This window comes from Cajanus cajan, chromosome 8 (assembly GCF_000230855.2).
Source record: "Cajanus cajan strain Asha chromosome 8, NIPB_CcT2T_4, whole genome shotgun sequence".
NCBI classification, from domain to species: Eukaryota; Viridiplantae; Streptophyta; class Magnoliopsida; order Fabales; family Fabaceae; genus Cajanus; species Cajanus cajan.
Window position 1 is genome coordinate 738,130 of NC_138524.1, and position 65,428 is coordinate 803,557.

General features: G+C 32.7%; 2 protein-coding genes and 2 long non-coding RNA genes across 5 annotated transcripts; all 4 read left to right on the forward strand.

Annotated features, from left to right (window-relative positions):
• Nucleotides 1–10,432: 10,432 nt before the first annotated feature.
• Nucleotides 10,433–14,584, forward strand: PXY (Leucine-rich repeat protein kinase family protein). Its single transcript, XM_020359102.3, has 2 exons — nt 10,433–13,581; nt 14,023–14,584. The coding sequence occupies exons 1-2, from the start codon at nt 10,941–10,943 to the stop codon at nt 14,430–14,432; spliced, it is 3,051 nt and encodes a 1,016-aa protein (XP_020214691.1). The 5' UTR covers nt 10,433–10,940; the 3' UTR covers nt 14,433–14,584.
• A 3,192-nt stretch (nt 14,585–17,776) lies between these two features.
• Nucleotides 17,777–25,847, forward strand: LOC109798699 (uncharacterized). Its single transcript, XR_002239812.3, has 3 exons — nt 17,777–18,099; nt 24,670–24,726; nt 25,495–25,847. It is a non-coding gene; the product is annotated as an uncharacterized LOC109798699 (long non-coding RNA).
• Nucleotides 25,848–30,262: 4,415 nt separating this feature from the next.
• MIM (P-loop containing nucleoside triphosphate hydrolases superfamily protein) lies at nt 30,263–47,761 on the forward strand. Its single transcript, XM_020359719.3, has 28 exons — nt 30,263–30,586; nt 30,754–30,859; nt 32,397–32,530; nt 32,933–32,988; nt 33,376–33,462; nt 33,536–33,856; nt 36,307–36,426; nt 36,811–36,945; nt 37,694–37,770; nt 37,853–37,928; nt 38,785–38,859; nt 39,038–39,142; nt 39,856–40,025; nt 40,129–40,231; nt 42,023–42,135; nt 42,849–43,053; nt 43,466–43,597; nt 43,755–43,869; nt 43,984–44,069; nt 44,176–44,271; nt 45,146–45,282; nt 45,399–45,501; nt 46,237–46,316; nt 46,421–46,499; nt 46,735–46,792; nt 47,059–47,156; nt 47,257–47,351; nt 47,481–47,761. Exons 1-28 carry the CDS (start codon nt 30,436–30,438, stop codon nt 47,536–47,538), a joined length of 3,171 nt encoding a protein of 1,056 aa, XP_020215308.1. The 5' UTR covers nt 30,263–30,435; the 3' UTR covers nt 47,539–47,761.
• Nucleotides 47,762–50,400: 2,639 nt separating this feature from the next.
• LOC109798672 (uncharacterized) lies at nt 50,401–60,712 on the forward strand. 2 transcript variants are annotated; one of them, XR_003804098.2, is made up of 3 exons: nt 50,401–50,631; nt 59,943–60,029; nt 60,115–60,712. It is a non-coding gene; the product is annotated as an uncharacterized LOC109798672 (long non-coding RNA). The 2 variants fall into 2 exon arrangements; XR_014428667.1 differs by lacking the exon at nt 50,401–50,631 and having other exon boundaries at nt 56,302–60,029.
• The last annotated feature ends 4,716 nt before the right edge of the window (nt 60,713–65,428 follow it).

Consider the following 65,428-nt stretch of genomic DNA (forward strand, 5'->3'; position numbering starts at 1 on the left):
TTAATATCTATTATCTACCCAAATATTGTGCTCTGATGCATTAGGCTTAAAAAATGGAAAATAAAAATGTAAAGAAGGAAACAAAGTGAAATTGTTAATATCCAAAATGTTGATGAGAAAAGCTTGAATGTCATGCATGCAAAGATTCATGAACCGACGATGAAGTTAAGAAATGATTCATTGTGTTATTATGCAGACACTTGCCTGGCATAGACATTATTGTCCAAATATATCCACATGAAAAGGAAAGCTTAAGAATGTGAAATTTTTTTAACTTCAGAATGAGAGCATTTCCCAAATATCTCTCTCCCCTCATCCCTCCAAAAAAAAACCTCTGATTCCATTACCATTATGCTTTGTCGCATTACTTTAGAAGGTCTAAATCATTTGCTTGTCAATTCAGCTCTTCTCACACTCGCAAATAACTAGCTGTGCTCTCATATCTCGTGTTAAAGCATCTTTTTTGCAACAAACACCATATGAATATGATAAAAATTGACATGTAATGATTATATATGGGACCCTATACTCTTAAGTTCCCCTCATAACTTTGCTTTAGTTAAATTCACCTAAGGTCTCATAAAAGGTTCACCAACAACCAAAGTAATGGTTTCAAATTCCTCATCACTATGAGTTCTTCATCACATGGATCTATCATCCATCTCCCAATTATCCTCTCTAACTTTTTTCTAATTTGCCAAGAAAAGTTAGTTTATTTTTACGTGATGTACAACTAATCTCTCACCGATTAACCAATGAACTTGTCTTTTTTTCTTTCCTTTTACTTTCTTTTTTATTATAAGTTAAGTTGGATGTTATTAATTAACATCCATCCTTTTCAATGAGATCCTTATTTTTGTTTCTCTTGTCTTCATTTTTTTTCTTGTCCTATTTTCAATTTTTCAGGGTGGGTCAGTGGTGGTGGTCCCGGTATAAGTCTTTCACTCATTTTTTTAATGCTAATCTAAATTTTATTCCTCTTTTAAGTTTTCACATTTGTTTTTATTTATATACTGTATATAGAAGTTATTGAATAATCTTCTAAACCAAAAAGTATATAACATTTTGAATTTTATTTAAGATTGTTTGAAGGATACGTATTTACCCTTATATAGTTGTAGCTATTATTGTTCATTACCTTTTTGTGATGAGATCATCCATGTAAGTTGTAAATTGCTTTTTAAAATGGATTAAATCAAACACTTATCACCCTGGGGTGAAAAGACTAGAACTCTTAAAGAGTGCGTCATACTATAGACATAGTTGAACCACTGATATTTGTAACAGCACAAATGACTGGATTTGGTGACTATTTAATTTAAAGATAAATGATATAACCTTAGTCACAATCACAATATACAGTACATAATAAGGAACTAAATTTCTCATAACTAATAATTTGGTCGTAGAGATTAAGTTGTGGATGATTGAATTTGACGAGTGTAGCGCATTCCCTAAGGGGTATAACAGTAAACACTTGGATTAAATCAAGTGTTGATCAATCTTGACTTAGAGAAAAGGTGTCACATGCTCTCACTTCACTCTTCTTCAAACCCTCATTATTCTGTTCTCCACTTTGATTAGAAATTATTATAATTAGAATTATAATGCAAAGACAAAAGAGAAGGGTGAAAACTGTTAAGTCAAAGACTAATATTAAGGAGTGCAATGGAAGGACACTGTTATTCCCTGCAAAAAGAATGTAAGTGGATGGACCCCAAACCCACTTTTGCTACCCAACTCATCTCATCTCATCTCCCTCTTGATTATAGGTTTCAAACTTTTTCATCATTCCCTTTGTGGACCTCTCTTCTCTATTCAATTTATGTGTGTATCTATTCCCATAACAGTTTCCGTTTTGTTTATATCTCTCTCTCTCTCTCTGCATGCTGTCTTGTCCTTTTTTTACAGCTTTGGTGTGATAGCCTTAATTTGCTTTCCTCTATGCCCATTGAGGAGAGTTTGATGCAAAAGAAAAAGCCATATATAACTGTTAATAACATTCAGATGTCTGCGGTTCTTTGGTTTCTATTTTTCCGAGGACACATAACACTGCCCCATGTCACACATTCTAGACATTCACTAGCACCACCTTAGCTAGTACCTTACCCTTTTTTTTTCTCTTCCTTTTGCGGTTTTTTACGCATAGGAACGTGCATGATTCTCTCTGCATTGCATTCAATACTCTGATTTGTGAACATCTCATTTTTTGAATTGTGCCTCTTAGAGGGAGAGGGGGGAAAAATAGAGCTGTCAAAGTGGGCCGGGACCCGTGGGCCAACCCGGCCCACCTTGAAAACGGGCCGGGCCGGGCCAAAAAAAATTGAAGTTTTATAGTAGGTGGGTATATTTCAACCCGGCCCACTTTGACCCGGCCCACCCGGGCTAAACCCGTGGTGGGCCGGGTGGCCCACCAACCCACCATTTTTTTTTTCAATAAAAATTTGAATATGATTTGTAGTTTATTTTGTATGATGATATATTGAAAATTTTTATTTTAAACTTTTATCATGATTTGTATTTAATTTTGTATGATGAATTATGACTTATAACTATTAATGATGTTAATTTTATGACTATTATGTTAATTTATAATTAATTTAAAATTTTGAATTTTGTTAATATTTTTTTTTTAATTTTTGGTGGGCTGGTGGGCTGGCCCGTATAACCCACCAACCCGTGGTGGGCCGGGCCGGGCCAAATTTTTTTTGAAAAAATTACAAGTGGGCCGGGTTGGGTTGGCTCGTTTTTAAAGTGGGTCAAGGTGGGCCGGCCCACATGGGCCGGGTTGGCCCGTTTTGACAGCTCTAGGGAAAAAGACTAGTTTGGTTAATTATAGATTGTATTTATGTCAAAGGACGGATGTTACATTGGTTATCCGTAACAAGAATCATTAAATTAATCCACATTTATGAGAGACCTCATAACTCCAAACATGGGGGACATTTAACTTTCATATTTTTGGTTAGTATGGTTACGCTCGTACTCAAATTATTCAACCCTTCTATTACTACCTCACTTCCAAACTTGAGGAAATTCAAAAGCGATAGAATAGAAAACCATAAAGAAACTTGGCTATGTACAGACAAATTATCATGCTGATAATGAAGGTCTAGTTTTCAGAAACTGACTTTCTTGAGAAATAGAAACACCCTTTTATAAACATCACACACATTTAACACACAGTAGAATAATAAGTTTGTAATTAACTGGTACTAAATTTTTTTACTTAAACCCTACCTACTACCCAGCCAGTTATGTTAATTATTTTTGTAAACTTAGTATATTTCTCGTTAAAAGTCAGGGAGTAACTCTTGGAATTCTGAGATCTATTTAAGAATTGTTTTTCTCAATAGACTCTCTTCTGTTCACACACATTTGAGAATTAAACATTTAGTCGCGTATTTAAGAATCAGAGCTATTTGTTAATCATATCACACCATATAACTGAAAAAGAACTAAAGGCCCCGAGATAAGTTCTTGCTTAATAATATGTTTGTAACATTTAGTTGTCAAATTTTCCTTTATTATCAACAAATAATATAAAATATCGTTGAAAAGGTGTTTAATTTGATACACTACAATGATTTCTCACCGCAAAATATGCTTAAATAATTTGGATTTTTATGTCTGGAAATGTAACATCTCCATATTATTGTTCATTCTTGAGCATATTCTGAACCATCAATTAGCTAAATACTAAATATCAAACTATTTGTTGCTAAAATATCTGACTAGAATGTTATATGTTATGGGAAGTAAACGTCAACCACTTCATTAATAATCATATAGAGAAGCACAAAACTAGGAAAGTCACGTCATGAAGTCTCTAGACCAGAAAGAGACCCACGATCAAAATAAACTTTGCGGTGATGTCAGGGCCGTAAATATTATTGCAGTTTCCACTCACAACCCACAAGTCATAACCAACCTGTTTTGTTTGTCCACCAAGATGACTATATTTTGATAGACGAAACTTAGAGGCACCATCATAGATGTTATTTCATTAATCAGAATTGGAATTTTGTATCGAATTTAATGAGATACTTTATTATGTATGTTAATCAAAATTGAAATTTTGTATGGTTGAAATTTAATGAGAAACTTCAATTCAATTCCAATTGAAGAACTACGCCTGAAATATTATATGCAAGTTTTATCTTATTTTATTGTATGGTTGTAAAGAGTAAAGACAAAATTTAAATTGGTAGTGAAGTGAAGAGGAAAGCTGAGAGGGTAAAGAGTTGAAGAAATTGAGAGGGAATCACGCGTTGGGTGGGGAAGGGTTGGCTATCCCAACCATCATGGCACATGAGACAATTAAAATGGTGGGGCCATGAACACTAGCCATGCGAGCAAGGCTCATTGATGGATCATGCTCACTCCTAGCAGCTACTCATGCACCCTCTGCCTCTGCCTCTGCCCACCATACCACTTCTATAGCCTCATAGTCATTGGATTTGGCTATTGGCATCGAGTGTGCCATCAGTACCTCTTTCCATCATGCCACATGCCAATTCCAAATCATGCCTATACAAAATGCATATGTCAAATTGCTAAATAATGATTACAAGCCATGCATGTATAGTGGGGAAATTTTGAAGTTTTCAAGAGAACAAACAAAATTGTAGAGTTGTGATTCATACATAGGAGGGCTATTGTGCTTTCATTTTTGTCATGCATGCATTTAAGTTTGGTCCATTTCAGACATGTTCAGAATCATGCTATTTGAGAGGATAATCGCCATGCAGATTCAGACAGTTCCTAAAATGGGTGCAAAATCAGACAACCACCTATATTGAATCGTTAAATTAATGTGTCTCCAAAGTCGTTCTATATTTTATTTCTGTTTAAATAAAGAAATTATACATTTTTGTCACAAAAGGATACATTTTGAACAAGCACATATACATCATCTATCATCAATTACATTTTAGAAAAGAGAAAAAACAATAATAATAGCAATCACGATACTAATTATAACATACTTATGATATATAAAAAAATAGTAAGATGAATGAGCACAAGTTTTGACATGCAACGCATTAAGAAAATATGGTGGTTCTAATAAATTAAGAAAATGTAAAGATGATATTTTGACGGTGTGACATCTTAGGGAGAAAGTGTGAAGGGTATAAGGGAGACAGATGAAAGGAGTTGTGGTGCCCACGAAAGCACTCTCCACCAAACCAATGGGGTCCCAACTCCCAACTCCCAACTCCTGCTATGAACTGTGGCGTGGCCTTGCCTCTGTCAATGTTGTTAGCCCCACTCCACACTTCACAGACATGTGCCTATCTGAACCTCACTTTTGTAATACCTGTTTTGGTCATTTCACCAAAACTTTGAACTCATTTTTCAAGTTTCAAAATGTCCCAACTCACCTCTACTCGCCTTTACCTTACCATAACGTTCCCTTTGTTTACATAAATAAAGTATACCAATGAATACTTAAGATTCCCTTTATGCCCTCAAGACCGTGACCATACCATACGCATAAGTACTTTTCCTCCTTGCATGACGTCTAATGACCCTTTTGTTTTTTTCTTATAATTTGTGGCTGTTCTAATTTTTTTTATTTTATTCTCCATTATCGTTTTCATTGTATATGTAGTTAGGAAAGGACACGCACAACAGACACATGATCTCAGCTCAGGCTAAGAGCAGTAAATGACGAAAGCTCTTCCATGTAGATTTCTTGAACCATGAAAGTGTCCCTGTCACCCTACAAATTGAATCCGGTGCTAAATGACAGAATAAAAACAAGTCTGAGATGTAATAACCATGGCGTTTAATCCAAAGTGCTTGCTATCATTTTATGACTCCAATAATGTTGGCAGATTGCCAACAGAATGAACAAGTATTAAAGGTGTAAAAGGGGGATGTGAAGGGACCATTCAGCTAGTTTATTCAATTTTGATGTTTATGCAGGGTTTTGAAGTTTCTTCCGTAAGTATATGTTTGCACTTTGAGCTTTTACATAAAATGAAGCATGGATACCTGGACACAAATAATAGAAGCCTAGATAGATATATAGATATAAAAAAGAGAAAAATAAAAATATGATAAATGATGTGATGTAATAAAAAGAAAATGAAAAATGCCAATTAGGTATATATATATATATATATATAAATAAGGAGGGATCCTTTATTCTAGGAATAAGTCTACCTAGACTTACTCTATTCAATAACTCATGTTCTACACCAAATTTCAATGATCCAACCGTTCAATTTAAAGTACTTAATGCATAGATCAAATCTGCAAATTTTTAGAAAATTTGAAAATCATTTGATATTTCATTTCATTAATTCAAATTAACAGGTAATCATAAAATTATTTTATACATTGATTCGAATTAATGAAACAAAGTATCAAATGATTTTCAAATTTTCTAAAAATTTGCTGATTTAATTTATGCATTAAGAACTTTAAATTGAACGATTGGATCGTTGAAATTTAATGTAGAACATGAGTTATTGAATAGAGTAAGTCTACATATGTAGACTTACTCTTGGAGTAAAAAGATCTCTCTTATACAGTGACGAATCCACTTGTATGAGTATGGGGGCACTTGCCCCCACTATCATTTTATACATACATATTTTTTATATTTAAAAAAATATATTTTTTAAAAAGTAAAAATTATATTTTAATAAAATAAATAAATATATTTAAATTATTTTATGTATAAAATATAAATTTGGAAGAAATATTTATTTATTTGATATTTGTCAAACTTTCGAAAGAGATTAGTTCTCATATGTGATAAAAAAATATTCTTTAGTAATAAATCAAATTTTTTAAAAAGTTTAATTATAATATATATACATATATATTAATATATATATTAATGCTCACATATATGATGTAATATATTTTAAAAAATATTTTTTGATAAAATAAAATTTATAATATACGTATTATTTCTACTTAATTATTGTACATGTTAATTAAAAAATTAAAATAGTAAAGATCATAAGATTGTATACATTAATTAAAAAAATAAAAGAGGAAAGATTGGAATATTTATGTTTTATTTATAATTTTTATTATAAAAAATGTTTTAAAATAAATTATCATCTCAAAATTTATATTAGATATTAAAAATATGTTTATATCATAAATAAATTAAACTTGATTTTATAATATTTAACATATTTATTTTTATATTTTTATTAGTATAAAATTATCATAAAGCAGATCTTTATAAAATATTTATGACAGATAAATAAGAAATTCATATTTAGAACATGTATTTTTAAAGAAGGTTAGTTTCAAACCTACTAAATTATAATATAACCTAGTCTGACCTAGTTTATTTTCATCCTTAATCATAATCGTAGATATAAAAATTAATAAAAAATAATTATAATATATATTTATACTTTTAAAAGTTATATGTAAAATTTTGCCCCCACTATCTAAAATTTTTGGATCCGTCACTGTTCCTATATATATATAGAGTTAATCATCCCTACACTGTCAGTGTAAATTTTTTTACACTGGCAACCAATCATATATTTTAAAGTTGTTTATTTTATTATTATTTCATTAAATAAGTAACTGACATGTCAGTATTAAAATATATGATTGGTTGTCTGTGTACATTTTTTTTACACTAGTAGTGTATAGGTGATTAACTCATATATATATTGATGGAATTATTTTATGATATTTGTATGAGAGGATATTTTATAAGAGTTATTTTTATAAGGTTATTACACAAACATACTTCACAATAATGAGATATTGTCTGTTTTGGGCCTAAACTTTCACGATTTTACTTTTGATCATCACCCAAGAGGTCTCTCTAACATTGAAGTATGTATGTGCTTTATAAATTATTATTTTTTCTCCGACTTGTTTGTATCCTAATATATATATATATATATATATATATATATATATATATATATATATATAGTAGTATAAAGTATCCATCAATTTTACCAAGTATTTTTATATAATTTTTTGTTATTATATTATTAATATAAAATATTTATTAACTTTTTTGGCCATACCAACAATATATTAGTTTGTATTATGTTACAAAAATTAAAAAGATGGAAGGTTAATTTTTATAAGTATTCAAAATATACTTTTGAAGTGATCTCAACTTTCAAGAATCACAAATGTACGTAATGCAAGAAGGAAATATAATGTTCGATAGACTAGACACCCATACTAGGACACACAAGGATTTCAATAGGGTGTTTGTACGGTACAATTGTCCAGAATTCGTAACTCCAATTTAAAATAATAGTAGTGTGGTACATTAATTTCAGCTTTATGCGTACTACGTTAAATAAAAATCTCGTTCGATCTCAAAACTCAATTCATTATTAATTCAGATTGAAAATGTGCACTGGTGTCTCTAAAATAAGTTCATGTATGCATGACTAGTTTTAAATAGTTATTTTTCTGACATCGTTCGTGTTCTGTTCGCAAAACTATGCAGATAGGCATACACAAATCCCCCGACTAGTACGGCATAATTAGCCTTTTTGGCGTTCTTACGCTTATTCTGTAATCACCATTTCCTGGTCCCTTCTGCTACCTTGCTAAACGAATTGCTATCTCACTCCAATGAGCTTTGAAAGTGTGCATGTGTGTGTTTGAGTGTAAAAACATTTTTGTGTAAAGTAATTTAAATTTTAAAAATATAAAACATTTTAAAAACAAAGAAAATATTTTAAAATACTGGATGAAAAGTATTTTCTGGTACATGACAAAATTACTCTTAATCAAAACAAATAAAGTGCTGAAGTGCCTGCATGTGATAATTATATATATAATATTGTAGTACCACACCGATAACGGTGACGAGGACACTAAAGATAATGAGACATGCGTTTTAGCGGAAGAAAAAGATGTTGGATGGCAGTATGCACAAGTCTGTTAACAAATTGGGATGAGGATGATTGTGTTTCAAGCTTTATTCTTATCTTAAGAAATACTTTAATGACGTTAATGATACAAAGTAGTAATTGCCCATCATAGTATTGCTTTAGTGAAGTCAAACTGTGCTAAAAAAGCGACAAAATTTAAGCATATTCGGTATTTAATATAGTATTAGTTAAGCATCAGCAATGAACCCATCATTGTATGGCATTCTTTTCACTAATGCTTTGAAATTGAATAAACCATTTTCTTGAATTTCAAACAACCGCGCCAATTCAGATCAGAGAATATGCTGACATTTTTTCTTTTTCATTTCTTAGCCTCTAAGAAGTTTTTCTACAAAACAATGGCCAATTACTGTGACCGTCTGACCAACCACTTTTAATAGTGTCAGGTATAACTACTAACGACATATTCGTTTATAAAAGAATTGATGATGAAGCAAAAGAAAAATAAAAGAATTGATGATGTTTAGTATTTTTCTTTTATTGCATTTTAAACATTTTCGAGGTGCATAAAAACAATCAAGTTCATTGCTTTACTCACCAAGATATCTTACAAAAATATATTATACATGTATAAAAAAATATTATTGAGAAATATCAACTCCTTAAATAAATTTTTGTGCCAAGAACCAAATATATATATGTATCATACCATCATTCCATAATCAGCGCATGAATTATGAAAATAGCAAAATAAAAACAAAAATGTGGTATTCTTTCTTCTTCAGTCATAAAGTGCAAGTGGCATTGATATGTCGTATAAAATTAAAAAAGTACAAATGACTTGATATGTATCATACATGGACTGCATATCAGGGTGACAAAAATATATGATTGCATATTATGTAGGAAACCTGAATTTTGGGAGAAAAAAACTAAGCAATTCAATTTGGAATTTGTTTGATGTGATTTCTTGTGTTAATGCATTGCTTGCACATTTGCAGAAGTTTGTTGTAGAACCAATTATAAGGACAAAAAAGAGATGGGGTAATAAAATCATTTTGTTGCATATCATTGTTTGGCACTTTGGCTGATTCAAGATTTTCATTTGTTTAAATTTGAGAAAGTTTGGTAAGTTTGTTCTCCTTGCGTCTCCAATACGTCCAAATATGGGTCTAATGATCATCCGAATTTGGTCCCAAAATCTTGTCACCATAATGTATGGACGAATAATTTATTTACATAGCTAGAAATGCGTGTATGGACACTGCATACATTCCCTGATTGGGATTATGCAGACATGCTGATATTAACCAATTTAGAATATTTGTGGTCCATACTTAACTGTTTTGGACAAGGTTCTCACCTGAATCTCCTTGCTGGAGCCAAGGAATATAAGACAGAACAGAACCAAAGCCCCAAAATACCACCATAAAGGAAAAGAATTAAAGAAGGAAGGGTGAAACAAAATAAAGCAGAAAATAAAGCCTCCATATATATGCATAAAGAAGAGAAAACTAAAGAAAAAGAAAATGGGTTTATTTAAAATATTGGTTTGGGAGAATATGGTGGGAAATTGAGATGGCTTTCTTGGATCCTGCGAGAGACAATGTCACTGTTACACATATTTATCAATTTGTTAGCCAAAGGTAAAGGAAACAAGGGAATGATGAAAAGTGGGAGCAAAAGAAAAGTAGAAAAGAATTCCAAGAAAATTAAAAGTATGAGTGGAGATAGCAGACAAAGGTAGAATACTGAGGTGAGAGAAAGTGAGATGAGATGAGATGAGATGATGGTTTAGGAGCTTCAAATAAAGGGACCAGACCGTAGAGTGGAGGGTGTAGATGATGGTGGTGTGGTATAATAGAAGATGAAGTGGAACAAGTAGCGGTTAGTCACTCTCTCTCATCACTCTCTCTTTCATGTCTACCACCAACAAAACCCACTGAAGCAAATTATCATGATGAATCTCCCTCTGCACCCTGCACTCCGAAAAAGCGATTACCATCCTCATCAAAACCTTCCTTCCCTTAAATTTACCCCTTTCAACACCAGCCCCTCCTCATCCACAACTCCCACCACCCCAAAACCATGAAACCTTTTCTTCTTTTTCTCACATTCTCCTTCCTTTGCCAAACACACCCACTCCTAGTTTTCTCTGCCACAACCCTGCCCCTTCAACTCATCACCCTCCTCTCAATAAAATCCTCCCTCTTAGACCCTCTCAATAACCTCCATGACTGGGACCCCTCCCCCACTTCCAACTCCAATCACCAAGACCCAATATGGTGTTCATGGAGAGGCATCACATGCCACCCCAAAACATCACAAATCACCACCCTGGACCTCTCCCACCTCAACCTCTCCGGCACAGTCTCACCCCAAATCCGCCACCTTTCCACCTTAAACCACTTAAACCTCAGTGGAAATGATTTCAGCGGGAGTTTCCAATCCTCTATTTTTGAACTAACAGAGCTGAGAACTCTAGACATCAGCCGCAACTCCTTCAACTCAACCTTCCCACCCGGCATATCAAAGCTCAAGTTCCTCAGATTCTTCAACGCTTACAGCAACAGCTTCACCGGCTCTCTCCCCCAAGACTTAACAGGCCTTCGTTTCCTCGAGCAGCTCAACCTCGGCGGAAGCTACTTCAGCGGCACAATTCCACCAGGTTACGGCACTTTCCCCAGACTCAAGTTCATAGACTTAGCAGGTAACAACTTGGTAGGTCCACTCCCTCCCCAGCTAGGCCACTTGGCTGAACTGGAACACTTGGAAATCGGATACAACAATTTCTCAGGAACATTGCCCCTGGAACTGGCATTGCTGTCTAACCTCAAATACTTAGACATCTCAACAGCTAACATCTCAGGGAACGTGATCCCGGAGCTGGGAAACCTCACCAAGCTGGAAACCCTTCTGCTGTTCAGAAACCGGTTAACAGGGGAAATCCCACCAAGCATAGGAAAATTGAAGTCCCTGAAAGGCCTTGACCTGTCAGATAACGAACTCACAGGACCCATCCCCACACAAGTCACCATGCTAAAGGAACTAACCATGCTCAACCTAATGAACAACAACCTAACCGGAGAAATACCAGAGGGAATCGGAGAGTTACCAAAGCTGGAGACTCTGTTTCTCTTCAACAACTCACTCACCGGAACCCTACCTCAGCAACTAGGCTCCAACGGTTTACTACAGAGACTAGACGTGTCCACAAACTCACTGGAAGGTCCAATCCCTAGAAATGTCTGCAATGGCAACAAACTGGTGAGACTCATACTCTTCCTCAACAACTTCACCCGCTCTCTCCCACCCTCCCTCGCCAACTGCACCTCACTCACTAGGGTTCGCATCCAAAACAATTTCCTCAACGGTTCCATCCCCCAAGGCCTCACGCTCCTCCCTAACCTAACGTTCCTCGACCTCAGCAACAACAACTTCCAAGGTCAAGTTCCAGAACACTTGGGAAACTTGCAGTACTTCAACATCTCCGGAAACTCCTTCGGAACTCCCCTACCTTCCTCCATTTGGAACGCCACTAATCTTCAGATCTTCTCCGCGGCTTTCTCCAACATCACCGGCCAAATTCCCGATTTCATAGGCTGCCAGACACTCTACAAGCTCGAATTGCATGGAAACGCCATCAACGGAACTATTCCCTGGGATATCGGACACTGCCAGAAACTCATTGTGCTAAATCTGAGCCGAAACGCACTCACCGGAATCATTCCCTGGGAAATCTCCGTTCTACCTTCCATCACCGACGTTGATCTCTCTCACAATTCTCTCACCGGAACCATACCATCGAACTTCAACAACTGCACCACGCTCGAGAATTTCAACGTCAGCTTCAACTCCCTCACCGGTCCGATTCCGTCGTCCGGCATCTTCCCTAACCTGCATCCTTCCTCCTACTCCGGGAACCAAGGCCTCTGCGGCGGCGTGCTGGCGAAGCCCTGCGCCGCGGACGCCCTGGCCGCGGCGGAAAACCAGGTCGACGTCCGGCGGCAGCAGCCGAAGAAGACAGCAGGTGCAATCGTGTGGATCGTGGCGGCGGCGTTCGGAATCGGGCTGTTCGTGCTGGTGGCGGGGACGCGGTGCTTCCACGCGAACTACAAGCGACGGTTCGGCGACGAGGTCGGGCCGTGGAAGCTAACGGCGTTCCAGCGGCTGAACTTCAGGGCGGAGGACGTGCTGGAGTGTTTGTCGATGTCGGATAAGATACTAGGGATGGGATCGACGGGAACGGTTTACCGAGCGGAGATGCCAGGTGGCGAGATGATAGCCGTGAAGAAATTATGGGGAAAACAGAAAGAGAATATCCGACGGCGGAGAGGCGTTCTGGCTGAGGTGGAGGTGTTGGGAAACGTGAGGCATAGGAATATCGTTAGGTTGTTAGGGTGCTGCAGCAACAGGGAGTGCACCATGCTGCTTTACGAGTACATGCCCAATGGCAACTTGGATGACTTGTTGCATGCAAAGAATAAAGGCGATAATTTAGTTGCTGACTGGTTCACCCGGTACAAGATCGCCTTGGGCGTCGCTCAGGGAATTTGCTATCTTCACCACGACTGTGACCCCGTCATCGTTCACCGCGATCTCAAACCTAGCAACATTTTATTGGACGCTGACATGGAGGCCAGAGTCGCTGATTTTGGTGTTGCAAAGTTGATTCAGACCGATGAATCCATGTCTGTCATTGCCGGATCCTATGGCTACATTGCTCCTGGTCAGCCCCTCTAGATCTCTTTTCATTTTTTATTTTATCATCATTTACTCAACTTTTATTTTATATAACATATATGTACCAAAAATGTTTATAAATCATCTTAATTTGCTCTTTTCTTGAACAAGGTATTGGAAATTAACATGATGACATGTGAACACAAGTTTAAGGTTATGATTTAAAATATGGTGTGTAACAATTAAGAAAGAGTAAGAGAGAGAGTTTTAGTGACGAATTTCGGTGCATGGGTAGTAGGAGTACTATTGCGATTGCGCATGAAGATGGCTTTTCCTTTATTTTTCACTTTCACGACCTTCTTTTCTCAATGATCTTACATGGGCCCACTCGGAATATTGTCAATTATCATAACTCGTTTGAATCATGAGATGTTGACTTTGGTTTGGGTTGATGGTGGAAGAATAATTTATGTTCCTTAATTTGCAGAATATGCATACACCCTCCAAGTGGATGAGAAGAGTGATATCTACAGCTACGGAGTGGTCTTAATGGAGATCCTAAGCGGAAAACGTTCGGTGGATTCAGAATTCGGAGATGGGAACAGCATCGTGGATTGGGTGAGGTCAAAGATAAAGTCAAAAGACGGCGTGAACGATATACTGGACAAAAATGCAGGTGCAGGGTGCACTCCGGTGAGGGAGGAAATGATCCAAATGCTTAGAATTGCCTTGCTTTGCACAAGCAGGAATCCAGCGGATAGGCCTTCAATGAGGGATGTTGTGTTGATGCTGCAAGAGGCCAAGCCAAAGAGGAAATTGCTTCATAGTGTTGGGGACAATGTGCTTGCTGTTGCTGACATTCCTTTGCCACAAAAGCCAAACCTCGATCAATGCTAGCTAATGTGTTTATATGATTGAAATGTTTTCTTTCCTCTTTTTTTTGGGATATTTTTCTTATTGTGGGGGGATTGGTATAGGAGAAAGTCATTTTCTGTTTTGCTTCCAATGTTATGACTCTTGTTTCCTAATGCTTATATATTCAATACTCACATGCTTGCCTCCCACTAGTAACCACCAAGCACCAAGTATTCGGAAACACCTGTTACCAAGTTCTCAGTTGAGTTCTATAAGACTAAAACAAAAATATTTTAAATCTCAGACTATAATTCGGTTCAATTTTAACTTTAACTGGTGTACATAACTCCAATTTGTCAAAAACAAACTTTGATTCTTTGAATATCCAAAATCATTAGAATGTACACATTTTTTATACCTGCTGGTAAAACGTCAATGCAAGTTTTCATCTTTGTGCCCTAAAATTACTCACTTCAAATTAAAAATTAGACATTATTTATATTTCTTCGTCATACAAATCAATCTTCGGATGATTGAGTTACACCAACACTCTCCAATACTTATTTCTATCATTTGAAACAAAGCGGAGGGTTAGGAATAGCTCTTAATATTACTCTCATAGATAATTCTTTAAATATATTAATTTTAATAACCCAAATTATTATTTTTTTAATTATCTTACTCTAAAATAAATAAATTTTAATTTAACATATATAATATATTTTTAATACAACTAAACGTAAATTATAATATTATTTAACATTAAAATTGTCCAGTTTATCTAAATTATAATATGCACATGTTAAGATAATATTGAGATATTCAATAATTGAATGAATATATGATGAGGGGAGAAAGTTGAGTTTTTCTTCACTTCCCTAGCAGTAAAGGTTGTTCTCTCAAAAAAAAAAAAAAAGAAGTAGTAAAGGTTGTTGTGAAGAATGAAAAAGAAGATGCATAAGAGAAATAAAATAGACTATTGGGCTTTTAATCTAAATTAAAGTTAGTCCAATATAACAAAAAAAAAATAGAGGTACTTGGTTAAGTGTTAACCAAAAACAAAAATGGGAGATATATTAAGAGAGTAATATATGTTGGAATGATACAGTGTAAAATATTTTATTTTTGATAAAAAAAATAGATAAAGTCATAATTCTAATAATTTGTGAAAGTATTAGTATTTGAATTTTGCAATATATACAATAAAATCTTTGCCTTATATAAAAAATTATAATATATAAATACTTTTGTTTAAAAAATATTGTTATTATAATTATAATTTAAAATAAATAAATATTTTTGACATATAAATTATATTTTAGTTCTTTGATAAAGAATTTATATTGTGTTATAAAATAGTTTTAAATTACTAATATTTTCTTGAAAATATTGAATTTTAATTTAGAAACTAACATTTTAGTATGTACAAATATTTATCATATATAAATAATAAGTTATATTATGACACAAAGTTATTTTTAATTATTAAATTTAATTTAAAAAATATATATGATAAATACAATTTGTAATAGATAAAAAATTAAGATATTTTTTTAAAAATTTCTTATAACATTCTTATTAGGAGGCGTTTAGTATACAATAACTTCTTAGTTTCTCAAAAATTTAATGTTGAAAGTGTTAATTTTTTTATATTAATAATAATTATAATAATAATGAAAAAAATTTAAATTTAAGATATATATATATATATATATATATATATATATATTCTCAACTTTACTTAGTATTTGAGAAAGATCATCTTTATATTATTTCAATTTTATTAGTTAATGTAAAAAAATTGTTAGTAAATCATCTCTAATAATCTAAAAAAAAAAATTGAAACTATTTTTGTCACCTCATCTATCTCCTCTACACTTTCTCATGTCATTGTTAATTTCTCCCTTGATCTTCTTTTTATTTTATTTTATTTTATTTTAATTTTTTTTGTTCGTCCTTGGAGTATCCAAGACCGATAGCAGTGACTAATATCTTCACTATGTTGGAGACACCTCAAAAGTTGGAGGCACCTCAAAGAGTGGGATAGCTGACCCCAAGATTTAACGCAGCTGCATACACAATTCGAACCCCTAACCTTGCTTAAGCGTAGATCAACCCATACCGCTGAACTACACGCTTGGGATTTCGTTCTTCTTTCTATTATTTCTCTTACCCTTTTTATTTTATTAATATCCACATAAAAAGTATCAACAAAATTTTAAATTTATTAAATATTGAATTGATTAATTTTAATGTTCATAAAACTTATTATTAAAATTTTAATTTTTTTAAAAAATTAATCTTGCATACAGAAAATTAATTTTTCCAATCCAATGTCAGAATTTAATATTTAAAAAAATCAATTTGATTTATCAAAACAAAAAATTTAATAAATAAAAAAAATTAAATTAAATTAATTCAAATCTCAAAATTTCAATTTCTTTTAAAAATTTATCGCCCAGATTAAAAATTTAAAATACTTTTAAAATTTCATGTGACTATTATATTACATTTGTACAATGACATTTTTAAAAGCACAGATCATCCCTCTTTTTTACTATTTGTTAGAGAAGATGGAACTAGATAGTGAAAAGAGATAAACGAAAATTCTTTTAAAAAAATTGTAAGAAAAATAAAAAGTTGTAAAATGAAAATTAACATAATTTTTATATATTAAATATGAAGGATTATTTTGAATAAAAAATTATAAAAGACTTTGTTTTTAATGAAATTGTTTTTAGAAATTTTTTAATTTTTTTTATTAATTATAATTATTTATAAATTAAATTTTAATATTTTAAAATAAATTATTAATAAAAAAATATATTACGATATAAATTATTTTACATAAATTAAAATATAATTTATATACTTAAAATATCTATTTATATAATTTTAAAATTAATTTATATATTAAAACATATAATTTATTTATAAAATTTATTATAAATTTTAATTATGTATAATAAACATTAAATATACATGCTAAATTGTGGTATAAATTTATATTTCTTTTACTTCCTATCTTTTAAGTTAAATAGTTTATTCAGCACTTTCTATAATATAATTAAATTCATATTGCGCATCAAATTTGTACCACGTATACAATGTGAAACACTACAATTAATTATTGATATTAAGCTTCTATAAAGTATAATTTTAAAATAATATTTTTAAATGAAATCAAAGAATTAAATGATATTAAATAAAATGAAAATTATACAAATTATATTTTCTTAATACCATACAATAAAGTATAACAATTTAAAAATATAAATTATTAATAATTTTCGTATTTAACATTTTAATATTCATCCACAAATAAATTATATTTTCGTGCGCTGCAAATATTATATGATAATCTAATAAAAATGAAAATGAAATTACGGTGTCACGCATTATGTACCTGTGAGGGACAACAAACACAATGAACCATGGAAACAATTTCGTTGCGCCCAGGTTGCCTTTACATGAGTATGCAATGGTGCACCATGTTGTCACGAACGATAATAACAAGCTTGCCACTTGTGCAAATCTACTCAAAAACCATTGTCACATGCGCAACAAGCATAAACACAGGCAAAACCCTATTGGCATCATCTTCTACCTAACGACACCGCTGCAACACCACACTGCGACGCGCCGCGATTGCGTCTCCGCTGACGGCTCTATACAGATAGGTTGCAAGTAAAGGATTTGTGCTACCTAGGTATTATTTATACTTGCAAGATTTTGCTAATTTAATGTACATAGAAGTCACTCTATTTACAATGGCAAAACTTACTATACCAAGTCTTTCTAGCCTTTTTAATTTTGGACTTTGAATCCTTCCCATAGTTCCCCTACCCACTCTGGCTCCTGTTAGGATATATGAGGATCATTGACTCATTTCACGGGTTACAATATGTAAGACTGGGCACTCATTTCGGTTAAGTTTTCTCCAAATAGGTCATAATTGCCCTTATCCCCCAAGTTTAATTCACTATAGGTCTGGGAGCCATTCTAGTTTGATTGTGTTCTACCAGATTCTTATACAGAGCTCATATACGTCTACTATTTTTCAGATGTTCAGAGTGTTCTTGGTTTATGAATTGAAAGTCCTTTTTTGCGAGGAGGGGGAGTTCTTTATTTGGGATATTTCAGCCTGGCAGTGTTTTAAGTTGTTAGGAACTTAGATCTAAATTTGGGTCCACATGAGCAATTTGCACCTCAACTGCCCAAGACTATTATGTGCTATAAAGAATAGGAGGGTCCTAGGTGGGAATGTTGAGTGGCAGGAAGTGAGGGGGTGTGTGGCTTGTGTGATGAGATTCTGTTATATGAAAAATTTGAGGGGAAGAGAGAGTTTATTGTGTAGAATCAAATTGTTATCAAAGTAGAAAGGTTGAAGAATCTGAATAATACTTATCAAGGGGTGGCTTGGCAGTGTAGCTTTCCTATGGTTCAACTTATAGTTTAAATCTTAAAGTTTTCTTCTTAGAATCAAAGAATTTTGAACATATATTTTTTATCAAAATCATATAAGGAGACAATGTCTGCTCTTGTATTTGTTTCTAATATATGGTATGTGTTATTCACAGTTTTATTAAACATGCAAATCCATTAGGCTAAGCCAAATCTTGTGGAGTGACATTTGCATTATTCACAGCATAAGTCTTATAAGATTATGTATTGATCATATGTAAAATCTATCTCAGGCTTTCTACTTTTTCAATAACTTTGCCAAAATGTAAAGTTGGAGCTGATGAAATATGAATCATGCCCCCACATGCCCAAACAAAGAATACATATATATTTTGTTGCTTATTGAGACATGGAGAAATAGTTGAGCTAAACAATAAGAATTAACAAACTAAGAAGATAGAAATGATTGGCAAGAACGCTTAATGATAATCAAAATAAAGTGCTACCTTACATATATATAAACCATAATGTCAAATTCTTAAAATGATTTAAAACATATATAATATATAATTCTTAACATTTTGATGTAAAAACACAGTGTGTACTGAATTACAGATTCAGTCTGTAAAGTTTTACCTGAATTGCTTAACTAAGCATAAAAGTCCTCATTCTTCAACATGACTAACTTCTTAATCTTCTATAGGAGCTGGAAAATTGAGATCTACTACCAACTTCCTACCAAATTGATTAGCACTACTTTGAGCATTAGCCTTATTATATGAAAAGTGTACCTTCTTGTGTCCACCGAGTGCTCGAGCAGACTTAAATACTTTTGAGCAGTATGGACACTCGAACACTTTCTCACCCACATCATCACTTTTTTTGCTAGTTCCATCATTGTCAGGGTCACCACCTTGCCATGTATTCTCATTTTTCTTATGGTTTGCTTTGTGCCCACCAAGAGCCTGATGAGACTGAAATATTTTTCCACATTTATCACACTTGAAGTTGGCTTGAGATGGAATTTGAGCAAGCAAGTCATCTCTACCATCTTCTTTGTCTTTTGCCCTAATTTCCTTCACTTCTTGATTCTTGATCTCCTTGCTTTCTGGCCATTTGTCCTTGGAAAGCATTAATAGAGACCTAGCAGCTTCTTCTGCAAAAAGAGAGTCTGGTTTTGGAGTCACTTGTTCTGAATCAGCTTTCATCTCTATCGCGGCAATAAATTTGCGGTGGCATTTGGATCTTTTGCGGGTTGGGTTTTTAGGGTAAGGCCTAAATTCATTTTCTCTATTTGTGTTTGTTGAGAAGGAAAAAAGGCTGCGCTTCAAAGATCGGAAATTTTGTGCTGGTTTCTTTTGAGATTGAGAAGTCTGTGAGGAAGCAGATTGATTTGGACGATAGGTCAACTCGGCTGAGTTATCTAGTGCTTGGTTCTTGGTTTCGGGCTTTGGAGGAATTGGCAATTTGGCAAAGTGAGATCTCATGTGTCCTCCCATGGCTTTTCCATTGGAGAAACACTTATCGCAGATTTTGCAGACTTTGCTGTTGTTCTTCTCCATAGTTGCAGAAAACCTACAAATCTAAATATTTTCTCTCTCCTTTCTTGTGGATGAGTGCATGTCTATCTCAGGAACTTAAAAAGGAATAGGTGACAAGCTTTAAAAAACAAAATCAGAAAAAGTCGCAATAAATGTACGCAACGCTAGCATGCTCTCGTCTCAACAGCGTTTGAGTTGATTTGCTTTACTCGCAAACATTTAACGTGTTTGTCCCTATTAATTAATGAGGTTTATATGGGAAAAAATATAATTAAATTATTTATGATCCGGATTTTGCACTTGCATTTTATTTTATTTTTCCTAAAGCATAATGTTGGGCTTTTTATGTCTACTTATTTATTTTATGGGCTCTCTTTTTTTCCCTTAAATTTTACTTGAATGATTTTTCTATACATTATTTTACTTATAAGTATTTTTATTCGGAATTTTATTTTGCATGTAGAAAATGAAGAAAAACTGCATTTGGAATGGTAAAACAGAGATGTGTTCTTCTAATGTATTATATTTAATACATATGCTATGCATATTGAACTTTTTTCATTGATTTACCATAGTGAGCATTTCTGAAATTGGGTTAGCTTTGGTAAATTTATACCTGAAGAGAATCTCCTTTGATTATGTGGTCTCGCCATCTATATCCATGTAAAATTGTATGTCTTTATTTTCTTTTGTTTTCCATATTTTAATCTTTTTCTATATTTATTTGAGGAAAATTTTTCCTTTTTCATGTCTACCTATTTATTTTATCTACACTCTTTTTACTTATTGAAGAGTCACCTTACATCACCCCTAGTGTGTCTTAGTTGTGGCCCCATTGGATACTGCCTGAATTGCAACCTTAAGGGTGGTAGTTTAGTTCTACATCCACTAGAAATATGTCTTAATAGAGCTTATAAAGCTTGGAAAATCCTCGCCTTTCAAGTTAGTTTTGTGAGATTAAGTTAGGTCCTAAGATCAATTTCTAAGATGGTATCAAAGTCTACCAAAATCATTGTTGCTCAAGGGTGGTGGTTTAATTCCACATTTGCTAGAGACATGACTTCGGTAGAGCTTATAAAGCATGGACAATCTTCACCTTAACAAGTCGGTTTTGTGTAGTTAAGTTAGTTTGATATCCAATTTTTTAGATTATCCCTTGAATTTTGCTTAAATGATGCTTCTATCCATTACTTTACATGATAAATTTTTTTATTAGTTTTGTTCCAAGCATACACACTATGCATTAGTTTACTTCGTAAGGAATTTTATTTTGCAAGTACAAAATGAAAGAGAAAACCGTATTTGGTATGGTGTAACAGAAATTTGCCCTTCTAATCTATTTAATGCATATATTTTATTTTGTTCCAAGCATACACACTATGCATTAGTTTACTCTCTAAGGAATTTTATTTTGCAAGTACAAAATGAAAGAGAAAACCTTATTTGGAATGGTGTAACAGAAATTTGTCCTTCTAATCTATTTAATACATAGATTATGCATATAGAACTTTTACAACCGGTTTTCTTAAATTTGGTCAGTTCTGGTTTATATCTGCAGAGAATATCCTTTGATTACATGGCCTCCCCACCTATATCCATGTAAAATTCTATGTTTTCTATTTTCTTTTGCATTCCATATTTTATGCATTTTCTTTGTCTTTATTCTTGTTGATGGACTCCTTCCACCAAGGGGTTGATCATGGACGTCCAAGGTAGGAAGAATCTCCTTTCTAAGGCCAAGATGATGGCTTTAGGAGCTGGACTTTCCTTCAAGGGTGGAGAAATAAAGGAAGGTGGGTGTGTAGGGTGATGGTTGGGCGAATAGGAGAAAAGGGAGGAGGAAGGTGTCTAGGTGGTTCTAGGTTGGCTCACTTCACCAAGTGGAGATGAAGGCCACTCAATAAACCCTAAACTCACTCAAGGGAGGAGATAGGAGGGGTAGGCCGTGTAGACCTAGTGACTAAGGAGAGGATTTGAGGCACAAAAGGCTCACTCAAATTCATATATTCTAAAGTATTTACAAGGTGTGGTGCATTGCATAGTAGTCAATAGCGGCCGGAGCGGCCGCTATCGCGGCGCTCCGGAGCGGAGCGGCCTCACCCCGCAATCTCGCTACTGTCGCGTGGCGGATTTGTGTAGCGGCCGGAGCGGCCGCGTCGGAGTCGGAGCGGAGCGGCACAAATCGCGGAATCGCGGGCGCGATTTCGACTTACCCTTCATTAAGGGTAAGTCAGTCTTTTCAATGGGGCTTTTTTTGCCCTAAGTCTCCCTTTCCCTCTCGCGATTTCAATTGTCGCAGCCCTCTCTCGTCTCTCCCTCTCAGATTGTTTCTTCTTCTCTGGCGATCGTGCGTGCAGCTCCGACGAACTCCGGCTTTGACGCACCTCCGTCGCCGACGCGCCTTCAGCTCCGACGCACCTCCAACTCCGACGCGCCTCCCGGTCCGACGCGCCTCCAGCTCCGACGTGGCCGCAAGCTCCGACACGCCTCGCTTAGTTCGTCTTCTCCTTCGAGTATTCTCTCCTTTATGTACATTGCAACATAATTTGTTTTTTAATTTTTTATTAAATTATTATTATTTTTTTTAATTTCTGATTAAATTTAATTCAACAAATTTTATTTTTAAATTCTGATTAAATTTAATTCAACAAATTTTATTTTTAGTTTCTGATTAAATTTAATTCAGCAAATTTTATTTTTAATTTCTAATTAAATTTAATTCAGTAAATTTTATTTTTAATTTCTGATTAAATTTAATTCAGCTGATTTTATTTTTAATTTCTGATTAAATTTAATTCAGAAAATTTTATTTTTAATTTCAGAAAATTGTATTTTTAATTTTTGATTAAATTTAATTTATCAGATTTGTTTTCTGATTAAATATAATTCAACAATTTTTTAAAATTTCTTTTCTACTTTGTTTTGGAGACATTTTATATTATGTATTGTTTGAGTACTATGAACTTTTAATTATTAAAAAGGTTTAATGTATGAATTTAGAGTTATTTTTTTTGTTTTTTTAGCTTTTATATATATATTATTAATTATTTAATATATAAATTAATATTAAAATAGCGGTTATCCCGCTCCGCGTCATCCCGCTATCCCAGTTTTAGGGTCGACCGCTCCGCGCCGCTATCCGGGATTGACTACTATGGTGCATTGGGTATTTATAGGAGGGGAGGCATCTAGGGTTGCATTTGGAGTAGGCAAATGCATTCCAAATGAAATGCAAATGAACCCTAGATGCAACTTGGTGGCCAAGGATGGAATCTTTGGGTTTAGATTGGCTATATCTAGGTGCATGATAATACCATGCAACCCTTGCCCTCCACTTGAGTCTAAGCCTTTCTAACACCAAAAATAGACTCAATAAGCACCAAAAATGCATCACCCTCTAATTAACACCCTAGCCCAAAATTAAAAACCCTAATCATCTAGAGCACCCCATAATACAAGGGTAAAATGGGAAATACAAGAGAAAATAACTTCTAAGTCCTAAACACCCAAAATACAAGGGTAAAATTGGAAAATAAAATAAACCCTATACTAATGAGGCTTAGGAGAGAACTAATACTCTATGATCATGAGGAGAGTGTCTCTTGGTGTGTGAACACCCTCCTCCTCTTCAACTCTCCTAGCCATGGACCTAGTGATGGGGCCCACATGTGTCTTCAAGGATGGTCCTCCATCACTTGTCTTCATGATTGGACGTTTATTTGTATATCGCAGATCATGTGACCCCTTCTCTTCCCCCTTCTTTTGTTCCTTTTCACGTGTCATGAATATCTTAATCTGGTATCCCTATTGTTGCATTTTGATGTTTGTTTCTGCTCTTCATTTGCTTTTCTAATTAATTGTGACAATCTAGTGGTAAGTAGGGATGTCAAAAACATCCACATCCGTGGATATAATATCTGCCACAGATAAAAAATAGGTATTGTTAATAGATATTCATGGGTAACAAGTACAAATATTTTCTATATCTACATGTTAATGGGATGGGGATGGGTATCATAGTATCCGTACTCGCGGACACTTGCTAATATTAAATTACTTAATTTATGCAGTTTTTCTTTAGGCTATATGTGTGTGTTAAGGGGTTCTATGCATATTTTTTTTTTTATTTTTTAATTTATGCAAGCTTTTTATACAAATTTTATTTATGCAGATTTTATTTTATGCAGAATTTTTATCCAGATTTTTATTTATGCAGATTTTATTTTCTGTAGACTTTATGCAGTTTTTTGTGCTATTTCTTTTAGTAAATATCCATAGATATTTGTGGATATTAAAAAAATTTACAGGTATTCATTGCATGGATATGTGGACAGGTTCAGAGTGGATACTTACTTACTCGTACCCGTTTCATCCCGTTGACATCCTTAGTGGTAAGCATATTACTTGTTTAATTTTTTTTATAAAAAAATTTGCAGCAATATGATAGGTAGCAGAAAATGGATGCAAAAACAGAGAGTAATTACTATACTAATAATGGAAATCCAAGCCTGTATCAGAGTGATAACATGACTAGGTTCAGGGAATACAAGAGACAAATACAGGGAAAAAAGAAAGAAAGCAACAATCTGAGTGCCTAACTCTCTCCCGAGTCCCACTAACTCCAGCCACCCATACACTACTTTCACCCCCTACAAATACTCATTGTCCCAAAATAAGCATCTCAGGCACCTCCCTACTACACTTACCACCTAGGCAGTTGTAAACTCTCTCTTCTTAATTCTGATCAGGTGCAACACACCTCATGTTCTGTCTAGGTGCATCCCTTCTCTTGGGCTCCCCTCTCATAAACTTTAGTTATTTTGGGCCTTGGGTTGGCATCACAATAGGTTTAAGTATTTGTAGTTCTATAACAGAATGCTTTGATTTGAGGATTAACTTGTTAGAGGAACCTCTTGTAACATGATTTAATGATGTTTGTGAAGTAATGAACAAACTGTGTTTCAAGTTAGCTCCAATAGATATTGTGATTTGCGAGCAAATTCAGCGGTAGCAGCAAGAAAATATCAGGCTGTAGTGCTGTTTGGATATTTGATTGGAATCAGTCGGTAATGATGAAACTTGGAGACACTGGTCCTCTTAGTAGGCTACTCACTCAATCTTAGAAGTTTTCATTCTTGTTCTTTCTTTGTTTTTGGCAGGATATAAGAATCTGATCTGCAACAAGAATAAAAAGGGATGGTTCCTAGTCAAGAACACCTAGTGTCGCATATGTTGTTTCCTTTTCATCTCGTTTGATAAAAATTGATTTTTCTTTTCTAAACTATAGGCATCCTTCGTAAGTAGTTGTGCTCAAAAGGTGAAAATTCAAGGCATCCTTCGTAAGTAGTTGTACTTTCAAATTATAGTAGAGTCAGTTCTCTTAGAAGGAAATTTGTTCATATATACACAAGGCTTATTTAAAGGGAATTAAGAATGTATTATTTGAACCGACCACTTGGTGATTATTATTGTTATATGTAACAAAGTTCGTGATTTTGAATTGTAACTTTCATTCAAGCTGTAGTTTTGGAGTTTGCATGAATGATACGAGTCTTAGGATTGTTACTTGCTATTCCCTTTTTCCCTACCAATCGACACAACAGTGTATACCTGTCTTTCATTGATTTGAAATAGCTAAATTACTCTTTTACTCTAACTTTTTATTTAGTTGGTTTAATTTGTTTTTTATTATTAAAAGATTAAATTTGATCTTTAAAAATAATGTTTTACTGTCTTTTTTGTCCGACTTAGATAAACTGGGTTGCTTTTACACATGACAATGCATGTCACATTTTTATTGTGTTACGTGTAGCGGAAGTTAATATCTTTGGTTTAAATTGAACATAAAACTAAAAGATAATATTATATCATTATAAAAATTAATGGATCAAATTAAAAATTTTAATGAAACTAAATTGAACCGATTAAATCAAAATAGAAAAAGAAATTAATTGAGCCATTTGAAATGTAATTGTCTCCATTTAATGATAAAGAAAGTAAATTGAACCAATTATAAACAATTTCTTTGAATGATGCACCTTGAGATGATATATTTATAACCCTTTAAAATATTTTTATCTTAAGTATGTATAATATATATATATATTTATATATATATATATATATAATTGATATGTTTGTTAAAGGCGAATAAAACAATTTAGTTGGCTGATCGTGAAATTCTAAAAAAGATTGGTGGGAGGTTAGAACATATTTTAAGGTTCAACTGTAGCCTAAAGTCACTTTAGAGTCAAATTCAACAATAATATTACAAGTGTTAATTTTTCTTTATAGTTTTAAAAATGAGAAAAAAAACGTTAGCGACACTTTTTTTCAATATTTTCTTGTGAAAAGTGTCTTTCTACTTTTGGTTAAAAATTGATGAATTTTACCACTAAATTAAGAAAAATAGTCATTAAATGATATGTCAAGCCACAAAGTTAATAGTTTTCAATAAACTTATTCAATAAAGAGTGATAGAGAGGAAGTCAATAACATTCTTTTATAAATAAATAAAAAATTAAAACTCTGCAAAGTTCATTTTAGAAGTTAAGGACAAATATTTTAATATACTTATACTCATTTAAAGAATTAATTTCTCTTGACAAATATTTTTTTATACATATAAATTATAAATTGAACTCTTCACTATATATTTAAATGTCAAGTTCTTTCTAACTTTTTTTATGCCAAAATAATTCTTAATTGATAGTTAAAATTAATCATTTTTAAATATAAAAATTATCAAAATTAGTTTAAATTTTTTCAGCATTTTTTTCCTTCTATATAATCAGGAATCAAATCCTATAAACATACTTAACAAGTATAAATATGTATCAAACTTTATTGGTAAGCTTATTTTAATGAGTTTTATAATTTTTATTATAAAAAAAATAAAAACATTTTAATAATTGTTATAGTTAATTTTATAAATAAATAAAAAAATAGTTCATAAGAGCTTATTGAATAAATTATTAACTAAACTATTTTTCTACATTCAATTTTAAGACACATCCCTCAAGTGTACCAAGAAAGAAAGTCGTGGACTATTGAGTGGAAGGTCTCGATAATCCTTGCACACCCAAAGGAAAAACCTTGAATCCTTCTCCCAATTGTACTAGACTCCCAAAAATGAAATGAGTTTGACAAACACACCGAGTATAACGTGTAGTACCTCAAAAAAGACTATTAAACTTTAGTTTAAATATAACTTAAGTAAATTATGAAATACACCTTCATACGATGACGATCATAAAATTAGAGTTATTAAAATTGATTCAACTTGATGTGCTAACCCATCGGCCCGATAAATAAGGTTAGGTTGAGCTTGTCATTTTTAGGTTCAAAAATAATCGAGGCAATTTGACAATCAAATTAGGTTAGACCAATTAAAACTAGATTTTATGTTTTTATTTATTTTTATTTTAAATTACATGTCAAATTAATAAATAAATAAAAATAAAGTAAAATTACCCATTTTAAACCAATCTAATGGACCAACAAGTTAAACCAAACCTGAGAAAACAAGACTTGTAAAAGTTAAGCTAAACATGATCAACTCATTTTTTATGATTAGCCTAATAGGTCACGTCAAGTTGACCCATTTAATATCTCTAGTTATGGGACTTTGTTAGTTATATAGTTAAGTTAAAGTCCATCAACAAACTTGTAAAAACATATAACATCCATTTCAAGAACGTGACAAACATTTGTATTTATCAAGCTACTACACATGCTATAATGATTTAATTGGTCCCTCTTCTTTATAATTCAGCAGCTAGCAACAAAATATATAAATCTAACTAAACTAATATTAATGTGCATTGAATATACATGTAGCATAATATATATGTATAAGAGTATATTGAAAACATAAAAGTTCCTCAATGGAACTACACCAATCATGTACATGTATATATACATATCTATAGTAATCCAACTGAAATCATAGTCCTAGTCGTCGGTCAAGCAACACTACAAAAAAAAAAATTACTCAGAGGTAGTTTAAGCAACAATCCCACCCTATATAGCATGGCTCCCAAAAGTGACTCACCTCTCATCTAATCTTGCTTTACTTCTGTAATAAGTATGATCATCCCAATCCATATTATGAGGAATATTGTGCACCTTGTAATACTTACTCAATGATTGTGGTCCCCAGTCTTGTACCTTACTTAGTTTGGTTGCTTTGTACGTGTATGACTTGACCTGACCCATACAACATCAACTAAGTTCACATATGATACTCAACATTTCACTTGAAGAATAAAATTCTTAAGAGAAGTTTTCAACAATTACATTTGTGTAACACCACAATGTCATATCGCTACAATGAGATATTTAACTTTGTAAAACAACACACCTCTTATAGCCATGATTTAATCAACAAAACTCAACTGCATGTTTTAACCATTCTCAACACAACCACCTCAACACTATACAATGTACAACTCTACTATATTTCAACATTTAACAACTTATAACCTTAAACAACTTAAACATCCACGTATATTATCATACATCAATGTATAAGGAAGCAAAGTCACACGACAACACATAACATGTGAGAATTTCCACAACACACAGAACATTCAAGACAGCCAAATAAACAACACATTTTCATTCAGCATCTCACGCTCGACGTCATTTTTCTTGCGGCCAACATCATTGAGGTAGAAAGCCTCTAGCTCGCCTATGTCGACACCAAACTACTTGCACTTGATGTGAATGAGGTAGATAACCCTCGTGACAATCACGTCTGAAGTGGCTAAACCCACATTTGACCTCATTCAAATAGAGAGTCTTGTCTTACTCATGCCCTACATCACAATACTAGTGTCTGACATTATCTAGATAAAGAGTTTCTATCTTATTCACACCTGGCGTCACTCAACTGGGACCTAATGTCATTAACTCAGATCTCTCCTCCAACTCACGATTGGGGATACCAATCTCATGTCTGGAAAGAATGAGGTAGAAAGCCCATGGCTTGCATCACACTTGATGCCTTGGAGTTGTACTCGATGCAATGGTGATTTCTACACTTGGCATAATCACGAATTTGGCTCCTTTCACCTAAAAACTCAATTCCAACCAGAAAAATACCACAAGCAACCAACATTTGGCTAGAATCAAATTAACCTCAACATACTTAAAGAACACCAAAACTGATAACATAAGGATTTCCTCTCGATCATTAACAACCACAAATTAATTGAAAATCAAGCAACATACAATTCCATAATTCATCAAAAAATAAAGTTTTAGCCTCCCTTGCTTGAAAATCAATTAAAAAGAGGGAGAAGGAAAAGATGGAACCATTTCGAATTTTTTTTTGCACTACCCCACCATATCTTTAATGCTCAACTCCATAGGCTTTGGATCCTTACTCAACCACTCAAACTCACTCAAGAAAGATTCTCTACACTCTCCAAAAGGCCAAGAGGAAGAAAGAAAGATTTAAAGTTTCAAAATTTCTCTCTCTAACTTTTGTCTAATTTTATCAAAAAAATGAACTAATAAAGTTTATTTCTTAAGAAAAATCTAAAATATGGTTTTCCTAACAGATAAACTTGATATTTGTTCAAAACAACTTATAACAACTAAAACTCATAAAAATTTACCAGTTTATAAAGTCACATAACAATCAACAACTAATTATCTAGTCACAACAATATTTAAATCAACAAAATCAACAATATCAATAAATTTTACACTGTTACACATATCATAACAAATTTTATTGAGTAAACTTTATGAAAATAAGTATTTTCTTTTAAAAAATTGTAGTTAAAATTTATAAATAATCTCTAGATTAGAGATTATTGAATAAATCATTGACTAGACTATTTCCTTTTTTTCAAAATGCATTCATTATTTTTATTTGTCTTTTTTGACTTACTAACGTAAACCCAAACCAAAACGAACCCAACCCAATAGCGAAAGCCCCTTTACCTTTTACCTTTCTTTTCCCTTCCCGCCATTGAGACTTTTGCTTGCATTCTTTTCGTTTTCCTTTTCTCTTGCTGATGGCCTCGTAACTCGCGTCGCTCACTCCACTCGTAACGTACTTCCATTCTAGGTCAACCCACGCCAGCACCATGGAGGAATCCAGTTCTAGGGTTTCTCCCACTCTTCACCAGCCAACCGCTGGCATCATCAAGAGACTTCGACTCGAGAACTTCATGTGCCACTCCAAACACGAAACCGACTTTGGAAATCACGTCAATTTCATTACCGGCCAAAACGGAAGTCAGTTTTCCTTTCTAATTATTATTGTTTTCCTGAATTGAGTTTTGTGCTAGGTTATGTATATGTGTTGTTTGTGAACTCTTTTTATGTAGGATTTAGTGTTTGGGAAATTTGTGTGTAGTATAAGGGAAGACTATTTAGTGTTTGTTTCGCTCTGGCGTTTACAGGTGGTAAGAGTGCAATCCTGACTGCATTGTGTGTTGCATTTGGCTGTCGAGCGAAGGGGACTCAAAGGGCATCCACTTTGAAGGACTTCATTAAAACTGGTGCCAGGTATGTGTGCCGTTCTCAATAACTTACATGCACCGGGTTTCCAAATGAATAATTTGACCTTAGAGGGAGCATTGGGCAGAATCCAAAGGGATTTTCTACTAGGCATTTATATGTAGTAAGAGAATCGGTAGGGTAAATTGCACAGCTATTTTGTTAAACTTTAACAGATAAAAAAGAACGTGGATGCTGATCTAATAATGTGAATTGATTACGATTTGCTGGTACGTTACACTAGCTATTTATATGATATAACTAACAACTGTCGGCCTATCATCTAACCAAATACATCAGTGTGAGTCAAGGAATGGAAGGTTCTAGACGGTAGGTGCAGTACATTGGTCTCCTATACTTCAGCACTTCCTGCAAGCTCAGGTGGGGTGTGAAGGATCACACACTGAAGTTGGACCGAAGAATCTCAAAATTGGAAATAGAGAGAACCTTGGTGAATAGTACTGGTCATAGGCCGGAACATGTTGAACTCAAAGTTGTTTGTGGAGAACTTTCCCATGAACTTAAAAGAGATCGAACTCCATTTGTTTAGTTTGTACATGTAGTCAAAATTGTAGGCCAATGTAACGGTGCTTAAGTTTTATTTGAAATTGACACAGCTTTGCATGAGTATGAGAGTAGATATTGTTGTGGATCTTTCTTGTCCCATAACTGCCTAGAATTTATGCCTCCAATAACTTGACAAAGCATTGTGCTTGAAATGAAGGATTGTAGCCATGATAGGAAAAGCTGATGCTGTTGCTCCTGCATGCTGTAAGCATGAAAGACATCTGCATCTAAATTGAGAGGAACTTCAGTGGTACAATAGGGTCCACCAAAAAATGGTGTGAAGTGCATGGCCTTTGATCACTGACAAGAAAACTTTTGTCAACCAATTTCTTAAAGATTGCACTTCAAAAGGTTATCGGGGAGTAGCCATTGAAGGAGCAAGTATCAGATTTCAGAGGCAAGCCTTGGTGCCTGTTGTGGATCAAGGCTAAGCTCTCGATACCATGTTTAAACTTTTAGAGAAAATGAATACTGATTATAATTTGGTGGTTCAATATACTAGCTATTTTTATGTCGTAACTAACTCAACACATAACTGTCACCTGTCTTCTAACCAATTACATCTAAGGAATGCAATGTTCTTAGACTCTATTAGTGCAATAAATTGGTCTCCTATACTTGAACACATTTTAATAGGATGAATCTCGAAGAATCAAGGCTCCAGACTCATGTATCCAAACTAGAAGATAAATGAGTGTAACTAACATCTAAAAATGGTTTTGAGCCTAGTGATTGTCAACATTTCTGTATTTATAGTTATTTTGTAAGTGATTTATATTATTTGGTGAATTAGGATTATATTGTTTTCTTCTCACATCCTTTGCTAAGACTATTTGTTACTTTTTTTTTTTATATTATTATTGAAAGAAAGAACCAAACTAACAACTTTGTTTGCATTACTGAATGCTGACAGTTGCTAATGAAAATACCCAACATAATGTTTTTATGTAGTTCTTTGTTTATTTTAATCTCTTTGTAGTAATGCTGTCATCCAAGTTGAAATTCAAAATGAAGGAGAGGATGCTTTCAAGCCTGACATATATGGTGATGTTATCATTGTCGAACGTAGGTTATCTGAATCAACAAGTTCTACAACATTAAAAGACCACCAAGGTGTGTTTCCCTGTGTTTATAGTCGTTTTCAGTTGTAAGCTTTTTATTGCTGTAATGTATTAGTTGACAACTGATTAATTTTCAAAATATATAGAGCCCATTAGTTTAACTACAAAGTCAAATATGTGGCCGTAGTAGTGGATCAAGCCTAAGCTCTTGGTCCGCATCGACTACATATTTGATCGAAATGTCTCACTAGTGGTTAGTAGTGTCTAAGGCTATTGAATTGTCTAATGGTGATTAACTGTGGCTTCAATGTGGTTAATTGTCCACTGGGTGGAAAATTTGCAATGGGATGATTATGTTAGAGTAGTTTATCAACCCCTTGGATAATAATGTTTATAAATGGTTGTCAAGGATGCTTTATTCACTATGTTGTTCTATATCTGGGTTTCTTGACAGGAAGGAAAGTTGTCAGTCGGAAAGCAGATCTTCTGGAAATTGTTGAACATTTTAATGTAGGCTTTCTCTCCTATAACACTACTTTTTTTGAATGTTCTATCTTGTATGAATGTGACAACTTTTGTACTTGTTCTTGTACTTTGCTGCATTGTAGCTTGATAATTTTTTTTTAAATAGTATTAACATTGGTACACACTCGGTTTCCAAGTTATCTTTACGAAGGTGGATGTCTGGCAGAACTGATGTACTTTTGAGTTGTGAGTAGGTCATGATTAATGATCTATTCTTAAATGAATTCATTAAGCAAAATCTTTTGTTGCATATGTATGGTTAAATATTACATTTCCTATTACTGCCTAAACCTAATATCAGATAAATGATGGTTTTACTTTTTCAGTGATTCTTTTTTCTTGCAAATTTTCTTGAATTTATTTATGTTGCAGATTGATGTAGAGAATCCATGTGTAATTATGAGTCAAGACAAAAGCAGAGAATTTTTGCATTCTGGGAATAACAAGGATAAATTTAAGGTTTTCTCTTCTTTTTGATGTTATTGTTTCAATAAACCTTTTTAAGAAGCAATGCTGACACGTTATTAAACAGTTTTTTTACAAAGCCACACTTCTTCAGCAAGTCAATGATCTTCTGGAAAGCATTTCCAAGGAAATAATTGCTGCACATGATATAGTTGAAGAATTAGAGACTGCAATAAGGCCCATAGAGAAGGAGCTTCATGAGCTGCAAGGTAAAATTAGAACTATGGAGCATGTTGAACAAATATCCATACAGGTTCAGCAGTTAAAGAAGAAACTTGCATGGTCATGGGTTTATGATGTGGACAAGCAACTAGAGGAACAAAATATAAAGATCGAAAAGTTGAAGAATCGGATACCTACCTGCCAGGCTAAGATTGATCAACAACTGGTATGTTGGCCTATGTGCTTATCTCTTGGGGAAGTTTTTATTTGTTAATACTTAATATGATAAGAACTTTCCTTTGTGGCTTGAGAAAATCACTATTCCTAATATGAAGCAAAGATTGTATACATTAGAAAAATGAAAGCTAGGAATTTCATTGGATGTTTGTTTATGATGCTCATTTTGGCAAGAACTGTTAGTTCCTCACGCATTGAATGCATGAAATCTGGACAGTTCATAATGGAAAATTATTAAATGTATTTCAAGGGTGATAAATTTTAACACATGTTTTGGTTTTGCTAAATATTTGAATAATAATAGTATGGTGATTTATTTGGTTTTCATTTTCATTAATAGAAGTGTTTGTTGGGACCTTAATTGAGGATATGGCCCCAATTGGTCAGATTGCACACCAGCAGGCAACAACACAAGCCAACATTGTGAAGAGTCTATGTTGGGAAGAATAAGATGAGGTAGAAAAAGAATGATGAGGTGGCAGAGAAAGGGTGAGCAAATTATATGAGATGGGTTTTTTATATTGGGATTGTGTAGAGAGACAGAGATTGAGGAGAGAATGATTTTCAGTTATGGGCAGAGAAATTTGTCGGCTTTGTCTTGTTTGAAGGCTTTGCTGCTGACTCTGGCTTGAAGCTTTAGTCACTTTAGTTTTTCCTTGATAAAGTTTTGATGGACTCGCTTTGGATGATCACCTTGTGTTTTCCATGCACTTTTCATTTGACTAGTGTATTTAATATTTATCTGTTGTCTATATTGATGGCATTGTCACCACTAATGATGACATGGAGAGAATCCAGTGGCTCAAGTTTAGGGTTAGTTTTGACAAATTACTTGAAACGTCTCTAACACTTCCTAGGGATTGATGTTGCCCAATCCTCTTTTGGGATTTCTTTTTCCCAATGGAAATATGCTCTGGATTCTGGATATTCTAAATGACACCACTATGCTTGTTTGTTTTCCTGTAATACTCCTATGGATCCTAATGTTAGCATCCTTCCAGATCAAGGGGAGTTGTTGTAAGCCCTGGGAATATATTGATGTCTTGTGGGCAAACTTAACTGTCTCACTGTCACCTGACCTGACATCATGTTTGCAGTTAACACTTAACATGCTATTTCTGATGGCCCCTTGTGATTGTAATTGGGATGTTTTTGTACATATCTTTGGTACATAAAATATGCACCAGGATGTAGATTATTGTATGAGGATACAGGCAACACCAAAGTCCTTTGTTACTCTCATGTGGGTTGGGCAGGATCACCATTAGATTGGAGATTCATTTTTGGGTATTGTGTTCTTGTCAGAAAATATGATCTAATGGAGTAGGTTTCTTAGATTGTAGGTTATAGGTTTAACTCAACCCTACAAAATCAGCTTGTAAGGTGAGAGTTGCCTCTCATTTATATACTCTTTAATAGTCTTATTTCTAGTCTATGTGAAAATTGGGTTTTCCCCAATACACCCCCTCATGTCTAGCATTATCGAGCTTGGTTCGTAGATAAATAGTAGGTGACCCTTTTTTTAATGATCAATGATAGAAGGGACTTGGGTTTTTTTCAATACACCCCTTCACGCTCAACACTATTGGGCTTGGTGTGTGTAATAATGGTGGGTGGTCTTTTTAGAGTTGATCTAGATAGATTTGATATCATCTTAAATTGTGGGTTATGAGCCTAACTCAATCTTACAAAATCGACTTGTAAGGTGAGGGTTATCCCCTCATTTATATATTCTTTAATTACCTTATTTCTAGTTGATGTGAGACTTGAGTTTTTCCCAATAAGGTTCAGTAGACAAAAGTAGAATATAATTGATAGATCTAGTGTTGAAGCTAAATACCACGTTATGGCAGTTGCTACATGCAAGATTACATGGAACTCTTCTAAGAACTATGGTTTGGAGACATTCATGTTGCTAAACTTAATTGTGACAATCAAGGCACTTTCCACATTGCATCAAATCTGGTCTTTTATTAATGGATTAAACATATAGATAGACTGTCACTTTGTTAGAGAGAAGGTGCTCCCAATCACCACTGACCTTGTCAGCTCTAATGATCAGCTGGCTGATATGTTCACCAAGTTACTCTAAAGATCTCGTGATGACTACATTTGTGACAAGCTTGGTTCATATAACATGTATGCTCTAGCTTGAGGAGGAGTGTTAGACATGTGCATTTACTATATTTAAATACAGAAAGATTGTGTGTTCATTTTGTGTAAATACGTAAAGCTGGAAATATTCCACATCTAGAAATTAGGGATTTGATTGATTTTTTTGTAACTTTATTTGTTCCCTTATTTGATTATAAATAGAGAGCATGTGTGTGGTGGATATGACACAACATTCAGTAAATTCCTTTTTGTTGCTATTTTCACCCTTTTTTTTTCTGTGCATATTCTAGTAGTGTTAAATGAGACTCTAATTTCTTTTTGTAGCATCGGATTGAAAAGTTGATGGAAAGCTGCTCCAAGAAGAGAGCTGAAATTAAAAGTATGTTGGCAACAACTTCAGAAGTTAAGCAAATGAAGGAAAATTTAAACCAATCTGTGTCCATGGTATGTTGAAAGCTACTCCTAATTCCTCCTTTCTCAAACGCTTTTGAACAATATGTAGATAGAGGTTGCATACTGCAATACTCCTAATTCAGCTTTATGCTTGTTATTTTACTTGAACTAGTTGGTCTGGAATACATTCCTTCTTTAGTACGGCTATTTTATATTTCAATCATTATCATGCTTTTGATTTTTATAACTTATACTTCGTATTCTGTCTGTTACAATTTGCTAACACATCTTCCTGCATGAAGGCAAAGGAAGAAGCATTTGAACCTGCTCGAGACTGCAAATAAATTTTTTTTATTTCAATCATTATCATACTTTTGATTTTTATCACTAGTACTTCATATTATGTCTGTTGCAAATGCATGTTCCTCCATGAAGGCAAAGAAAGAGGCGTTTGTACTTGAGCGAGACTGCAAAAGCAAAACTGGCAACATACAGAAGATGATACAACAACTTAAAAAGCTTGAACAACAAGTACATGATATTCGTGAGCAGCACATAAAAAATACTCAGGTTCTCCAAGTCCCTAGCTATGGATAATATTTTTACTTTACTGTTCTTTTTTCCTTACACTGTATATCTGCTACTGCTCTGTTTTCTGTGTGGCGTTTTTGCTTAGTATTTCAATTTAATTTTGCTAAAGTGTCAAAACATGTGGTTCTTTTCTTTATTTAGTGAAACACTTATCTTTGTTAATTGGTTTGTTAATTCTTGTTGTGTTTAGTCCAACATCTATTAGCGATATGGCTTAAGCAGTGCTTATGATATTTAAGTAATTTTTATCTTAAAAGTCAGTTTTGTGGTGGGGTTAAGTCCTAAGTTCAAATTTTAAGATGATATCAACATGTATCCTAGATCAATTGTTGGGTCACCTGCATTGCCATGCTCCAAGCCAATAGCCTTGGGTGTGAGGCTGTGTTGGAAAGCCGCATTAGTTGTACCACCCTTGGCCTGCCTTAATTGCAGCCTCGAGGGAGTATGTTTAATCCCTCATCAACTCAAAATATGACATGAGTAGTGCTTATAAAGCTCTATCAATCTTCATCTTGTTACTCAGTTTTGTGAGGTTAAGTTTTAAACCCAAATTCTAAGAGATATGATAATTCCTACTGTATAAATCAAACTGAATCCAAAGGATAATTCTTTGATTTGGTAAATAGTTTCAAGGTTTTATCGATTTGAAATGGCTCATGTATGATAACAGTGGCATTTCCTTTTTATATATAAGCTTCAGAGCCTTTTTCCTCCCAAAATAATGCAGGCTGAAGAATCTGACAAGGAGGAGAAACTGAAAGGGCTTAAAGACGAGGTTCATGCTGCTGAGTTAGAGTTGAATAGGTTGTGATTTTAATTGTGGTTTCTCGTATGTGTTTTACTTGGATTTGAAGTTCCACTTCCTAATTGTTCTTTGTTGTTTCAGATTGAAAGATGAAGATGCTTCGATAATGGATTGCATACATAGGCAAAATGAAGAAATCCAAAAGATAGCTGATAAGGTGTGTTGTGTATTAATGCTTTTAAATTGTTTTAGAATTTTTATTCTCTCTTTGGTTTCTTGTAAACAAAATTTCATTTATGGTTTCAATTTTAGTAACTTAAATAAAATTGAGAATGGTTACATGCTTGTAAAAACACTAAACTGTCTGTAAATCGTGTCTCTTCTCTTAAGCAAGCACCTGTTTGGGAATTACTTTTTTTTTTTGGGGGGGGGGGGGTGATGGGTATGCCTTTTTAAATATTTCTTAGGTTGCTGACGACAAAGTGTTTATTTCCTTAAAATAAGGTAAACTGAGCATGCAGTAAATCTGAATCATTAATTTAGAAACCATTATCAACAAATTGACTTGTACATATAATAAACTGCAAGTTTATTTCTTCATGATAATGGCTGGTTTTGTAACCTTATAAATAACAATTTTGGTTGTTACACTTCCTAATTCCTATCACCCCCAAGAAGTGAAGCTTTTGATATATAAATTAGAAAATGGTCTGTTCAGATAATTTGTTGCTTGTTTCTAAATCGAAGAAGCTCTGGCTGGACTTTAAACCTGCAGCAAATAATTTAAAATGTTTTACAGAGTTATCTAAAGTTATGACTGTAATCTCAATAAAGTCCCTCTGTATAATTTGAGCAATTGCTTATGCATATAAATTAAAATGCAACATTAATTTAAAGCGTTATAATTTTACTAGTGGTGGCTGAGATGTGCCCCATCTTAAACTATTTTTTTAACTAATTTTAATTATTTTGACCGATTTTTTTAAAAAAATATCTTTTTGAAGCACCTGTTCTTTGAATTTTTTTTTTATTACAACATTCACTATGTTAGTATAATTCATCTGCCTTTGTAGATCCGTGATCATGAAAAAAATCGTCATTACATCACGTGTCGAATCCGTGATCTTCAAAAACATCAAAGCAATAAGGTACAACTAATCTTGCACTTTTTATGAATTGCAAAATGCTGGTTTTCATTTTCATTTAAATATATTTTGTTCATTTGCATTAGATCTAATAGAATAAATAAATTTTCATAAAAATCCATTGCTTTAGTGTTGCCTAGGACAGTATTTCATAATTTTGACAATATTATTTTTTGAACAGATTACTGTTTTTGGAGGAGAAAAAGTGATAGATCTGTTACGTATAATTGAGAGACACCACCAAAAGTTTAAGATGCCTCCTATTGGTCCAATTGGTGCCCACCTGGTAATATAATTTGTAATGCCTTGTCGTATATTACACATTGGTTTCTTAGTTTATGCAGTCTGTTGGTTTGAATCAATTGAAGTATCTGTCTATGGACTGCAGTTGCCTTCGTAGTGGAAAAAAATAAATGAATATGCAAATATAATTATATAATTTCATTTCATTGGTCAATATTTTTTCTAGTGGGTTGTAGTATTTGGGATAAAAGATGATTTATTTGCTTCTATTTTTTGTTTTTGTTTGTGTTAATACACATGGCTGTTTCTGAGGGGTTTATTTCTTAGACACACACAAGTAATATATTGCTATATATAGCAGGTTTTGTATTTTTATATTTTCCTTGGTTTTTCTGCTGTGAGGACTTGAGGGACTCCTGCACTGTAATTCTCTTTTCTTTCCTTCTAAATTCTTTCTTATATATTCTCACTTCCTAGGCAGCGTTGGTTAAACCATACAAAGGTGTGGACTCCTCCATGTTTAACGCTTTCTATCCCAAGTTTTCTCGTTGATGTAATGCCATTTTCAAGTTTATTTCCTAGCTTTGTCAGTTAATTAAACTTTAGGAGGTTGCTGATATGATTTCCATATATTATTTGCTGATGTCTTTTATGATTTAGCAGAAGTTGCTTTATTGTTGGTAAATGGGCTGTTGCATGTTAATTACTTAATTGTCATTCAAACTATTATTTTGGATTGTTTTTATGGTTTAACAGAAGCTTCTTCATGGCAATAAATGGGCGGTTGCCCTTGAATATGCTATTGGGAAATTGCTGAATTCTTTTATAGTGACTGATCACACGGATTTTCGTCTTCTGAAACAATGTGCGAAGGAAGCAAACTATGGTCATCTTCAAATTATTATTTATGATTTTTCAACCCCAAGGTAAATTGTTAGCTTCATGTGTATGCCTGCCTCTGTGTTCTTTTGTGTTTCTCATGTCTGGTGATATCTAGTTTTGATCATGTTCTTTTACTTTCTGGTGTAGGTTGATGATGCCACAGCACATGCTTCCTGATACAGAACATCCATCAGTTCTTTCTGTCTTACAATGCGAGAATCATACTGTGATTAATGTCTTAGTTGATCTGGTAATTGACAAATCTTTGCTTACTGAAATTAATATCCTATTTCAAGGATTCTTTTATTGCTTATTGATAGGAAATGGAACCATTTTTTAGCTTATGTTTTCTTTTCCCATTCTTTACTCAATGTTGTTCTGGGACTTGGAGGATATCTTAACCCCCTTCTTTTAAATCTCTTATGTTGTGAACTCTTTTAGCCGAAATTATGTATCTTTTGAGCTCTTCATCAATCATGTTCAATATTAATTTTTCTAGCATATTAATCATATCCTTAGTTAGCCCTATTGATCTTACATTGTTCTATACCTGTTTTCTTGGTGAAATTCTTTGCTTGGAATTTTTGGAGTATTGAATTTTCCCATTGTCCATGGATTGGTGTTTGTTGGCTAGCTTTTCAATATATGGCAGAAGAAAAAGAAGCCAAGTTCTTGTGGCCAATTTCTTCTCTTTTGTGTATGTGATCAGTATATAATTTTCATATTCTTTTAAGCTTCTGGCTTCTACCTAAAGGCCAGTGTTTATATTGGTTTATTTTAACGAAATGCTAGAGACATTGGGTTGTTGATAGTCATAAGTTACAAAAACATTTGTGATCACAACAAAAGAAAAAATTAATTACATAATTCCTACAAGCATCTCCCAGAAATTACATGTTTTATTGTTTATATTGAAACACAACAAAAATTAAGCTTATTTCCACTATTTGGGGTCGGTTACAAGAATTAATTGATGCCATGATGCTCTATTATGAATAATGTCTATATACGAATTATTGGCCTCTAACTCCTTCTTAATGGTTTCTCTTATAGTTTTCTTTTCTACCCCTACGCATTGCTGCAAGGTTATCCTTTATTAAATTTACGCATCTTACTAAGACTTGTCTTTTTCACACACATCCAAATCACCTAAGGAAGAATTTACTATTTTTTCTAAAATAGGTGCTACCCAGCTTTTTCCTTTCACAATCTAATTTTGTCTAGTATGCCAGTTGGAAATATCAATATTTTAGGAGATAGGAGCTTCTTTTGTTTATTTTTCCTAGTAGCCTAGATACTCGGGGTAGTTAGGTTTAGTGCATCTTATGAAGTAGTGGTATCTATTGTAAACTTGTAAAGTTACTAACTTAGAATATGTTAAAAGAGAGAAACAAATATCTCATTTTCTGAATATGCTTGAGTGAATCTTTCACTCAGCAGATTGATCTATTTATAATAATAGTGGTTACAAAGATAATAAATGACAACAACTATTTTTCAGAAAACAATTAAAATATCACAGCTTCCTAAGATACATTGAACTCAGCTAAACACTATAACTAATATACATGGAAGAGTAACAATCATTAAATACTCCTATTTCCAACATGATAGAATATGTTCTGTTCTTTGTATATATATCATTTGTTATCATTAAGGTAGGTATTAATCCCTTATTTCCCAATTTTTATTTATGAGAGTATATTTTTTATTATTTGTACATGTCATCTGTAATATAGGGTAGATATTATTCACTTATTTTCCAATTATCATTGATTAGGCTCTGTCTATATAAGAGGGTTAGCATTTATGCTTCAGAATAAGAAAATGGTATTCAGTTTTCTCATATCTCTAATGTATCTTAATTGTTCTATTGCAAATTGTTTTGGCATTAATTATCTTTGCAAGTTAGCTCTAAGTTTTTGTTATTATCTGATATTTTCTCTTATTTCCCTGCTCTGGAAGAAAAATATGGTAAAAAAATAAATTATGAGTTCCTGGTGTATTTTAAGCATTTCTAATACGTGTATTGCTTTTCTAGGGAAATGTTGAGAGACAAGTGCTTGTTAATGATTATGAAACTGGGAAAGTGGTTGCCTTTGAACGAAGGATCCGAAACTTGAAGGAGGTCTATGCATCAAATGGATGTAGAATGTAAGTCAATGTTAATTTACATTGTTATCCATGTGTCTTCCGTGCACATCTTCTTGTGTAAATAGATAATTTGTTATTTACAAGGGATTCATATTTACATTTATGCAACACATTTGAGTGAAAAACACTATTGAAATAAACTTCTAACTTGGCGATGAAAAATTGCTTTTTAACTAAGTAGGACAGTGCTTGGGTTTCATTATCAACTGGTTGAGTTTTCTGTTGAACCATTCTTCGGCAGGAGAGTTCTCGCAGCTTCCCTGCTAATGTCTTCTCCAGAGTGGCTCTCATGTGTCTCAGTTTCCTCTTCCAATCGTTTTACTCCCACTCCTTTATGCAAAAAATATAATGTTATTTACCTTGATTATTATATAGCTGCAATATGTGTGATCAGTCAATGTTCGTTGACATTGTCTAAGAGCCTCAATGATAGTGTTTTGGGGTTCATTTCCTGTTGCAGCCATGCTCCTTGGCACTGGTGATGTGTTGAAAGTACAATACCTGTTTGTGAGGATATCTTTCATTATCTTTCAATCCCAATAGTATCAGTATGTATCCAACTTCCAACCCCTGTTGTAGATTTGGGACAGAAGTTTTAGTATGGAGTATTATGTCTCAAGGCTTCAGACTGATGGAATTTTCTGGTGTTTGCATGTATCTTCAAGCCATGACCCATAAGTTAGAAACTGTTTCCTAATTTAAGTTCTTTTTAGGTTTTCTCGAGGTTCAGTGCAGACTGTTCTTCCACCAAATAAGAAGCAAAGAACTGGCCGTCTTTGTGGTTCCTTTGAAGATGAGATTGAGAAACTTCATGCTGAAGCAGATGATGAACTAAAGGCAGCTGATGACTGTAAAAGGATTAAAAGAGCAGCAGAGGTAAAGCTGGAGGAGCTTGACAAGAAAGTGAATTCTATAAAGGTAAAATATTGCTTAATTTTTATGTCGTTGATTTTTTTTTTCTTTTTCAAAATAAGTTTAGCAATATGGTACTGCTAGGACAAAGAATCATTAACTTCTATTTATTACAAGATAAAGCTATCTTTCATGCTTGAAGAAATCCCTGAGAACTAACTCCAATGATAAGTTACAACCATGATTGCCACACGGCCACAAAGAGAACATACCTTAAGAGGACCTTAAAATCTTATCTAAAATTCTAAATCCTTTATAATGTAAATGATATTTAAAAAATACTAAAATGGATATGATAAAACTATGTTTCATGCTTGAAGACAAGAATCATTAACTTTTATTTATTACCTTTCAATATATCCCAAATGGACTGATGTGTGGTTCATCTGCTTCTTTTTTGTTTTGTTTCTTCTCGTAGAGGCAATGTGTAAATGCTGGTAAAAGTTTCACTTCTAAGAAGGTAGCATTGGAGGAGGAAATGCATCTGCACACTGCTGAAAATAGTGCAACATCTTTGTCCACTGTTGATGAGCTCATTGAAGAAATTTCAGTTTGTTCTCTATCATCCATTCCATTCTTCATTTAGACATTTTACTTGTTCTAAGAAGTATTGTTTGGAGTTTGCGGAAAGTATTCTGTTTTTTTTTTCTTAGGGGTGGTCTGAGGGATGCAACTTTAAACAATGTTTTCTTTTAATTCAACACTAGGAAATCCAGAAAAATATAGATAAAGAGCAAGTCTTGTTGGAAGGCCTTCAGCAAAAGGGGTGTGAAGCAGCAGGAAAAGCAGACGATCTTAAAGTAAAATTTGACAAACTGTGTGGTATGTATAATACTAGTTATTTGTTTTATGCGATTGTGATCATGTGCATTTATGTTGATTTAATTGTAGAAATGTTATGTGATGTGTATTCTATTGGGTTCCATAAAAATGTAGAATCAGCAAACGATGAAATTGCAGCCCTAGAGAAATCTGAAAGTGATCTTGTTGAAATTGAAAAAGAAATGGATTCAGCAAAAAAGGTTTTTTATTTTTTTTTTATTTTATTAAACACCTGATAATATCTTTTATCCTTTTATTTTTATTTCTGTAATTGCATTGAATTTACTCCTTAAAAATAATTTGCAGGCAAAGGAACATTATGAGGGTGTCATGAAAAACAAGGTTCTACTTGATATTAAGGAGGCAGAGGAGCACTATTTGGAGCTGACAAAGAGGCGTGAGGTGCATTTTGATTTAGATTAGTGCATTTTGATTTACAAAGAGGCTCAAGTTTACAAATACTTAATTTATTTTTCTTGTTTGGATAACATCTTCTCTGGGAAAGATTTGAAGAGTTGAAAAACTTGGATCCTTTGGTCTTTGTGATCACTTGGAATTCTGGTACTTTGAAAAGTCTTACATCATTAAGGTGTTGAGGCCAAAGATAATTTATAAAAACTTTCTTCCATTAACCTACCGAGGTGTCTTTTAAAGACAAAATGTGACGGCTCTCTAGGTGCCAAAGCAGATAATATCTCAATTATAGGGACCGTAATAGTGCAAATGAATTTGAGGTTGGAACATTGATGTTAGAGGAATGACCTAGATCATTCTTGCCCCTTCGACTTGATTGGGGACTTGTTTTGAGTTAATAAGTTTGACATTGCTTATGAATCGAGGCCAAGGATACTTTATAAGCATTACGCATGCACTTCCCTTGACCCATCAAGCCACCTTTTCAGTACAAACTTTGACAGTCCACTGAGTGCCATAACAAATAATACTTCAAATTCAGTGACCTTAGCTGGCGTGACATTTTGAATAGTGAAAGATATTTATATTTTACATTTTCCTTGGTGCCTTCAAATTCATTACTATTAGTAATTGTCAAAACAACTATATTATGTTATGAATTGAAAGTCAATCTGGCTTATTATTATGAATTATGTATGTGTGTGTGAAGAAATCTGCTGTTAGCTTTAACAAGTCCTTGTGAGTTATTGATTTTTTAAAAATAAAACTTTTGCATTTTGTGATAACTCAAGAAGTAATATAAATCATATTAGATATATTAGTATCTACATCTTGCTGATACCAACCTTTGTTCAAACTGCAGGAAAGTGTTGAAAAGGCTTCCATAATTTGCTCTCAGAATGAACTTGATTCATTAGGAGGTTGTCATGGGAATACCCCAGAGCAAATTAGTGCTCAAGTAGAAAGACTAAATCAGACACTTAAGCGTGAGAGTCAAAGGCATGACATTATAATATTGATTCACGTTTTCATGTTGTTCCGCCTAAGCATAAATTACTGATATTTATAAATGTGGGTCTGTATAATGATTTTCTCTTTTTGGTTTCCCTTTGTAGGTACTCTGAATCCATCGATGATCTTAGGATGCTGTATAAGAAAAAAGAGCGCAAGATTATGAAAAGGCAGCAAGTTTATAAAACCCTTCGCCAGAAATTGGATGTATGTATTTTTTTTGGTTTCATTTATTCTTACAATAAATGCATATTTATGGGTGTGGTTAAATATAAAGCCACCTGCCTGCATTCACACAAAAGATTTAGCTTTTCAATTAGTTGGTGTGTGACATGGTACCAAAGCCTTTACTATGAGCATGGGGTAGAGGTCGATCCTTGCTATCCCATTCTTCTACTAGATACATTTGATTTTAGCATAAGTTAGGATGGGCCTGGGCTTTTACATTAGTGGTGTCAAATATGAAACCATTTACGCGCTTTCAGTCAAAAGTTCAAGCTCTTACAATAGTTGTTTCATGACAGATTAATTCTACATAGATTTTTGCTTCAGAATAAAAGCTAATACAAACTAATATCTTGAGGGGGGAAGTAATCAGGAACTCATATTTTTTTGAGTCAGTTGGGTCTGGAGTCCCTTGAGTGGTTGCCCCTCAGTTCCTTCTTTAATTGTAATTATGGTTTCTGACAGGTTTTCTTTCCCTTAAACTATTTTTTAACTGTACTAATGACAGCAATATTATAGCCTGTAAATATTAGAATTATTCTCCCACTCTCCCTATATAATATATACATGTAAAATAATATTTAGTTCTTAAATCTCCTTTTTCGAATTTGATTAGACATTTTTTACTAATTCAATCTTCATTTGTCGCAGACACTTTTTGAAGTGATGTTATTGTGTAATGCTTCTTATGGAGTAAATTTTTGTATCTTGTTGCAGGCTTGCCAGAGAGCCTTAGAGTTACGACAGAGAAAGTTTAAGAGGAATGCAACTTATCTGAAGCACCAGCTTTCCTGGAAGTATGGCCTTCACCATGTATCATCTTTATTGTAATGGTATTCCATTGTCACAAGAATTTTCTTTTTCTTTCATTTTAACCTTGACTTATCATCCTCATGCTCAGATTTAATGGCCATTTGAGAAAGAAGGGGATTAGTGGACTTATCAAAGTTAATTACGAAGAGAAAACCTTAATGATTGAGGTAAAGTTATTCTTTGTTTGCTATGTTTTTCTTTTGCAATGTCCTTTACCCTGTTTTTTCATATATGCAAAATTTTATATTTAGCTATTCATTTTTTTTGTGGTTAAGTTAATAAATACTAATTTGTGTTGTGTTAACCTTTAGTTTGTAAATGATGAAATATGTTTCTTGGATTTCAGCATGTAACCATAATTGTTTCCTTATTTTAGTTTTAATTTATTCCTTTTGTTTATAGGTACAAATGCCCCAAGATGCATCAAACAGAGCTGTACGAGACACTAGAGGGCTTTCAGGTTTGGTGTTGGATAATGATGAATATGCTGTCATCATAGGATGAAAGATGAAGATATTTAGTACTTTTGGATAAAATAAATCATTTCATTTTGTCCCCTTTAATTTCAAATTTTTAAAGCAGATGGCCGAGGGAAACATTCATTTAGCATATTCTTCTAGTGATTATTTTTTATTTAACTGTTTAGCAATTTATTTAACTTTTTTTTTTTTTTACAACATTGCCATTATATGTTGTATGTTATATTTATGTTTTTTGGATAATTAGGCGGGGAACGTTCTTTCTCAACATTGTGCTTCGCGTTGGCCCTTCATGAAATGACAGAAGCCCCTTTTAGAGCAATGGATGAGTTTGATGTCTTTATGGTATAACTGTTTCCTACTATTAATTTAGCCTTATTATTATTTTGTACCCTTATATAGTTAAAATTATAGTCCTACTATGAAATTTGGATTTGATCTTCAGGATGCAGTAAGCCGAAAAATCAGCTTGGACACTCTGGTTGATTTTGCTGAGGCACATGGATCACAGTGGATATTCATCACCCCGCATGATACCAGGTATTTGTTTCCAGAATAGACATGATTATTGTTGTGAAGACACTAAATAGGTTTTATGAAGTCACAAATATAAACAAAACAAAAATAAAAAACCCGAATCTTGACTGGTTGTTGTGTGTAATTGTGCAGCATGGTGAGGGCGGGGAACAGGATAAAGAAGATGCAAATGGCCGCTCCCCGTTCTTGATCGTTTGTTTATGGCATCTGGAATCTCTATGAAAATGTATTCTTTTATTATAAATACGTTTAATCATGTCCAATATCTCATAATTATATACTCTAATTTGTTTTGTTGTGAGACATGTTTGTTTTGAAGCACATATTTTATTTATGTAGTGTAAATAGACAAAATTATATTGAAGTTATTCCTCTTTAGTATATATATATATATGATAACGTTTGCTTTTCAATCGGGAAATTATTGTCGACTTCAACAGCACTCAATCATTGCATTTTGTCTATTATATTTTTATTTATTAAAAAAGATAATCATTGCATTTTTTCTATTATATTTTTATTTACTAAAAATGATAATCATTGCATTTTGTCTTATTGAGTCTTATTTAATGATAATATAAGGGATTATATATGTTTTTAATTCTTAAACTGCTGTGGAATTTGGTTTAGTCATTGAACAATTTATGTACTAATTTTAATTATTAATTTTTTTTCTTTGATTTTTATTTTTAGTCTTTCATTTTTATCTCTAGTTAATATTTTGATCTTTAGTGTCAAAACTTTGCCTATGAAAAAAAAGATTAAAACTAAATTAAAAAGAATTATTTAAAGACAAAAAATTAAAATTGGTAAAAATTCAGACAATAAAAACATATTTCATCATAATTTAAGAATGACATAGTTAAATCAAACAACAACTCTTTGAATATTTAAGTAGAACTAGTAAAGAACTCTAACAAAATTAAGATAACTTGTTGGTTCACTTGTGACTTACTCGGAATTTTCTTGTTTTTATGTATATTTTTATAATAATTTATTATTAAATGTATTTTTATTATTTATCTTAAAAGATAATTCAATTATCTGCTACATTAATATCATAATATGCTCAAGTGTCAAAAGACAAAATATTAAAATAGGCTCATATAAATGTAAATAATAAAAAAATATATATAACAATTTTTTGACATAAATGTAAGTAAATTCTTATAGAAAATTTAAAAAGTTTTTTATTCTAATTTTATTAATAATTTTTGACAAATAATAATTTTTATTTAAATTAATTAAGCTAAATTACCAAGTTATCATTCATTAAAAAAATTGTGTAATTATCATAATAAATAAAATATTAAAATGTTTTAAAATTTGTGTACACGAAAATGATGAGTTCCTTTTATATATTATAAATATATATGTTGTATAAAATTTTTATCTCCATGTAAAATTATTGTTATTAAAACACTCATATATATATATATATATATATATATATATATATATATAAATTATCTTTAAGAGGGAGAAATGTACTACACTGCACAAAAAGTAATTTTATCCATCTTTTTAAAAATATTTCTTATATTATATTTGAAATATTCTAAATAAATAATGACGAAATTAATGAAAAAAAGTAGATAAAATTATAATTGTTAAATTTAAGATCATAAATAATTTAAAATTAATGTAATTAAAGTTTTATGTAGTCTAATGTGTTATTATATTATGTAATAAATAAAATTTGTATATGAAAATTTGTTAGAGATTTTTTTTTGAATACTATTTTATAAAGTTCTATAGATAATACATATATATTTTGTTCTCTGAAAAGTTTTTTAATATGATTTTATTAATGTGTTATATTTTAATATTATGTCAATTTTTAACATAATAATAAATATTTTTAATAATTAAATTTAAGCGAATTTTATAATTTTTAACTTTAAAACTGTAATAATTTAAAATAATTTCATTAATGTTTTATGATGCTGTTAGCATTTTTATATTAATATTATTTTGCGGTTACAGTTTATACGATTGTGTAACTATTTCCAATTGAGTTACTGCATTTTCTATATTAATATTATGTCAAAATATGTACATTAAAAATATTAATATTTTTTAACATGATTTATTATTTATAAATTAATAATAAACATGATTATTGATAATTTTAAATTTATACTTCATGATATCAATATTTTTTTTATTAACGTATTATTATATAACTAATATAATTTTAATTTATTTTTATTTAAAAAAATCATGGATCAAATAATTTATTTTTTAAAATTGTCTATAATATGAATTTTTGGTTAAAATATATTAACAACTAATATAAATATATTTATACAAATTCTTAATCTAATAATTAATTATTTTATAATTAATGTTTTTGTGTTACTATTACAGTATTTATTTATTAACATGTTATTATATAATTAATATAATTTTAATTGTATTGTAAAGTCATGTGAATACTCGAGTTATAAGAGTTTTTTTTAAGAAAATTTTGGAAGAAAGTTTTTAAAGAAAGAAATTGTTTCTTTTAAATTTTTTATAGAGTGATTTATTATTTATAAATTAATTATTAATAATTCTAGATGTATACTTTATGTATTGATAAAATTTTCTGTATTAGGTTATTATATAATTAATATAATTTGAATTTTATTAAAAAAATTCATGAATTAAATTATTTATATTTTAAAATTTTCCCTAACATAATTTTTTCGGCTAAAAGATATTAACAACTAATGTAAATATATATTTACACAAACTTTTAATGTAATTATTATTATTTTTATAATTAATATTTTATGATATCTTATATTGTTTTATTTATTAATGTATTATTATATAATTAATATAATTTTAATTTTATAGTAAAAGTTATAGAAGTTTTTTTTATAAAGAATTTGCAGAGAAGAAATTGTTGCTTTATATTATTTATGAATATATTATTCTTTTTAAAAGACCTGATAATTACCATATACCAAATTTAGTGATGTTTTCACTAATTTCTCGGGACGATTACTTTTCCAAATCACAAATCACAGCCCAAAACACTGATTTCACTATAACATTTCCCTTTTTATACATCAAAAGAAAATATCTAAGATATCTCTCTCCCATCCAAATCGCGTTTTGTTCAAAGCATCTACAAGATACGAAAACGCATCCTAAGATCACCCGGTATTCAAATTCTGAGTTCCACCAAAAGAGAGAAAGAGACATTCATCATTCAACAAACATGTCCATTGTCATCGTCACCCTCTCATAACTAAACACTTCAATTCACCCATTCAGTTATTAACACAAACAGGTACAAATCATAACCCTAACCCTAATCCCAACCTCAACCTTAGTCTCACTCCTATGGTCTGAGTTGTGTTTAAAATCAAAACCCCTAACCCAAACGAAACGGTAATGGCGACGAAGTTACACTCTCCTAATCCAACTTCATTCTCTTCTCACCATCACTGACGGAACCCTCCTCCTCTCCGACGAGTTTCTTCTCAAAATCCTCGCCGCAATCGCCCGATTTCCAAACTCAGCGCAACACCAACTCCGTCGTCCGTCTCCTCTGTTCCCTCGCAACCTCTGATTGGAACTTTCTCCTCTCCGGAAGAACAACAGCAAAGTCTGCAAAATCTGCGATAAGTGCTTCTCCAATGGAAAAGTCATGGGAGGACACATGAGACCTCACTTTGCCAAATTACCAATTCCTCCAAAGCCTGAAACCAAGAATCAAGCACTAGATAACTCAGCCGAGTTGACCTGTCGTCCAAATCAATCTGCTTCCTCATAGACTTCTCAATCTCAAAAGAAATCAGCACAAAATTTTCCATCTTTCCATCTTTGAAGCGTAGCCTTTTTTCCTTCTCAACAAACACAAATAGAGAAAATGAATTTAGGCCTTACCCTAAAAACCCAACTCGCAAAAAAATGCCACAGCAAATTTATTGCCGCGACAAAGATGAAAGCTGATTTAGAAGAAGTGACTCCAAAACCAAACTCTCTTCCTGCAGAAGAAGCTGCTAGGTCTCTATTAATGCTTTCCAAGAACAAATGGCCAGAAAGCAAGGAGATCAAGAATCAAGAAGTGAAGGAAATGAGGGCAAAAGACAAAGATGGTAGAGATGACTTGCTTGTTCAAATTCCATCTCAAGCCAACTTCAAGTGTGATAAATATGGAAAAATATTTCAGTCTCATCAGGCTCTTGGTGGGCACAAAGCAAACCATAAGAAAAATGACGTGGCAAAAAAAGTGATGATGTGGGTGAGAAAGTGTTCGAGTATCCATACTGCTCAAAAGTATTTAAGTCTGTTCGTCCACTCGGTGGACACAAGAAGGTACACTTTTCATATAATAAGGCTAATGCTCAAAGTAGTGCTAATCAATTTGGTAGGAAGTTGGTAATAAATCTCAATTTTCCAGCTCCTATAGAAGATTAAGAAGTTAGCCATGTTGAAGAATAAAGACTTTTATCCTTAGTTAAACAATCGAGGTAAAACTTTACGGACTGAATGTACACACTGTATTTTTATATCAAAATGTTAAGAATTATATATTATATATGTTTTAAATCATTTTAAGAATTTGACATTATGGTTTATAAGGTAGCACTTTATTTTGATTATCATCAAGTGTTCTTGCCAATCATTTCTATCTTCTTAGTTTGTTAATTCTTATTGTTTAGCTCAACTATTTCTCCATGTCTCAATAAGCAGCAAAATATATATGTATTCTTTGTTTGGGCATGTGGGGGCATGATTCATATTTCATCAGCTCCAACTTTACATTTTGGCAAAGTTATTGAAAAAGTAGAAAGCCTGAGATAGATTTTACATATGATCAATACATAATCTTATAAGACTTATGCTGTGAATAATGCAAATGTCACTCCACAAGATTTGGCTTAGCCTAATGGATTTGCATGTTTAATAAAACTGTGAATAACACATACCATAAATTAGAAACAAATACAAGAGCAGACATTGTCTCCTTATATGATTTTGATAAAAAAATATATGTTCAAAATTCTTTGATTCTAAGAAGAAAACTTTAAGATTTAAACTATAAGTTGAACCATAGGAAAGCTAAATTGCCAAGCCACCCCTTGCTAAGTATTATTCAGATTCTTCAACCTTTCTACTTTGATAACAATTTGATTCTACACAATAAACTCTCTCTTCCCCTCAAATTTTCCATATAACAGAATCTCATCACACAAGCCACACACCCCCTCACTTCCTGCCACTCAGCATTCCCACCTAGGACCCTCCTATTCTTTATAGCACATAATGGTCTTGGGCAGTTGAGGTGCAAATTGCTCATGTGGACCCAAATTTAGCTCTAAGTTCCTGACAACTTAAAACACTGCCAGTATAGAAACGATTACAAGTTTTTTTTTTTCAAATTCGGGTATTTTTTAAATCTCATGCGACTATTATATTAGATTTGCATAATGACATTTTTAAAAGCACACTTAAGCCCCTTTTGCCGGGGAAGATAGAACTAGGGAGGAAAAAGAAATAGATGAGAATTCTTAAAAAAGAAAAAAAATATAAGTAAAGAGAAAAAAATATAGTGAAATGAAAATTAAGATGGTTTTATGAAAAAGAACTACAAGAAATGGATGAAAGATAATTTTTTAATCAATTAGCTTTAAAACAAATTAAAATACTAACTGAAATTAAAATTATATTTAAAATTACAAATTTATCTAACTGCTTTTTTTATGTATATTAAGTTGACATAATTAATTATATCAAGTAACATAATGGATTATGTGAACATTAGCCATGTATTTCCATCTGAGGCATATAATTGATTTGGGTTGAAAATATGATAATCATTTAGAAGGAAAATGAAAATCAAATTCATGGCAAGATAGTGTCACGTATTAGTACCTGTGAGGGACAACAAACCCAATGCAATGCACCGTAAGGTTGTCTTTGGATGAGTGTTGACTTTTGCACTATGTTGTCATCAACAATAACAAGCTTGCCACTTCTGTGCAAATCTACTCAAATTTGTGCAGAAATGGCCTCACACCATTTTTTTCACAGTTCCACAACAAAAAAAAACCCATTGCCACATGCATGACCACTAGCAAAATCCTATTCACATCATCTTCTACCTAGGTATTTATACTTGTAAACTTTCCTAATTTTAATGTTACATACAAGTCACTCTATTTACAATGACAAAACTTACCATACAAAGTGTCTGCTTAGGACTTGTATGTCTTGCTAGCCTTAATTTTGGACTTTGCATCCTTCCCATTGTTCCCCGACCCACTTTGGCTCCTGTTAGAATATATGAGGATTATTGACTCATTTCATGGGCTACAATATATAAGATTGGACACTATTCCAATTTAAAACTCTGTAGTGTTTTTGTTTTCAGTTAAGCTTGCTTTAGGTGATTCTAATAAGTTTTCTTCAAATAGGTCATAGTTGTCCTTATCCCCCAAGTTTAATTGACTATAGGTCTGCAAGTCATTCTAGTTTGATTGTGTTCTAACCAGGTTCTTACACAGAACTCATATGTTTACTATTTTTCAGATGTTCAGATTGTTCTTGGCTTATGAATTGAAAGTCCTCTTATGCGGGGAGGGGGAGGTGGAGTTCTTTATTTGGGGTATTTCAGCTTGACAGTGTTTTAAAGTTGTTAGGACCTTAGAGCTAGATTTGGGTCCAGATGAGCAATTTGCACCTCAACTGCCCAAGCCCATTATGTGCTAGAAAGAATAGGAGGATCCAAAGGGAGAATGTTGTGGCAGGAACTGAGGGTGTGTGTGACTTGTGCGATGGTATTCTGTTATATGTGAATTTTGAGGGGAAGGGAGAGGGTATTGAGGAGAACCAAATGGTTTGTTATGGGCAGAGAACTGAGTTCTCCGAAGGAGCTTATCTCTAGCAGTAAAAATTTCTCTTCCACTGTAATTCTTGTTTTCAGAAATAATACAAATCTTATTTTCCATTGTTGAGTTGTTTTCTTCATTAATTCTTGTTGTGAGATTTTGGTTCATATCATAAGTGTTTTAGTGTATTTAGATGGATTGTTTACACTCAGTAGCTCATGAAGTATAAATGTTACTTAAAAAATTTGGAAGAGGAGTATAAACAAAATCAGTGTCTATATTCATAACTTTACTATGTTAAGATGCTGAGTATGCATATTTTATACAACTTGAGTTTTATATTTTTAAAGATATAGACTCCGTTTCCGACATGACACCATACAGCCTTCTCTATTGCATGGATTTTGCTTTTTCCCCCTGTTTCTGCACAGTTTTGTCTGCTTCTCCTTTTTTCAGTCGCCTGGGTCCTATAGGGGGTACCGCACTTGTGCAGAAGCCCAACTCTCTTTTTTGTTTCTTTGAATTCATAGTGACACATCTAAACTGTTGGTGGTAGATCTGATGTTTCTTTTTGTCGTATCTATAGTTTCTAAGGTGTCTCTCTTATATCTAGTCTTTTTGCTAACAATGGATTCAAACAAACTATCAGAAATAGCGGCAGCTATCTAATTTCGAAACAAGGGATTAATTTATCAAAGCAGAAAGCTTGAAGAATCTAAATAATACTTATCAAAGGGGTGCTTGGTATTATAGCTTTCCTATGGTTCAACTCATAGTTTAAATGTTAATGTTTTCTTCTCAGAATCAAAGAATTTTGAACATATATTTGTATCAAAACTTCTATTGATATATAATACAAAATTTTTGTTTCTGATTGTTATATGAGTTAGTTACTAATGGTATGTGACATTTGCATTAAACTACTGGCAAGAACACTTCATGTTAATCAAAATAAAGTTCTCCCTTACATCTATAAATCCATAATGTCAAATTCTTAAAATGATTTGAAGCATGTATAATAATTATTAACATTCTGAAATAAAAATACGTTGTATACTTGTGTATTGAATTACTGATTAAATCTGTAAATTTTTACCTCCTCAATTGCTTAATTAAACATAAAAATACTTGTTCTTCAATATGGCTAACTTCTTAATCTTCTGTAGGGCTTGGAAAATTGAGATCTACTACTAACTTGTCACTAAATTGATTAGCAATAATTTGAGCATTAACAACATTAGTATTGGAAAAGTGTACCTTCTTGTGACCACTGAGTGCATGAGCAGACTTGAACACTTTGGAACACTATGAGCACTCAAACACTTTTTGATCTACAACATCACTCCTTTTGTCCTTTCCGTCAAAGTCACTACCTTGCTCATTTTTCTTATGGATTCCTTTGTGCTCACCAAGAGCTTGATGAGATTGAAATTTTTTTTCACACCTATCACATTTGAACTTGGTTGAGATTGAGTTTGAACAAGCAAGTCATCCTTACCATTTTTTCTGTCTTTTGTCTCTATTTTGTTGATTTTCTTCATTTCTCGTTTCTTTGTCTCTTTACTTTCTAGCCATTTATCCTTGGAAAACATTAATAGAGACCTGGCAGCTTCTTCTGCAGGAATAGAGTCTGGTTTTGGTCTCACTTGTTCTGATTCAGCTTTCATCTCGGCTGCTGCAATATATTTGCGGTGGCATTTGGATCTTGTGCGGGTTGGGTTTTTAGGGTAAGGCCTGGATTCAAAGATCGATAATTATGTGCCGATTTCTTTTGAGGATGAGAAGTATGTGAGGAAGCGGATTGAATTGGAAAATGGGTCAACTCAGCTGAGTTATCTAGTACTTCATCCATGGTTTCGGATTTTGGAGGAATTGGCAATTTGGCAAAGTGAGATCTCATGTGTCCTCCCATGGCTTTTCCGTTGGAGAAGCAATTATCCAGATTTTGCAGGCTTTGCTGTTGTTCTTCTCCATAGTTGCAAAAAACCCACAAATCTGAATACTTTCTCTCTCCTTTTTTGTGGATGAGTGTTTGTCAAACTCAGGAACTTAAAAAGGAGTAGGTGACAAGCCTTCCTTATACAAAAAGAACAAAATCGGAAAAAATAACAATAAATGTAGGCAATGCTAGCGTGTTCTCATCTCAACAGTGTTTGAGTTTATTCAATTTATTCGCAAACATTTAATGTGTTTGTACATTTTAATTAATGAGGATTTTATAGGAAAAAAATATAATTAAGTTATTTAAGATCCGAATTTTGCATCTGCATTTTATTTTATTTTTTCATAAAGTATAATAAATAAATTGCAAAGAGTTAAAAAAGAAGTATAAGAAATGTTAATTGGGGGTATGAGGAAAATGTTGACATTTTCATGTTTACCTATTTATTTTATGTACTCTTTTTTTCCCTTGAATTTTACTTAAATGATTTTTCTATACATTATTTTACTTGAAAAGATTATCAGTTGAGTTTCCATGGTCAACATTTCTTTAATTAGGTCAGATTTGGTAAATTTATACCTGAAGAGAATCTCCTTTGATTATGTGGTCTCTCCATCTATATCCATGTAAAATTGTATGTGTTTTATTTTCTTTTGCTTTCCATATTTTAACTTTGTCTCTATTTATTTGAGGAAAATATTTTCCTTTTCATGTCTACCTATTTTTTTTATCTATGCTCTTTTTACCTCTTTGGGGCTGCCTGAATTGCAAAGGGTGGTGGTTTAGTTCCCACATCGACTAAAAATGTGTCGTAAGTAGAGCTTATATAGCTTGGAAAATCCTCACATTTCAAACTTATTTTGTAGGGTTGAGTTAGATCTTCAGACCAATTTATAAGATGATATCAAAGTCTATCATAAATTCATTGTTAAGGCACTTGCATTTGGTGTGCTCCAGGCTGGTAGCTCTAGGCGTGAGGAGTGCTGTAAAGCTTCCTTAATTGTGGTCACTCCTAGCCTGCCTTAGTTATGGCCTCTTTAGGTGCTGCCTAAATTGTAGCCCCAAGGGTGGTGGTTTAATTCCATATATACTAGAGGTGACTTAAGTAGAGCTTATAAAGCTTGGACAGTCCTCACCTTAAAAGTACATTTTGTGAGGTTGAGTTAGGTCCTAAGCTCAATTTCTAAGATGGTATAAGAGTATACCATAGATCCATTGTTGGGCCACTTGCATTTGCCATGCTCTAGGCATGAGGGAGAGTGTTGGAAAGCCACCTTAAATGTGGTCACTCCTAGCCTGCCTTAGTTGTGGCCTCCTTAGTGGCTGCCTAAATTGTAGTCTCAAGGGTGGTGGTTTAAATCCATATCTACTAGAGATACAACTTAAGTAGAGCTTTTAAAGCTTGGATAGTCTCTATCTTACAAGTCGATTTTGTAGGGTTGAGTTAGGTTCTAAACTCGATTTTTAAGATGGTATCAAAGTCTACCAACCATATATCCTTTGTTGGGTCATTCTGTTAAACTTTCAGAGAAAAAAGAAAGAGAACACAAATACTAATCTATTGATGTGAATCGATCGTGATTTGCTGGAACATTACAGTAGCTATTTATATTCTAATATGCTATAACTATCTTATAACTGTTGACCTATCATCTAACCAAATACACCACTGTTAGTTAGCGAATAGAAGGTTCTAGACAGTAGGTGCAGTACATTGGTCTCATATATATACTCCAGCACTTCCTGCAAGCTCAAGTGGGGTGTGAAGGATCACACACACTGAACTTGGACTGAAGAATCTCAAAATTGGAAATAGAAAGAGCCTTGGTGAATAGAGCAGCACACTGATCAGAAACAGGAACATGTTGAATTTGAAGTTGTTTGTAGAGAACTTTCCTGTGAACATAAAAGAGATCCAACTCCATGTGTTTAGTCCATGAATGTAGTCAGAATTGTATGCCAATGAAATGGTGCTCAAGTTTTGGTTGAAATTGACACAACTTTGCATGAGTATGAGAGTAGAAGTTGTTGTGGATCTTTCTTGTCCCATAACTGCCAATAATTTGTGCCTCCAATAACTTGTGTAAGCATTGCACTGGAAATGGAGGATTGTAGCCATGAGAGGAGAAGCCGATGTTGTTGCTCCCAAATGCTGTAAGCATGAAAGACATGGTCTGCATCTCAATTGAGAGGAACTTCGGTGGTACAATAGGGTCCACCAAAAAATTGGTGAAGTGCATGGCCTTTGATTTGATCACTGGCAAGAAAATTTTTGTAGCCCAATTTCTTAGATATTACATTTGAGATGGTTTTCGGAGTAGCCAATGAAAGAGCAAGTATCAGATTTCAGATGCAAGCCTTTGGTGGCTGTTGTCGATCAAGAAGCCTAACTCTTGATGCCATGTTTAAACTTTTACAGAAAAAGAGAGAAAATGAATTTCTGGTCTATTGATTGAACTGATTATAATTTGGTAGTTCGATATACCAGCTATTTTTATGTCGTAACTAACTCAACACATAACTGTCACCTGTCATCTAACCATATACCTCATGTTAGTTAAGGAATGAAAAGTTCTTAGACTTAACTGCAGTACATTGGTCTCCTACGCACTAACATTTTAATAGGATGGATCCTGAAGAATCAAGGCTCCAGACTCTTGTTCCAAACTAGAATATAAATGAGTGGTACTAACATCTAAAAATGGTTTGAGTCTAGTGATTGTCAACATTTCTGTATTTATAGGTTATTTTGTAATTTTTAAATGATAAGACTTGTGAAGTGATTTATATTATTGGTGAATTAGGATTAAATTTTTTCTTCTCACATCCTTTGCTACGACTATTTGTTACTCTCTTTTTTTTTTTATTGAAAGAAAGAACCAAGCTAACATCTTAGTTCGCATTGCTGAATGCTGACAGATTTGCTAATGAAAATACCCAATATAATGTTTTTACATAGTTCTTTGTTTATTTTAATCTCTTCTAGTAATGCTGTCATGCAAGTTGAAATTCAAAGTGAAGGAGAGGATTTTTTCAAGCCTGACATATATGGTGATGTTATCATTGTAAGATGTAGGATATCTGAATCAACAAGTTCTACAACACTAAAAGACCACCAAAGTGTGTTTCCTGTGTTTATAGTTGTTTTCAGTTCTAAGTTTTTTATTGCTATAATATGTTAGTTGACAACTGATTAATTTTCAAAAGATATAGAGCCCATTAGTTTAATTACAATGTCAAATATGTGGCTTAAATGTGGTTAATTGTCCACCTGGTGGAAAATTTGCAATGGGATGATTATGTTAGAGTAATTTATCAACCCCTTGGATAATACTTCTTATAAATTGTAGTCAAGGATGCTTTATTTATTCACTATGATGTTCTATATCTGGGTTTCTTGACAGGAAGGGAAGTTCTCAGTCGGAAAGCAGATCTTCTAGAAATTGTTGAAACACTGCTTTTTTGAATGTTCTATCTCATATCAATGTGACATCTTTTGAACTTGTTATACTTTGCTGCATTTTAGCTTGATGATTTTTTTAGAAGGTATTAATTTTGGTAGACTCAGTTTCTTAGTTATATCTATGAAGGTGGATGTATGGCAGAACTAATGTACTTTTGAGTTGTGTGTAGCTCATGATTAGTGATATATTCTTAATTGAATTCATTGAGTAAATTACTTTGTTGCATATGTATGGCTAAATATTGCATTTCCTATTACTGCCTTAACCTAATATCAGATAATTCTTCAGCAATGGTTTTACTTCCTTTTTCAGTGATTCTTTTTTCTTGCGAATTTTCTTGAATCTATTTATGTTGCAGATTAATGTGGAGATTCCTTGTGTAATTACGAGTCAAGACAAAAGCAGAGAATTTTTGCATTCTGGGAATAACAAAGATAAATTTAAGGTTGTCTCTTCTTGTTGATGTTATTGTTTCAATAAACCTTTTTAAGAAGCAATGCTGACACTTTATTAAACGGTTTTTTTACAAGGCCACGCATCTTCAGCAAGTCAATGATCTTAGGAAAAGCATTTCCAAGGAAATAATTGCTGCACACGATATAGTTGAAGAATTAGAGACTGCAATAAGGCCCGTAGAGAAGGAGCTTAACGAGCTGCAAGTTAAAATTAGAACTATGGAACATGTTGAACAAATATCCATACAGGTTCAACTATTAATGAAGAAACTTGCATGGTCATGGATTTATGGTGTGGACAATCAACTAGAGGAACAAAATATAAAGATTGAAAAGTTGAAGAATCTGATACCTACCTTCCAGGCTAAGATTGATCAACAACTGATATGTTAGCCTATGCGCTTATCTCTTGGGGAAGTTTTCATCAATTAATACTTAATACGATATGAACTTTCCTTTGTGGCTTGAGAATATCACATTCCATACTGTATTCTTAACATGAAACAAATATTGTATACAGTAGAAAATGAAAGCTAGGAATTTCATCGGGTGTTTGTTTATGATGCTCATTTTGGCAAGAACTGCTAGTGCCTTGTGCATTGAATACTTGAAATCTGGACAAGTTCATAATGGCAAATTATTAAATGTATTTCAAGGGGGATAAGTTGTGACATATGTTTTGGTCTTGCTAAATATTTGACTAGTCGTAGTATGGTAATTTATTTGGTTTCCATTTTCATTGATAGAAGTGTTTGTTGGGACTCTAAATGAGGATATGGCCCCAATTGGTCAGATTACACAGCAGCAGGCATCAGGCCACTGCGTGGAGAGTCTATGTTGGGAAGAATTAGAAGAGGTAGAGAAAGAATGATGAGGTGGCAGAGAAAGGGTGAGAAAATTATGTGAAGGGAGAGAGTGGTAATTTATTTGGTTTCCATTTTCATTGATAGAAGTGTTTGTTGGGACTCTAAATGAGGATATGGCCCCAATTGGTCAGATTACACAGCAGCAGGCATCAGGCCACTGCGTGGAGAGTCTATGTTGGGAAGAATTAGAAGAGGTAGAGAAAGAATGATGAGGTGGCAGAGAAAGGGTGAGAAAATTATGTGAAGGGAGAGAGGGTGTGAATAGAGAATTAATTTCAATTAGAATCTTGACTGTTGTGTTGTGTAATTGTTCAGCATGGTGAGGTAAAGAAGATGCAAATGGCCGCTCCATGTACTTGAATCGTTTGTTTATGGCATCTGGAATCCCTATGAAAATGTATTCTTTTATCCAACATCTCATAATTATATACTCTTTTATTTTGTTGTCAGGGCATGTTTATTTTTTGAATCACATTTTATTTATGTAGTGTAAATAGACAAAATTATGTTTGAAGTTGTTCCTCCTCAAAATATATGTATTCCAGGAAAGTGCTTCGCATTGATAACATTTGCTTTTCAAATGGGAAGTTATTCTCTACCTCCACCGCACTGGACCAGAGAATGTTTAGAGTATGAATTTTTATAACTTCTTATATCTAATTTAATTTTTAAATAAAAATAATTTTGTACTACAATATAAATTATTTATTATAAATTTAAAATATAATTTATGTGCTTAAAGTATTTGTTTATACAAATTTTAAACATGATTTATATAATTAAATATAAGATTTATTTTATATATAATTTATTATAAATTTTATTTACAATAAATATTTAGTCTCTACATTTTAAGAATTTTTTACTCAAATATACTAAAAAAAAAATTACCCACATATCAACTGTGCAAATTTATTTTCCCAACTAGCACTATTTACCATTCTGAAACCACAATGGGCCGTTCCAGATTAAAAAATAACACATGGAGAATGGATCAGAATGGGCCGTTCCAAATTCAAAATTAGCACACAAAAAGTAGATCCAAAATGGGTCGTTCTGAATCTGAAATGGGTCATTCTGACCTACAAATTCATATCATTTTTTTTTATTTTCACTTATCAAATACCAAAACTCAAACATCAAGTGATTAAATTTATTAAATATTAACATTATAAATATAACTAAATAAATTTATTAAAATTCATTACAATAATAAAAATTAATGGTGGCAGAAAATGAATTCATGACCAATATTTGGATATGTCTTCCTAGTGTGACCAGGAGTGTGACAATAGGAACAATTTTTTACACGATTATATTGTTCTCTAATGTCCATCTCTGTTCTAATCCTGCTGAACTTTGACCTGCTGGACGATTTACAGTAAGGCTAAATGAAATGTGGTATGATTGCGACAAGTTCCAGAAATTTCATATCCCTTGCTCGCATGACCCTCTGGAGATTTACGATAAGGTTAAATGAAATGTGGTATGATTGCAGCAAGTTCCAAAAAGTTCATATCCCTTGCTCGCATGACCCGCTGGGAAGCTAAATATAATGTGGTGCGATTGCGGTAAGTTCCAGAAAGTTCATATCCCTTGCTCGCATGGTCACACCCCTGGTCACACTAGGAAGACAAATCCAAATATTGGTCATGAATTCAGTTTCAGCTACCATTGATCTTTATTGTTGTATTGAATTTTAATAAATTTATTTAGTTATATTTATAATGTTAATATTCAATAAATTTAATTATTTGATGTTAGCTTCTGAGTTTTGGTATTTGATAAGTAAAAATCGAACAAATTTTTTTATTTATAGGCCAGAACGGTCGTCCCGGATTCAGAACGGCCCGTTCTGGTTCCACTTTTTATGTGCTAATTTTAAATCCAGAATGGTCCATTCTAATTCATTCGTCATGTGTTATTTTTTAATCTAGAACGACCCGTTCTGAACCTGAATAGTAAATGATGCTAGTTGGAGAAATAAATTTGCACAGATGCTATTTAGGTAATTTTTTTTTAAATAGTATTATTTGTGTAAAAAACTCACATTTTAAAGTACTAGAAAATACTAGTTGAATATAAATGAAAGAGCGAAATAGTTTTATAAATTATTGAGTAAAATGTTATGTCTGCATTCCGTTAAGATTCATTATATTATCTTATTTCAAACAATTTAATTAATGATAGTTATTGATCATTTATTTTTGTTAAGTCAATCATCTAACCTCAAATATTAGTGTGGTAATGACCATAAAAATTAGTGTGGTCGAACAATACTGCTCTAAATATTCCTATCAGCAAATTGGTTATTTAAATATTTTTTATTTCATTAATATTTTTAAGAAAAATGAAAATAGTAACATAATAGAAAAAATGATAGGTATTTCATATTTTGGAAGAATTAAATTAATGATTTTTTAAATAATTAGAAAATAAAGACTTAAATAATCTAGTTTAACTTTTCATTTATATAATATATAATAAAAAGTTAAAATGAAACTTCACCATATTATTGTTGTATCAAATTGGCGGACGCAAGTCGTATAAACCTGGAACCTGAAACACTGAACAACGGCGTTAGTAAAATTCTCCCTGAGGCGTGTGATGGCACTGACCTTAAGGACTTATTCGCGGTATACGCGCAAGCCCCCCAGGATACAACAGGGTCGTCTCAGTAACAAGGAGCAGAACTGGCAGTCGAAGACTATGAGAACTCAGAGAGAGGTAGAGAAAAGCATTCAGGTTCCTCTTAATTAAAATTGTCGTGTCCTGTATGTATAGAGTCTCAAAAACCCTAATAGGATCTGACCGTTTAAAGTAATTAACCCGAATTAATTAAAATAATAAATCTGGATAATTAAAGAAAATTAATTCGGATTTGTAACGGTAAGATTTTAATGACAGAATCAAATTTCAATTTGAAATATGAAAAACTATCTTTTCCAGATAAGGTTTCCTTAATTAATTAAATTAATTTAATGTAATCAAAATAACAATATTTCTAGATCTCATTTTATTTTGGAATATCATATATGAACAACAATTATATATTAAAGAGTAAACACTCAAATTAGTTGATGAATTTGAAAAACGTTATCATATTAGTATTTGAAATCAACAAATTGTTAAATATGTTCATAAAAGTGCAACATTCCCAATCATGTTAGTTCAAAAATTTAAAAATATGTGTAATTAAAATGATAATATTAATATATATTCAAGGACTAAAAAAATAATAAATAATTAAATTTATTGACTTATTTGACACTTTAAGAACTTATTTGACAATTTCTTAATTTTAAAGATTAATATGATGGTGTTATACAAATTCAGAGACTAAATTAGGTGTTTACTTAGCCATTAAATATACTTAAGTACATAAATATAGTAAAAACTTAAGTATCTCTTTTTTTTAACCACAATATTAGTATGAAGTATTCATTATCGAAAGCATGATTAATTTTCGTCTAGGATCGTGAACGCATATAAAGTATATATTCTCCTCCTAACATAGTATATTATGTACCTAAGATTAAGATTTGAACATTGAATAAAGACACACAAGATGTTACCACTTGTATAAATCAATATTGATATGTTTTAAGTTAGATGCTAAGTATTGTATGACTTTTTATTTATTTATTTGAAGTTATCCATTTTGATCTTTGAAAGAAATACATGTTCTTTCTCTTAATATTAAATAGGGTAAAACGTCATTTAGGCTCCTAAAAGTGTATATTGCTAGCACTTTAGTCTTTGATAACAAGGAAATTATGTATAAGTCATTAAAAGTTCTAGTTGTTTCATTTATGTTCCTAAAAATAACTACTTATTATCATTTTAATCCCTAAATATACATTAATATTATCATTTAAGTCACATTTTTTTTAAATTTTTCACTAAAGTGTGATGGAATCAAAGGGGTGAATGATTGCCCATTCCATTATCCTTGAGTCCTAACTTCTTTGATCTTCATCCATGATTTCAAGTTGATAAGAAAATAAACAAAATATGATGTAGAGCCAAGGAATGGGGGTGTGCCACCTTCAAAGGAAGGATAAACAAGAATGGAAGATCTTGCCACAATGAAAAATTTCTTGATGAAAGATTATAAATAGTACGAATTTCAAAGAGAGAACAAGACTTTTGGGAGACAAAATTTCTTAATTCAAACTCAAATATACTCCAAAAGTAATGCATAAAATGAAGGGAAAAAGCTTAAATAGAACTAGGTAGCTTAAGGAGTAAATGAAGCAATCAAGGTTAGAAAAGAAACCATAGTTGCTTAACCCTAGGTAGCTAGGTGTGCTAACTTTGAATTTGAAATTCAAATTGGATGTCTAACTTCTAGCTCTGTGTGTCATGTGTCTTAATATGCTATAAAGAAGGTATCATGTGGCAAGTAAGGATGGTGTGACTATCTAATGACACACGTGATTAATTTAAATTAACTTAGCTAATTATGGACATCCACCCTCCACATGGTGATGCCTCATATGGGCCCAAAGTTAATCCCATTA

Coding starts and splice junctions, on each gene's coding strand:
- PXY (XM_020359102.3), top strand. CDS start 10,941: ATGAAACCTTTTCTTCTTTTTCTCACATTCTCCTTCCTTTGCCAAACA. Junction 13,582..14,022: donor CTATGGCTACATTGCTCCTG/GTCAGCCCCTCT, acceptor CTTAATTTGCAG/AATATGCATACACCCTCCAA.
- MIM (XM_020359719.3), top strand. CDS start 30,436: ATGGAGGAATCCAGTTCTAGGGTTTCTCCCACTCTTCACCAGCCAACC. Junction 39,143..39,855: donor GTCCAATTGGTGCCCACCTG/GTAATATAATTT, acceptor ATGGTTTAACAG/AAGCTTCTTCATGGCAATAA. Junction 46,793..47,058: donor AGACACTAGAGGGCTTTCAG/GTTTGGTGTTGG, acceptor TTGGATAATTAG/GCGGGGAACGTTCTTTCTCA.